Genomic DNA, 68,813 nt, shown 5'->3' on the forward strand with positions numbered 1-68,813 from the left:
AAACCTATCTAATTTAATTCTTTAATTTTACATTACTCAGTATTTTCTGTGTGCTTATAGCAGAAGGGTCCATCACTCTACTTTCCATTTTCTGAAACCACTTTATAAAGACTATCTTTTACAAAGCTACCAACCATGAGACAGAATTATTAGGAGGAAACTGAAGGTCATCTTTAGCAGTGGCAAAGCCAAGATTTAAACCTAGATTTGTCTGACACTAGAGCTCTACTCTTTCCTTTTTATACCACATGGACTCTCAGAATTGGAATTACTTGGTTAAATGGTGCTTGCCGAAAAGATGAGAAGATTTTTAAAAAAATTACCATTAGTAATGACTAAAGTTTCAGCTTAGCCACACTTTTACAAGTATTTGGTCATTAAAGATGAAAACCTCAAATGCAATGTTTGAATTATTTTGTGTTTTTCATTATCAGCAAGGGTAAGCATTTATCCATTATCATTTCCTAGTTTCTTTTTATGCCTCCATGTACTGACTTTGCAGGTGGTAGGCCACCTAGGGCAGAATGCAAAACACATGGCACCTGAAATTCTATCACAAATCAGGGCCTACTTTGGAAATAACTACTTATTACCCTAGACCAATGAAGGAAAAAGTAAATTTACTAAAATATTTCTTTATTTGAATAAGGTCAATGTCATTTCTTGAATACCAGCTAGCATCAAATTAACATTCAGAAAAAAACACAACAAAATGTTATCCAATTGAAATTAACAGTGGATAGAAAACCCTTTTAAACTTTAAAAGAAATATATTAAACAGGCAACACACAGATCTAAAAAGTTGCAAGTGGTGATTTTACATGAGATCTTATACATTAAAAAATCCCCAATATAATCATTTGTTCACTATCTCCCTGCCATAAGCACATGGACAGGAAAAGATAATCACACCTTAATATTCACAACCGTCATTTATGTTCTTTACAAAGATTGTATCTCTGCAATGCAGCGGGTCAGGCAATCCTTTATTCAAGTAATTTTTGTTTTCCCCAAGTTATCAAAAAGTACAATTGTCTGAGATAAAATGTCACAAAAATCACAATCAGGAAAGCAAAAAGCTTTAGCAGGCTGACTTGAAGATGGGGATTTTCATGGCTTGCCCATGATCTGAAGATGATTTTGTACATCTGAGAGCCATCAACCAAAGTACCAAGAGCTACAGGCAGCAATCTGGGTTAAGTTTGTAGTTGCTAATAAACAGAGTTTTAGTAAAAAGAACATTAAGTAATACATTTTAAGTATAAGAGAATCAGTGCACATTTGCTAATGTCATTGACAATGAAAATGTTATATTAGCTCTCAGCTCAGCTTTAAGGTATCAAGAGACCTATTTTTTTCACCCCCCATCTTAGTGGTTCTCAAACAGTACTGTGCTCAGAATCACCTGAGGCGCCTGCTATAAACTGATACTCTGAATTCCCCTCCCACCCCCACCCCCCCCGAGTTTTGCTTCAGGTGGTTTGGAATGGAGCCCTGGAATCTGTATTCTTAACAAGCACTCCAGGATCCAGATGGACCACAGACTACACTTTGAGAAACACTATTATCCCTTTAATACACAACAAAATATTGTGGCCTCATAGTAGAGTTTCAAGCTGAATAAAACATTCAAACAATCAGAACACAGATACATTAAATAAGAGTATTAACCATTATATTGAATATAATTGCATTTCTTTTTTAAAGTGGCATAAGCACAAAGACTTACACTAAAATTGTAAGATCAATTTTGTTTTAATCCAAGGCACCTGTAAAATACTTGCTGGTGTGAGAGAAGTTAAATTCAATTATATAAAATAGTACAGAAATGAAAGAATCCTGGCAGTGATTGATTTTTTTCCTAGAGCAAACATTTTCTACAGAAATGAGCTAAAGTCAATTTTGAGGAAAACAAACCAAATTTCCAATAATATGATAAGTTGTATGAACCCATTTACTGAGTGATTTTTAGCAAATTAAATTAGTAAGCAAGAAACAACGTTCATGCTCACTCTCTTTTGTCTTCACTTGTATTAGGAATGATCAGAATGATTCCTCTTGAATTTTAGCCTGGAAAACATACACTGCATAAATCTAACATTCCTTTAGTTCAGGCACACGTGACCATGGATTTTCTAATACTGGATATTTTGCAGCCTTTTTATCTCAAGAGGATTTCATAGTCTACAACTGAACCAGTCTTCTGAAGGTATTAATTTTTTTTCATGGAATAAAAGTAAATTCTGGGATGATGATGTCTCTGAAATATGAATTTCAAAGTGTTAACACTAGAAGGAAAAATACTAGCAAAGCAGTTCTATGGTGAAGTGGTCGTAGGTGCGAGTGATGGTTAGACCATTCCTGTTCAGAGTTCCAGGACAAAGGCTAGGACTGTTCGCATGTGCAGTCCTAGTTTGGTACTGCTGCAGTGCAGTTCTTCAGAGTCTCTGTATGGATTTTAGGCAGTTAGTCCAAGCTGTACATGATAACTGAGAGCAAATTTATGAAGGCTGTGAAGAATTAAATAGTACTATTTACAAAACGGTACTGTTTTCGATTCTGTGACAAATGAAAGGTATCATCTCAGATAGCTAGAAGAGTAGAGTAAAAGTATTTTGAAGTCTACATCAGTTGTGACAACAAAAATGTCATTTACAGATTATTTCTATAATACCTAGAACTGTGTACAGACTGCAACAATCCCTTCTAGCCTGACATTTTGAAGTTAAGCTTACTAACAAGTGCTTTACAATATCCTTAGCTCTGGCATTAAAGGAAAGGAATCAGAAGTAGCAACGCTATTTTTCAAATTTTGGCTTCAAAAACTTTAACACTGCCCCTACTACTGCCTTCTTGATTTCCACAAACATGCAACGTCACAAACACCAGATTGCATGGAATGATGTAAGTCAAAATGCAGTAGTAGGTTTTGTGACCTTAAAATATCCTCAGGACATGCAATCTGAGTTGAATTTAGAGATGCAAATGCAGAGTAATTTTCATAATATTGAACTCACACTGCTGGAACTCAGACCTTCAAGAATATGAGCGATCGTGAAATGAACACATCACCAGGCAAAATACCCATAAAAGCCATTGTCAGAGGAATGCTGTCACCTAAATGGTTTCTCAGGCAAAGAGCAGCTCTTAAATCTCCCCCCTAAATTTCCTTTAAAAGTGAAACATATCATTGATAATCAGAAGGGAAAAAAATACTTCAATAAACATCCTGAAGCCTATTATCCAGATCCTAACCCTCTCAGACAAAATATTCTTTGATTTCAAAGGGAGCTGTATTAGCTTCAAGGACTGCAGGACTGAGTCTCAGAGTAGGAAATTCTGGCCTCCAAAAAAAGATTTGGCTACAAAATAAACGTGATGGATAGCTCTCATTTAGACCTCATATTTTGGGGGGGGCAAGAAAGCAAGGGTGTTTATGCTAAAAATAGAAATCTCCAACATCAGAGACTTAGGGGTAACTTTCATGTACTTGGGAGCACCCTTTCTGTTATTTACCCTCTGATTTATCAATATTCTGTCAGTGGCTGTGTTCTACTGGCCAGAAGTTCACTGAAATTTACATAGATTTATGTACTATGCACAAATTTACATGTGGTTGTCTTTAAGGTTTATTCTTACTCCAGTCAATGTCTGAACATTTATACAAAATTTAATAATTTAGACTACGAAGCAATTTAAAAACTTAAATTCCTTCAAAGAGACACTTTATACATACATACATGATGTACACATATGACAGTGGTGGTCAAAAGAATTTTTTGGCAGCTGCTTCTTGCTGAGTCCTAAGGAAAAAGAGAAAAACAAACTGAAAGAAATTCTATACCCTTTACGTTGGAATTAAACAGTATTGCTTAAAATTAAAAATGCCTTTTGAAGTATGAAATACATAAAGATGAACATATGTCCTACACGTGCACTCCCATGTGAAATGAAATAGACTAGACATAATATTTACTTTGTATGAACCTAATTTTACAGGTACTGAAAGTTCTATTATGGACATGGATAACTTTATTGAATATTTCAAATTAAACAAATATAGAAAAATGTTGGGTCAAATTTTAGAGACTTACCTATACATGATATAACCAATGAATAACACCGTTTGTACCGCTACAAATATAACGAAGTGCACCGTAGATAAACACGATGGAAATGGTGGCAGTTCCGGGCATTTTGGTCTTTCATTTGATGGCTATAAGGCAAAGAACTTTCCATTATAATTAGTCAAATCAGTATTTCAGAAAAGAAAGTAAATGTGAAATCTTTAAGAAACTCATAGTTTACTGTATAAACTCAAGTATTTTCATTTATTCATCCCATAAGTATCTTCCACCCCCTTAACTTTCACCAGCAAACTCTTTGAAAGAGCAGGTGACATGGGAAGGGCTCCATTCTTTCACTGTCTGGTCACTAACTCACTGCTGTCTGGCTCCTACCTTCATCACAGTGACAGTGACTGTAGTGTCCTTGAAGGTCAGAGATCACCAATTCCCTGGATAGTCCCAGTTTATACTTGCTGTACTATGTACTAGAGTAATTATTATTTTTTAAATAAATTTATTTATTTATTAACTATGTTGGGTCTTTGTTGCTGTGCATGGGCTTTCCCTAGTTGCAGTGAGTGGGGGGCCACTCTTTGTTGTGGTGCTCAGGCTTCTCACTGCCGTGGCTTCTCTTGCGGAGCACAGGCTCAGGAGCTGTGGCGCAAGGGCTTACTTGCTCCTCCGCATGTGGGATCTTCCTGGACCAGGGATTGAACCCGTGTCCCCTGCACTGGCAGGCGGATTCTTAACCACTGTGCCACCAGCGAAGTCCCTAGAGTAATTATTAACAGCAGCATCTCACTCTCAAAAGTATTCTGGTTCAGACAATTACATAGTTGCCCTACCGATGAATTACCTGACAGAGAGAATGGCCTTTTCTCAGCTCTCACCCACCACAATCTCCTAACATTCAACATCACTAATTAGTATTATGGAAAATGTTTCTTTTCCTATTTTCATGAGTATTCCTTCTATTATAAGCAAGTAATTAAATACCACGGACAAAGATTTCATCAAGGTATCCAGAGAGTTTGGCTTCTAAGATTCGTTGTTCTCAATATGCTCACATCTATGGGACAAAGTTCTTCACTATGTATATATTACCCACAGTATCAACTTGGCCATTGTAACACAGGCTAAAGTTGGGGGGAAATAACTCCAAACAGAACTAAGGCAGTAGATGACAATGCTTTGGATGCGAGATAAAATGGGCAATAATAAGAAAACAATTAAGCCATATTTAAAAAACTGGAAGAGGAAGAGGCAAATGTTATAAACATTTGTGAATTTTATAAGGGTTTTCAAAGCCAGTAAATAAGTTATGGAAAAACTTAACTGAAAACAAGAGCCATGTTTTTTTAAAAAGAACTTTTATTTTTTTAAAAAACTATTCAATAGGCTATGGAAGCATGATGTGGAACATGTAGACATTTGGATCATATGGAATAATTCTACTTTGAATATTAAAAATGAGCATTGGCACTAATTTAAAAGTTAAAATATATTCAGTAGAATATGTGTTCTTCAGTTCCAAAAGAAGACTGTGATAATCATAAACTAGAAGAAAAAAGAACTTACCATATTTCGCTGCACTAAATTATCTATGTCCCGCTTGACTATGTGGAGGTGCTCTTTGATGTCATTGAAGTGCTGGGTTGTCTCATAAACACCCCCTGCAGATCCAGGATGCTGTATGCCACTGACCAGTCTGACAGTATCACTCAAGGAATTCCTGAAATAGAAAATCCCTTTAGACAATGGAATCACTGGAAAGATGAATTTTCTAGTCACAGATTTCAAATGGTTAGATACATTTCTAAGCCCAACGCATCAGATCATTAAAACAAACAGAGCCCCCAGAAACAAAATCGGTACTTTAAAAAATTGTCTTCAAGATTGGAAAATAATTTATAAAAACTACAATTTAATATTATACCTTTATCTTTTACTAAAGATTGGCTAACCACATAGAGAATACTAAATAATTTGTATTAAAACCAGTATTATAAATGGTTATTGAATAACATAATGGATAATACTCTTAATGAACTTAAATGTTTCTAAGTGTTTAAGGTTGTGCAGTAAAGGATTAACCCATTAGACCTGGGCTGCCCAAACCCTGCACATTCCAAAGGTTTTCTGACCTGGCCCATGACTTGCCCCTGGGAGATAATCTCTAAGCCCCATGGGCGCCCCATGCCTATGTGACTGACCCCTAATAAAAATCCCCGACATGAAGGCCTGGGTGAACTTCCTTGCTTGGCAACACTTTGCACATGTTGTCACACATCACTGCTGAGAGGAGTAAGCAATGTCCATGTGACTCACAGGGAGGAGACAACCGAAAGCTTGTGCCTGGTTTCTCCTTAACTCCACTGAGTGCATCTCTTCTCTTTGCTGATTTTATTATATATCCTTTCATTGCAACAAACCATAATTGTGAGTACAGCAGCTTTTATGAGTTTTGTAAGTACTTCTAGATCACAGAACCTAGGGGCGGTCTCAGAGACCCATAAGACAAGCGTATCACTAATTCAATTTCTCCTTATAGTTCTATCAGAGGGCCCCTATATACAAACCTAGCACTTAAACCAGAAACCAACTAAAGAACATCTATCTATCTGTTTCAAATATGAAGGAAAAACTGGTTGCTTGGTATACTGAGCAATAGTGTGGTAATCTCCACCACTGTAGGCTAATTTTGACTTTATACAACATTTTACCTTACACTCTGACTTCAGAATATAATCCCCATGTAAGATGTGATTCCACTATTCACAAGTGAGATAAAGAGTTCTACCACTGAGTATGCCCTTGGATATGAGTCTGTAAGCATGACAGTAAGAGACTACAGATATTTTTTTTAATAATGGTAGAAACATAACAGGGCTATTTATTAAGAAAGAAAGGAGCATAACTGAATTTCAATTTACCTGAAAATGTTACTGCTCCCCTTTACCTGTCTTGGTTCCTGCTGTTCCCAGAGAATATCCTTCACATAAAGCCTCTGTGTCTGGGATGCTTCCGTCTAGTCCTGACCCCTCCCTCCAAGAGGGAGGGTCTAAAATAAAAGGGCCAGTTCAATCGACTGCCTTTCCTCTACATTTTCCTTTCCTTGAGCCCTCCTTGTCAAATGCAACCATTCCCTAAACATCACACACTCTTTTCCCCTTTGTATCTGTATACAGTCAGCCCTGTGGTTTCCACATCCATGGATTCAACCAACCATAGATTGAAAATATTCAGGAAAAAAAAAATTTCCAGAGTTCAAAAAGCAAAACTTGAATTTGCCACATGCAGACAACTATTTACATAGTATATACGTTGTACTTACAGCTATTTACATAGCAATACATTGTATGAGGTAGTATAAGGAATCTAGAGATGGTTTAAAGTATACAGGAGATTATATGCAAATACCATGCCACTTTATATAAGGGACCTGAGTACCCCTAGATTTGGGTATTCCAGGGGTCCCTGAATCAATCCCGTGGATTTGGGGGGAATACTGTATATGGGTTTTCTCCCTCATAAAGCATAAGCTACCTGAGAACAGGAATGTCTCTGATTTTCTGACAGTGCCTTCAACAGTTACAGTGCCATTTGGATAAAGGAATAAATAAGTTATCTAACTTATTTTCATGGAGCAAAATTTAGTCTAAAAAGTAAAAGCTTTGCTAGAAGAAAAAAACCAAAAAAATAACTCAAATATTAAGATTACTGAGAAATAACACAATAGGTAGGCTGAATGTTAAGTATAATAAAAATCTTTAAAAATTCTATTTGAGTTATATGAACAACAAAGAGTTAAAAACTTGCTACAAAAATATCTCTGGTGCTTTCTGAATAAATGGCATGTGTTGATTAAAATTTCTTATAATGGCACCCATGCTCAAGGAAATTCATGTGAGTCTACGCTTTTCCACTTAAACCCAAATTAAGGATTATATTTTACTATCTCTAAAATACTTACCAAGAATAAAGCATCCCAGAATATACAACCTTCTCACATATCTGCATTTTAAAATATTGCTTCCCAGAGCATGAGCTTGCTTAGATATACATAAACGTCTTTTTAATACACAGAGATTGAGTCACTTAATATGTTCCTATTCATCACTCATTCATTTGCCTGTTGATTCTGCTAGTGTTTATTTGCTACATGTTATGAGCCAGGCAACTTTTAGGGATATAAACTGTGCAAGAAAAATATAATATCTGCCCTGTTGAGACTAACAGTCTAGCAGGAGAGCAATGTGATAGAGGCACTCCTAGAGTTCTATGAAGAAAGATGCATTTAACTTAGCTGGGCACCCAGAGCCAAGTGTTAAAGGATAAGGAGGGTTCTATGAGGACAGGACTGCGATGGAAGGAGGGAATATTTAGCTTAGGGAATAGGTCAAGTGAAAAGAGGGCTGGACAGAACCCTAAAGAAAAACACCTTGTAAGGAATAATGGAAGGATGACCAACAAATGAAGAAAACTAAGAAGCAGTAGAGGCCAAGAACATCAAGAGAGAGTGGTATGCTAGAAGCCTTGAAAGAAAAATGTCTCAAGATAGAGGGAATGGGAAAGTGTCGGTTGCTACAGCAAGTCCAATAGGATGAGGACTGAAAGGTATTCATTACAAGGACACCAGTGACTGCAGAAAGAATGGTTTGCTGCGTTCAGGACAAATTACAGTGCTTTGGAAGAGAACACAAGCAGGTTGGTCTACTTTTTAAGAAACTCACTAAAAAAGTAGGAAAAAGAGAGGCAATAGTAAAAAGAATAGAAAGCGTCCATTAAAGGTTTGGTTTATTTTGATTAGCTTTAAATAACGAAAGAGTAAGCCCTTTATAAATGGAAGAAGTGGCACTGAGGTGTAAGTTAAAGCCAGAAGACAGAGAAAGGATCACGAAAGAGCAATGGTCAGAGTAGAGAGAACGGGATCCAGTGCTAAGGACAGGCCTGGACAATAGCTGTGCAGATGGAGACAAGTGTGGGGAGGGAGGGTGGAGCACAAAAGAGGTAGTGGAGGAGGAGACAAGGTCATCTCCCAGGAAGAATGTCAATGGCAGGCTGAGTTATGGGGCTTGAAAACAGTGGTGAATATCTTGAATGAGAGAAGTGACAAAGAATGAAAAAAGACTGCTAAACAACTTAAAAGTCATACTACAGGGACAGGCTGAAGGTACAGAAGAAGATAACTAAGAGTAAGGTCCCAGAAGAATTTGTGAAAATATTCATGTGAAAATGCCTAGCACACTACCCAGAATGCAACAGGTACTCAATAAATTAGGTAAAGGTAAACATGAAATGCTAAATGTTGCCTACTTATCAAAAAGAACACTTATACTTTCAATTCAACAGTAAAAAATTATATAACCAATTAAAAAATAACACAGTCAACCCATACAAATAGCAAAACTCAAAGAACATCTGTAACTGTCCACTGAAAAAGCCTAGAAGCATTGACAATCCAGTAGCATTAAGTGCTACACTGTCTATAAATACCATTTCTCACTAAAAGACTAGAGCTCCAAAGAAAAATGCCTTTGATAAGTGTGAGACAGAAATGTACAAGAGAAGCCAGACAGTCTTACCCCTGAAAGGAAGGAAGCTACGAAACACTACTGGGGTTGCAACAAAAGGACGCAGAAGCTAACCTGTAGGGACAGCTAGTGCCCAAAGATGAAACAATCTGAACATCAGTTATAAAGACTAATGTATCAAAACAGCAAAATATGTTAAAATCTGTAAGCTGAAAAACAAGCAAACAAACATACATCACCCCTATCTCATCATTTAACCTTGGACACTGCCAGGGGACCAACTCGTTATTCTGAAAAACGATAGAAAAACTCAAGTATTTATTCTGCCTTTCCTGAACTATTTCAGGATAACAAGCAAGTAATCAGAGAAATGTTTTTTAAATGGAGAGGGAATTTCAGAATGAGAATGTCATCCTTCTTCAACCTCTAGTGAAGGGATGGATTTAGGCTACGGACATCACTGGCTAAAACTTAGGCTGATGGAGACACTTTATAATGAATGGCTCAGGCTGACAAAATCTAGTTATTAGTAACTGTTGGAACTGGATGATGAGGATCTGAGGGAAGGCTCTTATCCTTAACTTTTTTGTATGTTTAATTTTCTATAATTAAAATAAAAATTGGCAAGGCCTTATGGAATGCTAAAAATAGCACCTGAGAGTACAGAGATAATGAGAACTAGTTCTCTTTTCACCTTATGATCTTTTATCATTTAGAGCCTTTCCCCCTCTCTCTGTAAACTGGAGACAACTGAACTATATGTTTCTGCTAAAAAAATTCTCTGATCCCCTAAGAATGTGAGAACCCATAGACACAAACCACCGTTCCTATAAAAGGCAAATATTTCCTACCTCCTTACATGTTTTTCCTGAAGCTTATTCAGAAGAAAAAGCTTTAGAGGACAAATTCAGACATTTGAGTTGAATTTTTACATTCATGTACTGTATGTAGGACATCTGTCCTCCATTAGTAGTGGGAATTTACAGAGATTGCTAACTACCCTATGGAAGTGTCTGCATGGATAATACAACTGGATGGCTAGACTTTGCTAACTGCTAACTCAAGATATTCTAGTAGTACTGTTAAGTGAAACAAGTAAAGTACAAAACAGTATCTAGAGCATGCTACCATTTACATCAGAAAGAAGGAGGGAAAATACATATGTGGAGAAGTAAGGTAAGAAGAACAAACCAGAAATTAACGAGATGGGTTACTAACAGGGCATGGCTGGGAAAGAGCTAGAAAGAAGGGGAGAATGGGGCAGTAGTGATGAAGAGGAAATGATACCTCAATGAATATATTCTGGCTCCTAGAACCACAGCATTCACGTACCCTTCATATACCCAAAATATAAACAAAGTCAACCAGGATGTAGGAGGAATACAAACACTAACAAAAAACCTAACTGCATTATAAATGAATATCATAACCATACTGAAGAGAGTGGGGAAGAAGAGAACTAAGCTAACTACCTGGAAAATAGTGTCTGGACTAGATACTGTAAGGCTAGAGGCGAAAGGAGCTTTACATAGATCCATCAGTAAATGTGTTTCTCATAGGGATATGGTTTAATAATTTGAAACCACTTTATATCTACTTTATGCACACACTAAAACTACACCAATAAGTAAATACATTATAGACAATAAGAACCAGGTTTCTCCCTATTGGAGAAAGAATTTTCAAATAGGGAAAAGAGGAAGGCTAAACTCAACCCTGCAGTGTCCAGTCCAGTCCAACCAAAATCCAAAGTATCTGGATAATCTCGTGGTTTTTCCCATACAAATATAGAGTAAGGGAAACAAAAATATGTGTCTACGTGTGGATTAGTATACATTCACATATTCCCTAGCTCTGCCCACTGACAGGGCCTAGGAACAATGGCATCCCGGTAGTAATGAGCACACCTAGTCCCCAGATTTTGGTTTCTAAATAATATAATATAATATAATAATATTGGTTTCTCCAATAAAAGGAACCAGAGCTCACTGAGAAGTGGTTGATTCTAGTGCTGGGGCAGAGAAAATACAAGATGAGCTTGAAACATTTTATAGTATCAGAAAGTAAAGAAATGCTTAAAAAAGATGGAGGTTTGTTGAAAGAACACAGAAGCCAACCTGAAGGAGTTCCTAATGACCAGAGCTGGAACAATTTGAGCAACAAAATAAATAGTGATACTACAGGGTTATAACCCACAGAATAAAGAATCCATGAGTCCACACTGATATAAACAGATTAAATAAATAAATGGCAGAAAAGGAATAGCTGGTCCTTATAGAATTCTAGTAAATAAATGTAGAAGGAATGATGGGAATAGAAAAACCAGCATTTGGTAAACACCACATTCTTGTTTTAGGTGAAACATCAATGGATGCTAAAATTGGTAAGCCAAAGGTTAAAGCTAAACAAGATATTTACAAAGACTCAAAGTATCTTTCCCCAAATATTTATTAACCACCAAGGGAAAGATAGTAACTTTAAAGTAGAGAAACTGGGAAGAAACTACAATATCCAAGTGATCACAGCCAACATCACCAATAAGAAGACATACCAACATCATGAACATGATGCACTGTTGTATTCTTGTCAAAAATGCAGAACCTCCGTCCAATCATGAGTAAATACCAGAAAAACCCAAATTGGAACCAAACTGGTCCAATGAACTAATCAATGCTCCTGAAAGTTGCCACGGTCACGAAAAACAAGGAAAGATGAACTATTTCAGACTGCAGAAGTCAAAAAAGAAATGACTAAATGCAATATGGAATCCCGGATAGGATCTTAGAATGAAAAAGGCATTGGTATAAAACTGGTGAAATTTGAGTAAGAGCATCAGTTTAGTTAACAGTACTGTACCGATGTTAATTTCTTCGTTCTGACAATTGTACTGTGGTTATGTAAGATGTTAACATCAGGGGAAGATAAGTGAAGGATACATGGGATATGATATATGAGGGACATATGTCCTTTTTTTCTTTTCTTCAATGTCTGAAGTCTAAGATAAGATCAAAATACTTTTTTAAATGTTATATTTTAGCCCGTGTGCCACAGCTGTTGAGCCTGTGCTTTGCAGCCCGTGAGCCAAAACTATTGAGCCCATGTGCCACAACTACTGAAGGCCAAGTGCCTAGAGCCCATGCTCTGCAGCAAGAGAAGCCACTGCAATGAGAAGCCTGCACACCACAATAAAGAGCAGCCCCCACTCGCCGCAACTAGAGAAAGCCTGTGCACAGCAACGAGGACCCAATGCAGCCAATAAATAAATAAGTAAACAAATTTATTTTAAAAAGTTATATTTTAAACTGGTCTGTTTCTAAAATAATTTAACTATTCATTTAGCATCATAAGTATTTTAATCATGGGTTTAAAAAACTTGAAGATTTTTTAAAAATGACAAACAGTATAACTGGAAGAAATACAAATTTGCAATTATAAGTTAGGCTGCCTTTAATCTCTAGGTGTTAAATGTTATAACCTTCTGTTTAACCTCATTCGGTTTAGTTTTCCAGTCCTAAAGAACTCACCTTAACACTCTAGTGTGTCAAGGGTTGAACTGGCTGGGGCAGTGTCCTAAAGTATTAGCTTATGGCACATGACATGTTGGCCGTTTCTCTGCTTCAGGCACTGAATGCTGTTAATTATCTGATAAGTGAACCCTTTTTAAAAACCTGTCATTCAATGTTCCAAGGACACAGTGGCTCCTCTCTTCAGCAACTCTTTGCCTAGTCTCTCTTAGGGTACAATACAGAATGAAAAAGAGGTAGTCACATATAGCATGCTTCCTTCAGAATGGTTTCCTTCCATCAAAAAGAAGTTCCTGCACCAGGTATGCTTGTCCTGTAATACTGTGCTTATTCCTCTAGTTATTTTTCATAGGATTGTTATGTATTACCCATATTCTGTTTATAGTTCAGAAATGTACAAATGCTGTCAAACAACTGTGACAAACCTATTTTTTTTTAAATTTTTATTTATTATTTAATTCATTTATTTTATTGGCTGTGTTGAGTCTTTGTTGCTGCACACGAGCTTTCTCTAGTTGCAGCGAGCAGGGGCTACTCTTCATCGTGGTGCGCAGGCTTCTCATTGTGGTGGCCTCTCTTGTTGCAAAGCACAGGCTCTAGGCACGTGGGCTTCAGTAGTTGCGGCACATGGGCTCAGTAGTTGTGGCTCACGGGCTCTAGAGCTCAGGCTCAGTAGCTGTGGCGCACGGGCTTAGTTGCTCCGCGGCATGTGGTATCTTCCTGGGGCAGGGATTGAACCCATGTCCCCTGCATTGGCAGGTGGATTCTTACCCACTGCGCCACCTAGGAAGTCCCTTATTTTTTTTTTTAAAGATGCTAAAGCATTTTTTTCTTTTCTAGCTTGGAATAATTAAAAAATTTAGACAGGTTGCCTAAATACCAAAAGTCCCTGTATACTTTACATTCCCCTATTTATAAAACAATCCAGAGCACAATTCTTATTCATGCAGGAATCTTACAACAATCACATGCCTGCATATCTAGAAAAGTCATGAATTTAGGATAAAGGTACCACGTAATAATCAGACGTTACTATAGTATACTTACTTCATTTCATTTACTTGTCTCAGAATCTCATGCTGAGCGTTCACAACAGTATCCAGTTCTTGTTGAGTGGTCTGGAGGGAAAACAACAGATGACCAGCCAGCTTAATGATCCCCATTTTACAGAACATACTGCACAGTAGCTTTTCTTTTCTACATCGCCTCCATCAAAGGCTAACTAAGGCACAGCTGCATATTTCAAAAGCTCACCTGTCCATGCTGCCCTGGGATTCCTGCTCCTCTTTTAGAGATCTCCTCCGTCAAGGAAGAGACATATCTTCTCTGTTCATCAAGAATCATATCTAACTGTCGGTTCAGCTGCTTGATTTCAAGATGAATACGATTCTGTCCTTCAAAGATTTGTCTTAGCTCACGATCTCCTACACTCTCAAATAATTCATCTGCTGAAATGGAAATTACAAATCAAAATTATTAGAATCACCTACACATATACAGTTTTCAAATTACTGCAAGTGACCAAAGTACCAACATATGCTAAAATGAGAACATCGACAGTGTTACCATCTTCCCACAGTGTTAAACATGCATGTAGTTAATTCAGTGGTGATTAAATTACTGTTTTCACCATCTCTGGTGGTTGAACACTTATTATAAATCAGGTCTGAATTTTTTCACCTAAAAACTATGTTCTCTTTTAAACAGACTGTGTGATTCTATTTACAGGGGCAGGCAGAAATAATCTAATTTCTTAACAGAAATCAGAATAGTGGTTGCCTCTGTGGAAGGGGGTTGACTTGGAAGAGGTATAAAGGAACTTTCTGGGGTGATAAAAATATTCTATATACTGATGTAGTGATGGTTAAAGGGGTTTACACATTTGTCACAATTCATCAAACTATTCTCTTAAAATTTTTGCATTTTAATTATGTAAAAGATTAAGAAATGGAGTTGAGAACATTTTATTTTCCTTTTATTCTGACCATGCTGAAATCAGATCACTTCATTCAAACACTACAAAAAGCTTCAGGATATACTCACAAATCATATGTGATGTTTAAAACAAATTCAAGGAAAAAATAAAACTTACCTTTCATTTTTATCTTCATTAAATCTGAATCACACTGTTAATCATTTAGATTAACACACTGCTTAGTTCAAAAGCTAGCCCCAGGCTTTATTAGATATAGCCTTGATCACCTGTGCCGATGGGCACCCAAAATCATAAACGTTAGCAGATTATACAGTCACTTTACTTGGCCTTATCTTGTTTTGTTTTGACACGTAGCCCATATAAGTTTTTAATTACATTAACTTAGACTAATATTTTAAAATTTTCAACCTTTAATGTCCTGAATTCTGTTGAGTAGTAAAAGGAGTAGATAATTACTTCACATTACTCTTCCGAGTCTTGACAGTTTTCAAGTATTAGCTCTTTATTACTAAGGTAATTGTGTGCCACTAAAGGGAAAGAAAGAAACCTTGGACAATTTCATTCAACAAATATTTATGGAGTCTCAACTACTATGTCAGCACTGCTGTCGTTTTTTTAGGCTTAGGGGACACAGAAGTAAACACAACAAACAAGAGCCCTGCACTCACGGACCTTATACCCCAATGGTTCACTGTTTGTCCACATCACCCAGGTAGTCCTGACTGCACACTTCACTAAGAGATGCTCTTCCTGGTAAAAACAGCAATCTCTAAGCCCTTCAGAGACTGAAGATTTGTTTAAAAATTGTTCTCCAAAATTACTTGGAATGTGCCAGGTCAGAGAGCAAAGGTAAGATGACACATAAGCGCCACAACTACTGCTGCAGCTGAGGACAGCTTTGCTTCAACTTACCAGGCTGCCCTTGAAGGTCAGGGTGGTCCTTCTGGAATTCCTCCTTTTTTTTATCCAATTCTTGTTGAAAGTGCTCAAATTCCTCCTGGTACTTCTCTTTTTCTTTTTCAGAAATTTCTTTATCTGGTGTAGGCTTTTTTGGAGTTTAAGAATAGATCATTAGAAAAATTAAAAAGTAAGAAAATAATAAACCTCAATATACGTTCTTTTCCTCATTTTAACTACTCCACCACTAGTTGAAAGGCTAATTTACTCTTGCTACTAATATGACAACAAGAAATAAAAACAGCCACTACCATTTATCGAGTGCTTGTCAGAGGTGCACTGTCGTTGATGCTTACAACGCTCAGGTGGCCAGCACAAGCATCTCAGTTTTACCAGGGAAGAAGCGGAGTGTTAACCAGGTCATGAGGCCAATAACTGGCAGACACGAGGTCCAAACCTAAGTCAGTCTTCTCAAGCTTTCAGCTACCAGGCAATACCATTAAACTACAAATAAACATTTTGAAAAAAATGAGTGTACTTACTGGCTCTCTCCCAGGCTCAGTCAATTGGAAAGTCAGAAAAGAAAGGACATCATGGTCATCTACAAAGTAAGAAAAAAACAAACACCAAAAAACTGAAAAAGTTCTGTAATAGGTGATTTTTATGGTTGTGAATTTACTTTACAGACATCTGTTGCTTTAAAATAATAATATGGGAAATAACAAAAATTAGCTCTAAAAGCAATGGTGCTCTGTGAACTTCGAGACCAAAATTCATCTGATTTATATTAGAACTAGGCTAGAATTCACTTTCTTAAATCCTAAACCAGAACATTTACCTGTGTTTAACCTATTACAGATGTTTCATAAATGTCTGATAAGGGAATGAACAAACAAATGAAAGGTCAAAACAAGCCTGAACTCCTAATTCTGGCACCAAGATCCTCCTTTATTTTTCCACAGATCTCCTTCATGGACTGTGTCCCAGTCAAGTGAGACAAAATCCTGTCCTTCAGGTATTTCCTGTTCCTATCTGTCTCTGAACCTTTCTTATAGCGTTTACCACTCGGAGCCTTACTTCCCTGTTTGAACCATGACACGGCTCTGTCCTGGCTTACTGGGACAGTCCTGATTTATCCATGTTGCCCTGGCATTAGTGACAGCATCTCCTTTTACTCCCAGAGCATCTCTATTAGAATACGATTACTCTTGTATATATCATTTGTTTCTCTCATACAGATTTTATTTCACCTAAGATCGTACTAAAAAAATCAAATTAATTTCCAGCTTTTAAGCTAAAAACAGCTAACAGATCAAACCTCATAACGCTGAACTAAAATACTCATCCTGGCTAGTGTCACGTCCACAAAGCAAGAAAAATGAATTTCAACTGTGGCAACCTCTTTGCTTTCTGCTACTTTTACGGAGATCTAGGCTTGTAGCCAGATTAAAGAGAAAACTGTAATATCACAGCGTAGATTAGGTAACATTAGGAGAAGTCATGCAGTGTTAATGGAGAACTGGACCCAGGAGCCAGAAATCCAAACCACGTCCTGCCTGGGTCTGACTTGTTGGCCATGAGATCTTGAGAAAGTCCTTTAATCCAAGACTTGGCAAAGTCACCTAAAAATACGGTAAATATGATCTATCCTTTCTCCTTCCCTCCCTGTGCTGTTGTAAGGAAAAATTCACATATGTGAAAATAATAAAAATATTATACAAAATGAACACAAGATGGTATTAGCATCCCACGATAAGTTCATTTATCACCACACGTGGAAAAAAATGGTAAGTACATCTTCTTTAAAGTTCAGTCCCCAATAATACTTCCTCAGTCTACCAAATTCATTTAAATGTGCTGTGACAACTCTCAGGTTCCTAAAACACTTGGCAATTAACCTTTTAAATATGTCTCCTTTACTATGAAATATCGCACCCAAACTGACAGTCTAATTTACATAATTGTATGTAGCCCCAGCCAACTGTACGCCTACAGAAGGTAAGCAGAGAATCAGCCGTCCCAAGAGACCAAAAGATTGGCACCACAGACCAGGGGAAGGTTACAGCTAGTGTGAAAAGTAAACAAGGCCACCCATCTCCAAAATATAGTATTCCCAATAAAATTCAATTCACAACCTTTTAATATTAAAAGAGAGCAAGATTTTACCTGCAAGACCTCCAGTTGCAGCAGATATTCCAAAATGCCCCTGTGCTGGGATAATCATATTCTCCACTTTGGCGCAAAATTCATAATCATTTTTATCTGGTGTGAAGCCATTATTGATCATTACCTAGAAAGACATACTGTAGCTATAGCTTTTATAAAGACCTTGTAAAATGAATCCCAAGTAGTCAGTTTATGACTATTTGATCTTTATATTCGGTCTAATAACCACCAAAAAGCTATCAGCTTCAAATTGTTATGCTGTACACCTTGAACTTGTAGTGTTGTACGTCAATTACATCTCAATAAAATTGGAAGAAAAATAAAAATTAAAATTAATTGTCAAAAGGGTAATCCTTGGTCCATTAAATAAACTCACTTATTTGGTTTCATTACAAGAGATAGTTCACTTCAGAAAATGGTTTTTGCCCTACTGTGTGTCAAAGGCTTAAAAATAAAAATGATAACTTTCCATGAAAATCTTTCTAAAATAGAAAGTGGTTTGCCTTCTCTAGAGAAGACTTAAGGAACTATGATCACTTTCTTTGAATGGTTCCTACAGAAGAGGGATCAGGCTTGCTCTGAAACCCCAGTGACAGAGCTACAATACGTTGAATGGACAATTTTTACTACAGGTAGTTGAGAACTAAATAGATGACCTCAGCAAGTAGTGAGCTCCTCTTCATTAAATTATGGGGGTAACTGGTCCTAAGTTAGCAGAGAGTCAGCAAAAGTGACAAGTCATAGAGACAAAAAAAGGCAGAAAATGAAAAAAACTAGAAAGACACATAAGTTTCCACTCTGCAGAACGTATTTTTGAAGTGTCTTAAAAGAATCTTGGAAATCTAAGCAAGCACAGGAATCCACCTGGCACATGGATATTCTTCTCATGAGCCCAGTCTAGCAATGCTCTGGCCTCTTCGATACCTTTCACTTTTAGCAACCCCATCACTAGCCCCACCGTAAAGAAGAGCCACTGAGACAGTGGAAACAAAGGGAGTACATACATAGCACCAGAGCAAGGGCATTTCTATTATCAGGTCCAGATGCAAAGTTTCATCAGTGATAGTTAAGATAAAGTCACACAGGTACAATGTGACAGTACCCCATCCAAATTTTCAGCAAGAGAGTAAGGAACAGGGCAGTATGAAGGGTTAATCTGTATATAATGTAGGATGGAAACACAGGAACTCCTACCAGTTTTAAAAATCACCTGCCATTTAGTTGACTAATACTAATATTTCTGTTTACTCTGATCAGTAATGTTCCTGAGTTTACATCATTTACAACTAGTTCTCCTCTACAGTCTTTCAAATCACCAATCGTTTTTTTCCAAATCACCAATCATTTGCCTTTGACAGATAAAAAAAGAAGTAAGTTAATCATATTCTAATTTTAATCCTAAAAACTTTCAACTGTTCAATACTTTTTCCTTGAACCCTAAGAAACTGAAAGGCCATTAGGAGTCTTTATTATCCAGTTCTAATTCTTTAAACAAACAAACAAACAAACAAAAAAGGTATAATATATTCATGGCACAATGAGTTTGGAGGAACGTTAGGGCTGTGACTGTACAGGTACAATATGTCCACTGATTACTATCAGTAACACTTCTTTGAGATTACTGATAACAGCCGTTATTCATCTTACAGTTTCGACCCATTGTTAACTACACTTGCAGTATTTAACATCTTGTTTTGGAATTCCCTCGGGGTCCAGTGGTTAGGACTTCACACTTTTACTACTGAGAGCGTGGGTTCGATCCCTGGTTGGAGGAACTAAGATCCCGCATGCCACGTGGGGTGGCCAAAAAAAAAAAGTGTATAAAATCTTGTTTTGACTATTTCCTCCACTGATAGCATTTCTTTTTTCCCTTACTTTGTTTTTCCCTCTGAAGCTCAAACAACTGGGAGCTAAAGGTGTAAGCACATTTAATAACCATTTCTTGTGTACTAAAAACGGGCACAACATTAGGGACTCTGAGGAGTACAGAACATCATGCCTGTGTTCTATATTGTAAGATGCGTACAATCACATTGATGAGAAAAGACAAACCGTAATTAACTAGCATTTCAAGACAATATATTTTAAAGGCCAAATAAGAATGAGAGGAAAAAAAAAACACTTAAGAGTTTAAGAAAGACCATTATGAGCTTTTCGGAAAATCTGATGGAAAGGAATCTTGAACTAGTATGTTCAAGAATGAGCACAACTCTGTCAGGTAGAGGAAAGAGTCCTACAGGAAGGGAGAGCAGACAGAGCAAGCACACAAAGGCTAGGACCATTAAGTCACAACCAGGTGTCCTGCCAAGTCTCTCTAAAATGCATTCTTCAGAACACTGGCTCTATAGACATTCATAGATACTAAGTGAAAGGAGAATTCCATGGGCCAGTAAGCCTAAAGAATGAGGGGTTTAATAAAGGTTTCTTTATTTGAGGACTTCCAGAATCTTTAATGTGCTCGTATGCACAGTCCTCCCAATCTCATCTGACAATGGAACTCTTTTTGGGGTAAATTTTGCAGGATTATTGTTTGGGGAACTGCTGGTAGGGCTGACGGCCTCACTGTGTGGGGTCGTGTAGGCAGCCTCCGTGATCTGTAAACTCAAGAAAGTGTCTGTACTCGCCATGGTTGGTGTCTGGGTTCTGCCACGTGAAGGTAAGCGTAACCTATGATGCCCCTGATGAAACTGTACAGGATGTATAATAATTCCAGTGGAATTCAAATCCAAGTTAGTCATAATAGACTGGACAGTGCCTCCGTTCTGATGGTCTTTACATTAGTTTGGAACTTAAGGCTAAGCCAATACAAAGTTTTCCAAATAACTGTCTTTTTCAGAGTTTATACAAAGGAGTGTAAAGCTAGCTCATGATTTAGGGAAAAGAAAAATGTATACAAGATTTTCTTTACTTATATGTATTATATAACCAGGTATTAATGGCATCTTTAAATAAGCAACGTTCACATGGTATTAGTGATCTTAGTTATTATACCTGCCTGCTGGTTATATCCACCTAAATATTACCCCAAACTCAATTTGGCTACAACTAACCTCCTTACCAACCATCTGTCTTGCCACTCCTCCCTCAAACACAAAGAAACATGCTGCTTTTTTGTTTAAGTTAATGGTACCATTTAGTTGCACACTGGCCAGAAATTCAGGATCTTTGACTCCAGAACTATATTTACTCTCCCAGCCCCAAGCAAACCAGTACTAAGTTCTGTAGTCTCTACCTCCTAACCATCTCCTCTCTCTTTCCTCTACTCTAGTTCAGACCACAAGTAGAGTCTTGCAGCTAAAACAGTACTAGGTTCAAATCACAGTTCTGTTACTTATGTAGTATGACACTGTCCAAGTTACTTAAAATCTCCCATATTCAACTTCTCCATTTATAAAACGGAGATGCCTTCCCCATAGAGCTGTTGGAATAAATGAGAAGTATTTGCAAATGATATATCCGATAAGGGGCTAATAACCAAAATATACAAAGAACTCACACAAGTCAACATCAGAAAAGCAAACAACCAGATTAAAAACTGGGCAGAGGATCTGAATAGACATTTTTCCAAAGACATACAGATGGTTAACAGGCATATGAAAAGATGCCCCACATCACTAATCACCAGGGAAATGCAGATCAAAACCACAATGAGATATCACCTCACATCTGTTAGAATGGCTATTATCAAAAAGACAACAAATAATAAGTGTTGGCGAGGATTTGGAAAAAAGGGAACCTTTGTGTGCTGCTGATGGAAATGTAAACTGGTACAGCCTCTATGGAAAGCAGCATGGAGATTATTTCTTAAAAAACTAAAACTAGAACTACCATAGGATCCAGCAATTCTACTCCAGTATATTTATCCAAAGGAAACGAAAACACTCATTAGAAAAGATATATGCACCCCTATGCTCACTGCGGCATTATTTACGACAGCCAAGATATGGAAGCAACCTAAATGCCCATCAACAGATGAATAAAGATGTGGTACATATATACAAAGAATACTACTTAGCCATAAAAAAGAATGAAATCCTGCCATTTGCAACAACATGGATGGACCTAGAGGGTATTATGCCAAGTGAAATAACTCAGAGAAAGACAAATACCATATGCTTTCACTTATATGTGGAATCTAAAAAACAAATGAACAAACAGAACAAAACAGAAACAGTCACAGATACAGAGAACAAACAGGTGGTTGTCAAAGGGGAGGGACCTGGGGGGAGGAGAGAAATAGGTGAGAGAGAGTAAGAGGCACAACCTTTCAGTTGCAAAGCAAATGAGTCACAGGTGTGAAATGTACAGTGCAGGGAATACAGTCAATAACTGAGATATCTCTGCATGATCATAGATGACTAGATTTATCTTGGTGATCATTTTGAAATGTACAGAAATACTGAATCACTACGTTGTATACCAGGAACTAACAGTGTTATAGGTCAATTTTACTTGAAAAACAAATTCATAGCATCAGATCTGTGGATACCAGAGGTAGGCGGTGAGGGTGGGGGAATTGGATAAAGACAATCAAAAGGGATAAACTTTCAGTTATAAGATAAATAAGTACTAGGGATGTAATGTACAACATGGTAAGTATGGGGTTGGCCAAAAAGCTCATTCGGGTTTTTCTGTAAGAGGAAATTAATTAACATTGTTGTATGTTATATATCAAAGTGGTTAAAAGAGTAAATCCTAAGAGTTCTTATCACAAGGAAAAAAAATTTTTTTGACATTACTATTTTATTTTTAAAATTTTATTTTACATGTGTAGTTTTATTTCAGTTTGGAAATCATGCACAAATATGGCCTAGTAAAAAATTCTAATCTAATCTAATATAAAAATGAACACCCCCAGGCTTAATCTTTTTAAGGAAAAAATTTTTTTCTATTTCTTTTTCTATATGAGATGATGGATGTTCATTAAACTTATTGTGGTCATCATTTCATGATGTAAGTCAAATCATTATGCTGTGCACCTTATACTTCTACAGTGCTCTACGTCAATTATATCTCAATAAAACTGGAAGAGAAAAAGAAAAAGTGAGAAACTGCATGTAACGTACCAAGTACAGGTCGTGGCCCATGAAGAGTCAAGGAGTCTAAATCATCCTATTATTGCTCCTTTCACAAATACCATTGTAAGAGCACTGCTGCCTAAGTCATCTTTCTAAATTGTAAATCTGCTCATTTCACATTCCTGCTTAAAGCTCTGTAACAGTTCCTTACAGGATAAACTACGCGAGGCCTGAGAGACCTGTTACTGCCAATCTTTCAACCTCATTTCCCAGATCTCCTCTATCCTCCAGCCATACAACTACTTGCCTTTCCCAAATCTTTCAACAGTCCCGATGCTTGTTTTCTCTGCCTGGAATACGCACCCCATCTAGGAAACTTTTACTTCTACTTCTCCTTCAAAGTGTAGCAACTCTGAGAAACTGTTCCTGACCTTCCGCCTGGCAGAATTACAGGATTCTAACCTCCTGATCGCTTAAAGGTACCTGTGTTGTAGCATTTATCACATAGCATACTAACTTTACATAAGCATAATGTTACATAATGTCGCCTCCATTAGACAAGCTCTTTGGAGAAAATGACCTTTGTCTTATTCATATTTGTGTGGCACACAGTAGAATGCCTAAACCGTCACTGACTAAACGCAAACCAACTGGCAAACCTGACAACACATGACCACTTACACTGAGCTTTGAAGCCACTTCTGTTCTCTCAGAGTAACACCGATGAGTATGTGAACAGTATCCAAATTTAAAATGCACTGAATTTCTATCCAAGATTCAGAATGAGAAGTCACACTACAATATTGTTCATTTGGTTATCTCTAAACGCATGTTACTTACTGTCAATGTTTTCTGGTAATATATAATCTTTGCCCGGACAGGATAGGGTTTATTACGAAAGTCCCTCTGGCAACTTGCTAAAGCTTGATTAGCGCCATCACTATAGAATGAGGGGAAGGAAGATAAACAAGAAACTTAAGAAAGCTTCTCAAAACTCACTATTTAAAATAATTCATGTCCAGAAAGATCAAAATAATATCAAATTATGACAAAGCTTGGGATATTTGAAGTTATTTATGCAGAGGACACCAAATTGACACAAGAGTTTTTCAGGGCTCCGGCTAACAAAAGGAGTCAATGGCTCCTGCAAGAGGAAGGGATACTAGGGCAGGGTCAGAGTCACATACGGTGTTTTTAAAAAACACAGATTCCTAGATTCCATCCTCAATCAGGTGAAGCAGAATCACAAGGGGGAGGCCTTGGACCTCTAGTTTAAATAGCTCAATAGGTGGTCATGATGAACTACCAGAGTTAAAAATCACTAAGATAGGAAAGTATTTTCTCTTACTGTTCACTGACTGGCTAAAAGGTAATTCCCCCACAACAAACATGTGAAAATTAAAAATGTACATACCTAATCCATACACATTACAAATACACTAAACACTTGGAAGTTTTGTAGCCCACTGAGAATCTTTTTGATACAGCAATACTAAGGTTGAATGAGGTGGCATAAACTGCTTAGTCATTAGGTTGGTTAAGGCTCTGAACTTTATTTTTTAAAGATCCTTCTCAATAAAGATGAAAAAACATGACCACTATTATCACCAACAGTCAGAAACATTTTATAAACCTTTAAAGGTACCATATAATTTCAGGTTAACTACAACACAATTTTATGTTTGAAATCTAGGTGTTCCACAGAAAGAACTTTAAAATGAAACCAAATTAAAATAAGACCTTTCTACTAAGTTATAAAAAACATCTCAAGAAAAAGAATAATCTTATTTCATCTGGAAAATGTTCAGATTTGAAACAATATATTTTATAAGGTTTCCAAAAAGAAACTGAAATCAGGAGTAATGTAAAAAATATACACTTACTTTTGATGGTCATATTGGATTTGTCCATTGTTGCCTATAATCACTATTACAGGATTATTTTTCTAAAAATAAAGAGAATATATTTGTTTTAAAGTCCTTAAATCAAAGAAGTATAGATCATTCTGGGTGCGCTGTAAGTTCTCTTACACTTCTAAAACCCTAGGACACTGTGAGCATGGGACTGGCGTGGGACTTATGGGAGATAAGTCACAGGAGGACTAACATGGCCTTAGCATTCAAGGAGTTCAATGTTAAAACTCTTTTTTAAATTGCTAATAATAACCTCTGATAATCAGCAGATAAACTACCAGCTGAAACAATGATCATCAGTCTTAGGGCTGCTACAGCACAAGTTAACGTTTCCAGTTCATCAGTACCTTTTGTTCTTAACTGTTTTAGAGAAATTAGCTGATCAAAAAGAGTGATTAACATATATGAAAAGATATCAACATGTGAGTGAGTAGTAGTAGCACACATATTTCCACGAAAACAAACAGTAATAATCTGCTAAACACTACTGGTCTCACTGCCTACATCTAAATGACTCATGGTGGTCCATCAAAATGGTTAAGCATAAACAGGGTGGTGTGGAGGTGGGTATTGAAAAGTTCTCAGACTTGAGGTTCCATTGTTACCTCAAGTTGGTATACGACAGACCATGAGCTCCTACCTTTAAAATTATAAATTCCCTGCTATCTAAAGACTAATTATCATACTTAAAATATAGTTTGGGGAGGCCTCTACTATTAAACTGACAAAAGTGTTAAATAAGCTATATTGTTCACTGCCTAACTTTGTTAGTAAATATATTAAAGTGGGTAACAGTCTTGAAAACAAATATACCTTTCCATCATTGTCAAAAGAATCAAAAAATATTCCAACACCATTCCACATATCAGCTGATCCAAACACAGGACCCTCCAAGCCTTGATTTTCTGCATACCAAACTGCCTGTAAATATACAACAGGGAACATTTAAAGACTAGTGGTATATGCATTTATACAAATTTTCCAAGTTAAAGAAATTACCATACCAGGCCATCAGCTCCAATTCGACCTCTTCCAGTCACTCGAAATGTCACCTCAACCTCCCAGTTCTCAAAGGCTGCTTTTGTCTTTGTCCACACTGATCCTCTCTGGCTTTTTAAAGATGGTGCTATTCGAATTTGATCTGAACTTGGAATAGCATCTGGAATAGAAATCAGGGAAGAAAAGCTTTAAGTTATAATTAGATAAAACTCAATGAATTACCACCAAACTGTTACATATACCTATAGAGATCTAATTTTAGCTCAGTTACCTGTACAGTAATTTTGTTAGGAAAAAATTTCATGTTGACAGTTTCAACTTTTAAATTTTAGAGGTTTTTAATACCCTCCTCCTATCTGTTGAAGAGTGCAATATCTCTGCAAAAAAATTAAAGCTGCAACCAAACACTAAAAATTCAAGGGCAGGAGGGAGGAAATTATAGCCTGAAAGGCAAATCAACTATTTGATTCTCATGATACTCTTTTCCAAATACCTCAAAAATTTGCATATTTTCTTTTTTTAAAACTGCGATGTATTTTTACCAGTTTACAAATGTTAAAAAGCTCAAAGAGCGTGAAAAGAACATACTACTAGGAATCAAGAGACTTATTCCTAGTCTCAGTTCAGCTGTGTGACTTTGAGCAAATAATTCTCTTACTCCCTCGGGCTCACCATACGGTCACCTGTAAGATGAAGGGGCTGGGCTCAAGCACTTATATACACCCCGAAAGTTACATGCAAACTTTTGAGCATATATACACTCTTCTAGGGAGAGGCTCAACTGAATTTCAAGTCAATAATCAGTTCTTCAGCATCAGGAGGTTCTCAGAGAGAAAAGTGATGGTTTGCATCTCCATCTACTTACTAGCTGTTGGATCGTAGTCAAGTTACTCCAATTCTCTAACAACCTCCTAGGCATATAAATGCTTATATTAAGTGCATATAAATATTTCAATAAATGTTAGCTATTCCTATTATTGGACTAGATAATTATTAAAGCACCAATGAGGTCTAAATTTGAACAATTCTAGCACACCTTTTCAGATATTAACCAGTTCTGACATTCTGACATCCACGCTGGGACATAACTGTATTGTTTCTTTACAGCTACGAAAAATTGACAAAAAGACAAGTTGAGATATTTTAGTAAGTTCAGCCACTATTTCTCACCAACACTTTCAAACACTTAAAGGTTTGGGGCAGTCATCACGGAAAAAGCATTGGATACAGAATCAGAAGACCTGGATTTGAGTTCTATTCTACTGACACTAGCTATGTAACCTTTTCCAAGAACCTTAACCTTTCTGAACATCAGTTTCTTCACCTATAAAACAGGTAACACCTGCCTTGCCTACCAAGGATTTAATCAGACCAAGAAGAAGGTGAAAGAGCTCTGAGAGCTATAAATACTTACAAATTGCTGTTATTTTTGCCCTTATGAACCCAAGGATGTGTATGAACAGTACAAAAGGACATTAGAGTTAAAAAAAAGAAACACCACAGATTTGATCTTAATTTGGGGATGATGTAAGGGGACATGTTTAACTTAAATCTTAAATTTCTCTATTTAAAAAAATTGTTTCAAATAATGGATCTTAGGGCAAAATTAAAGAGGAAAAAATGATCAATGGAGTTAAGAAAACTGTGAGACTGTGAAAAAATTACAGTGACAGTGAAAGGAAGGGGTATCCATAAGCAGCGATTCCCAGTCAACAGAAAAAGTCATGGCTAACATTTTAATTTCTTTATTTCAAATTCAATCTGGCCATACAACTTTCATTCACCCAGGTACATTATCGACATTTCTGCAGCAGAAAAGCTTAACCGGTTAGAGGTTCTGAAAATAAAGTTGATGTGACTAATTTCAGTAGTTGATTAACATTCCTAATTGGCTGATGTATGTGGTGTGAGTGTGAGAAAAAGAGAGAAGAGCAAGTTGGCAATGGAGAAATGCAGAAGTGAAAATATGTCAACACATTTCTCACCACTACTGAAAAATTCATCACCGTTCCAAAAAGAAAAAAAAAACCCCCCAAACCTGTGTCTGGTACACCTGCATCATCTTTGTGCATTAAGAACAATGCTCCCTTGATAACAAATGCCCAGCCATATACCCTTGATGAATGGGCACATAATAAATGTCTGCTGAGTAAGAAAATAATTGCACTCTACTTCAAATATTTAATGGCTTGGTCATTAAGTCAAATTGAAATGTATTAGTTTCAGTGAAATGATGCTTTCTAAAAGTGTGCTTCCTATTCAGCAATGACTTTCTAGAAATGGAACACGCTGTTTCAAGCATTGGACAACCTAAAATGATGTATACAAACCTTACATAAATGATTGCTTAATAACACATAAAGATGGAATTCAAACTGCCAGTGCTTCTCACCCCATATAAAGTGGCATTTGCCACTTGTATCAAAGGTTGCATCTGATGGTCACTGAACAAAGTTTACAGTATGCCAAGTGCTACTGCTGATTCCTTAGTCAGCGGTGACACATCAGCACTAAAGTACAGGTATGTTTTCTTTCACATATATAAATATCTAGCAAGGTTATCTTACCCACTAACGGTACTTAACAGTGCCAAACACACAAAATGAATAAAAACATAGAGCACACGTTATTTCAATCCCCCCCACCCACTGCGCCAAAAAACTAAAAACAAAACAGCTGTATGTATAATGCTATTGTTAGCCTCAAGTTCTCAATCAATACCCCCCCATCCCTTCTACTAAATATGGCAACGAGCCTGACTATTAAATTACATAATGTGTTAACACAAGAGAAAAGATCAAAGACCACACCAGGTCATGAGAAAGGCAAACTTAAGGTACAGTTCCAACAGGGTGAGAAGAATAAAGACTTCTGACATAAAGACTTAAAGATTACTCTATAGCCAACACATGCCATCTCTGAAGCCCTCAGGGGGCATCGGGTACAAACCGGAGCATTAGCCACTGCTAACACCGGAGGTGAAAAAGCAGGCGAGGGCCGAGCGGGAACGGGAAAGAAGGTGGAGGGCCGCTAGACCAGGTCTCAGGTTGGGATGGATGGGGGAGGGGGTGCGGGACGTTTCCCCTGGAGACGTGGCGTTAGGGTGAAACGTGATGCCTAGAAGCGAGCTCAAGTGAACGCTTGGAAGTGCGCGAAGTAACGAACAAGCTCTAGACCAAACGCAAAGAACACAAGGAATCAAAGAAGGGAGGACAGAAGGGAGGTGGGGTGGAGAGAATATGGGAAAGACTGGGGGGCTGGCGGAGGGAACCCTGCGGACCAGAGCCGGCCTGCAGGCGAGGCTGCTGAGAAAGCTCTCCTCCACCGCATACGGCACGCAGCGGGAAGAAGGTGAAGAGGAAGCGGCACAAGGCGGGGAGGGCACCCGGGCCACCCGACCTCTGCCCCGGCTTACTCCCCGCGTGGGCCCAGAAGGGCACGGTCCCGTCGCTCTGCACCAGGTGCGGTCCCTTGAAGCTGTATTTGTACTCGAAACGCCGATGCGGCTGCGCGCCTAGCGTGGCCGTGGCGCCGGCAGCCGCGGGGTCGCCTCCCACGCCGTCGCCCCCGACGAAACGACAGAGCGACAGCAGCAGAGTGCAGAAGAGCGGCCGAGCTCCAGCCAGGGTACCCCTCTGCCTGGATCCCGCCATCTTGGATTCTGGGCAACGGAGGCCGGCGGAACGGGGAGGGGGCGGGCGCTGCGGACGGCCAACAGGGCGCTCACTGATTGGCGGAGCCCGGGGACCCCGGAGGGCAAGGGTGAGCCCCGCCCTCGGTCTCCGCTATCCAGGCGGCCGCTGGACCCAGAGCATCTGTGGGCGGGGCCACGTTGGAGGGGGCGGGGCCCGGGGGCTGCAATGCCCTCTTGCTCCTCCTTTCCGCCCCCAGGGCGGGAAAGGGACTGTAGCATTCCTTTCGCACGTGACGTGGAGTGTTGGAAGCGCAGACCCGAAGGCTACCGGCGAGGAGCTTCCTCATGCCTCTTAGCATACTTTAGAATTCTCCAGCCCTGACACGTGTGGACCCACCACATCAATCCTCCCTGGCAGGTAACAAACCTTTCCAGGATTAGGTAGAAGAAAGGCATTCCTTTTGATGTGGTACTAGTTGTTCAGTAGCTGGTTTTCATTAGGTGGACTTTGCAGAAACGACTCTTTCCAGATACAAGGCATAATCGCGAATACTAATGGTCCTAGCCCACTGAGCTCCACCAACCTGTGTTAGGGTATTTCAACCTGGGAACCAGCAGTTCACACAGGCCCAGAGAGACCTAGAATCTTTTTGTTGGTGTTGAATCAGGTATGAATTTGTCACTCAACCTTTACCCTTCTCAAAATCTAATTCCAAGAGCTTTCCAGATTTTAAAACCATAGCAGTAATGCATTCAAATGAAACTTGACTTTTGTTTCGTTTTGATAAGAGAGGTTATGGCTGTGCAGGGAGGGAGAAATAGAACCTGGACATTTGAGTAGGATTGGTCTTGGATTCAACAAATAAGTTCTGCATTTTAAAGGGGAATCTTCTTTCTCTTACCTGAAAGAAAAATTGTCAAAATATGAATGATCATCTAGAGTTTTGTTTTTCATAAGTGTCTTAATGAATTTTTTTTAAAACCTGAGAGTAAGCAGTATGATTTAAATAGTTTATTTCATTAGCTTTTCTAGTATTCGGCAGGTGCTTTGTATGAATTGTTCCATCTGTAGTTTTTTTTTCTTTTGGGCCTTTCCCTGCTCAGAGTGTGGGATCTTAGTTCCCTGACCAGGGATTGAACCCAAGCCCCCTGCAGTGGAAGAGCAGAGTCCTAACTGCTGGACCACCAGGGAATTCCCTGTAGATGTATTCTTGATGTACCAATGGGGAGAGGTGAACTTCACGTCCTCCTTTTCCTCCATCTTGACCCCTCATTGACTCTTAATGTGGGCTGTGAGTACCACACTAGCTCTAGGAACTGCATGCCCACATTATTTTAACTTATTTTTCATTGCCCTCCCAACTTATATCCAGATTCATGGGCTATTACTATTAAATCTCAAATCAGACCTTTAAGTTGAATATGGATTTATGGCTCTTCATTCTTCAGTCTCCACATGTAACTAAATGAAAGTACACTCTTCATTATCACCTTACCAACAGCAGTAACAAACATTTATTGTCTGTACGTGTGGGTCATTGCCCCAGGCTCTTCAGGGTTTTCAGTTCATAGAATTTAATCATTTTACCTCTAATTTTTTCATCTCCATGGGAACTAACTCTATGCCTTGCATGGAGTAAAGAATCAATAAGTATTTGTTAAAGAAATGTTAATGTTTATCTTTATGGCAAATACTTAATGAATGCTTACTATATGCCAAAAACTGCACTAAGCACTCTGCACATATTACCTTATTGATTTCATTTTAAAAATTTTTGTTGAAGTATAGTTGTACAATATTACATGTTACAGGTGTATGATACGTAGAGTGATTCACAATTTTTAAAGGTTATATTTCATTTATAGTTATTATAAAATTTTGGCTATATTCCCTGTGTTGTACAATATATCCTTGTAGCTTATCTCATACAACAGCTAATTGAAATATTGATACTTGTTTCTCCAGCCTGCTGGGCATCTAATGAGAGGTGGGTAGAAATATTTGACGAAGAAGTCACTTACCAAATGAAAAGTTAAAACCTCATGAGATGAAGGCTTTTCTTTTCCCTGTTTGTCCTTCCTTCTGCCTGAAATGTGTGTGCAGTGCTGGGAGAGCAGCAGCCATCTTGTGACCACTAAGAATGATGGCCCAGGAAGCCAGAGGAGCCCCACCTTTAACAATTTTCTTGAGCCCCTCTGGTGGGGGAGGTCTGCCTATCTCCAGACTTCTGTCTTCTGAGATAAGACTCTCACTCACTTAAACCATTGTTTCCAGGCTTTGCTCCCTGCAGTCCTAACTGGTAGCATAGCTCACATGCATTGAGTGCTGCTATGTGTCAGGCACTGTTTTGGGTGGTAAACATACAATCACTCATTTAAGAAGAAATTAACCCAACATTTTCATTTACTCTGCTGCTAGCTGTTTCTTTTCTTTTTTTAAAATAATTAATTAATGAATTGGCTGTGTTGGGTCTTTGTTGCTGCGCGTGGACTTTCTCTAGTTGCGGTGCGTGGGCTTCTCATTGCGTTGGTTTGTTGTGGAGCACGGACTCTAGGTGCATGGACTTCCGCAGCTGTGGTGCGTGGGCTCAGTAGTTGTGGTGCGTGGGCTTAGTTGCTCTGTGGCATGTGGGATCTTCCCGGCCCAGGGCTCGAACCCGTGTCCCCTGCATTGGCAGGTGGATTCTTAACCACTGTGCCACCAGGGAAGCCCTAGCTGTTTCATGTATAAGAAACAGACCTCTTTTTCAACATACTTGACTACCTTCCCTAAAATAACCCATTGGACATCTTAAAAGCCCTTCTCCAGGTTTTCAGCAATTGTAAATCAGTGATGAAGCACAAAGGCTTTGGAGTCAACTGAGGCGGGGAGGACCCCTGGTGTTCCCAGCGTATGGTCTTGGGCAAGGTGTTTAGCCTCTCTACAGCTTGCTTTCCTTATTTAGACAACAGAGATTAATAAGAGTACCTATTCCGTTTAAAATTTTCCATTTTAGAAAGAACTCAGTGCCTGGGACCCAGTAAGCTCCCAATAAACATGAGCTCTTCTGGTAACATCTTTTCACTCTTCCACTGTTAGCGAAGAGAAGCCTAACTCAACCCCATTAAATCAGTCACATCACGGTTGCATTCATCAGAATACACAGTCCATCGCTTCTTCCCATCTCTTATTTTCTCCTCAAGGTAAGGAAACACACCCAAATACAGTCAGGTTTGAACAGTGAATACTGAAGAACTTGTGACTTCATAGTATCAGTAACATAAACTGGCTGACGTCTTTTAGGTAAGTAGCTGATAGTTTATGAATAGCCTTAGAGTCATGCCACAGATTTGGAAAGAGCAGAGCTAATGTGACTAATTTGGTCTATTTTAATTGTATTACAAATGCTGTAGTAGTTAGTGCTAAAGAATTTGCCAATTATAATTAAATTTGCAATTTATTTTCTGCATGGTTACCGTTTAATCAATGAATAAAATATAGGGAAGAATTGCTTTGGATGCAACTTGGGTTAGGACAGAGAAGGGAGAATGATGCTATATTTGGCACAGTATGTGTTGACCACTGGTTGTCTATGTATTAATATGCTGTGTGGGTGAGGTATCTGTAAGCTATCAAATAATATTTGTCTTAAGCAGTTGGTGTATGTGAAGATACTTTTCTTGGTCCTGTGATGTTTAAATAGACTAATTGACCCCATTCCAACCTTTAGTATATATTTTTAAATTTGGAATTTTACCAAAATGTGAGATTTTGGTAAAATGTAAAATGTAAATTACATCTTGGTAAATGTAAAATTAGCCCCGACACTTGAAAGAGGATGTGTTGTTCACTATAAAACAGAAGGGTTTAACTTTTCTTCATATATGAAAAGGTCAGTCATAATATGACCCTTGGGACAAAACATTACCTTTCATTCCTTTGACAAATTCAACGTACAGCTAAGGAGGTGGAAAAGGGAAGAAAAAGTAGGCAGGAGAACAGAAAGCAAAAGAAGAGAGAAAGAAATATTTGGAGAGGGGAGGAAAATATTCTTATCTAAACTGTGATATCCTGCACAATTTTTGACCACAGAATAAATATTTGTAGATATTGATTTCCCAACAGAAAATAACAAAGGCCAGTCAAAGGGAGGTTAAGCAAAACATTTAACTTGGGAGTCAAAGTTCAATGTAAAGAAATGGGACATGAACATAGATAGGGAGTAATCGCACCCCTCCACTATATATTAAAGAAGAATTGAACCAGAGCTTTTAGGAGTTTTTTTTGGTCTGTTCTCTGGAGATAGTCTTTTGCACACATCTGGAATGCTGGAGTGTATGCAATATGGAAACTGAAAGAAATGTCAGTGATATGTGAGGCAATAATAAAAATTTGTCAGCTACTGACAAATTTTTTGGTCTGTTCTCTAGAGATAAAGTCTTTTGCACACATCTGGAATGCTGGAGTGTATGCAATATGGAAACTGAAAGAAATCTCAGTGACGTGAGGCAATAACAAAAATTTGTTAGTTACTAGCTCAATAAATAAAGGATTTTTTATTTAATTCTTTCAAAGTTGTGGCACCCATGGCAAGATGATGCTGAAAAGAGAATAATTTGTCAATAATAAATCTCCAGCAATGCAAATCTCTCACCAGACCAAAAAAATGCTTTAAGCAATTTAGGTCATAATTAGGGTTTTCTTCCTCTCCTCTCTCCAAAACAGCAAGCATATAGTAAAACCGTATTATTTCAGCCTTCCTGCTTTATGCAAAATTAAATTCCAGGTGAATTAAAAATCTACATGTGAAAAAGCAAAATTATAAATCTTTTAGAAAAAAATATAAATGAATATATTTATGACTTCAGTGTAGGAAAATATTGCTTTCAAACAAACACAAAAGCTCAACTCATAAAGAAGAAAGATTGATAAACTCAGCTACTGAAAATTCACAAAAAACTTTTATTCAACAAAAGATACACTAAAACAAAGTGGGAAAAAATGTCACATACGGGAAGACCATAATTTCTATGCATAAATCTGGCAAGAGATGAGTATCTAGAACAGAAAAAGAACTCCTTGAAATCAATAAGAAGAAACACATACCAATTAAAAAAAAAAAAAAAAAGAATTAGAATAGGCCATCCTCCCTAAGAGGAAATCTGAATTGCCAAGAAATAAATGTTAAGATGTTATCCCAAGCAATGTGAATTAAATCAGAGCAACTGCAATTGAAACAATGGGATGCCATTTCCTCGTCATTTCCCATCAGACTAGTAAAAATTTAGAAGTATGATAATATCACATATTGGCTAGTATATAGAGAAGTGGGAACTCTCAAATACTTTCCTCACCAAAGGTACATATTCTTGTTAGTAAAGAGTCACAGGTGAAATCTGTGGTCCATGAGACACTTCCGTAGCTTTAGAACTCCATATGATAATCCTCATTTTTGCTTGAGCTAGTTGGACATGATTTCACTTAGTTGCAGCAAAAATGGTGTTAAAACTACAGTTACATTTCAGTTCTTTGCTTGCATTAGTGAATTAACTATTTGTGGAACCTCATAATGACTTTGAATCAATTGTGTTTGATAAGAGTAATGAAAATGGTCTTGTCTGCTTGCTTCTCGAATGTGATTCTTCATTCATGCGTGCATGTGTTTATTCATATTTACTCATCAAACATAACTGCGTGCTCCACTATACTAGAGGCAAAGTAGGAGGAATGCAACTTCCTGGGAGATTTCAGATATAATCTTAAAAAAAATCATTATAAAATTTTAATAAATGGGATGCTTTCCGCTGCAAGAACGAAAAAACTCAATTTGAAGTGGTTGAGACAATAGGGAGACCTGTCATCGGACAGAACTGTAAGTTAGAGGTAGGTAGGGCTGGGTTCAGGAAGATATAAGCAGTCTCTGCTCGGTATCTTGGAAATGTCTGTGACTCTACCTTACATGGACTTTGTCTTCAGGCTTCTCTCCAAGTTCTAAGGTGGCGGTTCCTTCCTCATGTTCCACGAGAGATAGAAAATCTCTCCTGACCTTGGAATAAAATTTCTGCCCTTCATGTGATGAGGTCAGCTTAGGTTACATGTCCATCTTTGGAACATTAACAGAAGCCAGGGAAGACCATGCACTGACTCAGTGTCTGGTAAAGAGCATAGAATTACCAGGTTTGGTTAAGAACAGTGGTTCTCAGACTTTAGTGGGATTCAGAATCACCTGGGGAGCCCCATCCCCAACATTTCTAGGTAACATCGTAGGCTGAGGATAGGATGTAAGAATTTGCATTGCTAACAAGTTCCAGGTAATGCTAAATATGTTTGGGGATACGTGTTGAGAATCACTGGTCTAGGCAAATCATGGTCTATCCCAGGAGCTGAAGATGGGGTCGGCCCCCGAGCCACATGGGCTATATGTGTGAGGGGTGAATATCTACCCAAAGCTGGGAGCTCAGTTCAGAAGGAAGAAGGTTGAAATGAAAGATTGGAAGGCAACCAACAGTGTCTCACATGTTTAAGCAACAACATGATAATGTCTTATAGAGTTTAAAGATGACTGAGGATGCAAAATGCAAGAGTGATCTAAGTTAGGAGGACTTGAGAACATGGTTATAAGAACAAAGAGTTTTCGGTTCAAGATTATGCTATAGTGTAAATAATCAGTGTTTAATCAACAAGGATACAAGATGTAAGGTTTCTAAGGAAGATGAACGTGGAGCTGGATCAAGTCTCTACGTAGAACAGTTGCTCTGCTTTCTGGATCACCTCTTCTGGTTTACGGAGTTATTCTTGTCTCTGCAAGGCTAGTGCATAACTGCTAAGGCAGGGCTACAAAGTGATTTCTTTAAATTCTTCTCAGGATGGTTTTAAATGGGAGTACCTTTTTGCAGGTGAGGATGTGATAATGGGATGTTTAATTCCTCAGTTTTTTTTATCAGTTGTATCTGCACCTATTACCCAAAGCATGTAAAAAAAAAATAAAAAGGTGTTTCCTAAAGTGTGCTTAAAACTCAATGGTGTCAAGAGATGCTATGAGGTACTATGAGAATAAGAATTCTATAAGCAACTAAGTTTAGGAGACTTGAATTTTTCAAGTGTGAAAAGCTTATAAAAGCACTTTACTGGTGAAGCCCAATTAATTTTGATTTAACTCAACATTTCCTAAGGTTATTTGATTACAGAATCCTTTATGCACAACACTTAGTAATATACTGCAGGCTTTCTGTCATGTGGAAGAGACTTCAAGGAATGTTGAACAAAACTACTTTAAAAAAAATGTTTTATTGAAGTATAGTTGATTTACAATGTGTTAATTTCCATTGTACAGCAAAATGACTCAGTTATACATACATATATAGTCTTTTTCATATTCTTTTCCATTATGGTTTATCCACAGGATATTGAATTTAGTTTCCTGTGCTATACAGTAGGACCTTGTTTATCCATTTTCTATATAGTTGTTTGCATCTGCTAATCCCAAACTCCCAATCCATCCCCTACCTCCACCCTCCCCTCCCCCTTGGCAGCCATAAGTCTTGAACAATACTACTTTAAAATACTGTCAAAGAAAATCCCAGTTTCCATGGGTAACCACTCCAGGATTTACCAAACCTCTTTAAAAGCAAATCACTCTGATGGCTAATCGAAGGTACCAGAGTCAAAGTCAATTTCCTGGTTTTTCACACATACCGTGATTAAGCTATGAACAAATGTAATAAAATGATTCTCATATGACCTTTCTAATAATTCCTATTCTGACTACTGCAGTTAAACACAATGAGGGCTGCACAATGCCTTTTACACAAGAGATGATTAAATATGTTTAAAGGTGGTACACAGCTGAGGACACACAAAGCTTTATATGTAATCAATCAAGCATTCTGATTGACTAGGATTTTAGCAATTTGCAGACAACTCCTTCAGGAATCTGAATGAATTATTTCAGGTGCCGAATCACCAATGATGCTTATTTCTAATTTCATTCAGTTCAATTTCCTAAACACTTTTTGGATGGATGCCCATGAGATTTCAGGCTCTGTACTATTTTGAGTTTGATACTTTAATGTTGAAGACTATTAATAATATTTAAGATTTTAAGACAGTTTTCTTTTAATCTTCTGGAACTGCACTCAATAACTTCATTACAGTCTAAATGAATAAAAAACTAGTAATGCTATGGTTTCATGACAAATCTCATTCAATACTGCCTTTACTCATATTTTACTTATTTCCAAAGCCATTTCAAGAGGCATCTCATTAGGTGCAGTCTAAGAGCCCCTCCTTTCCACTAATCTCCCTTTGAGGCCTGTATAATGTTAGGGAAACTACTGTAGGGCCCCAACATTTTCCCCCAAAGTGTTTACTTTCTTTTTTAAAAAGTAGTTTCTTCGTTTCCTTTGCTTGTCCATAATTGGTCCATGAAGCCTTGTAATTGTGTAAATGCATAGAGCAAAAATTATGATAAAAATACGGACTTAAATTGAAAGCAGTTAGTTATCAAAGACAAAAGGGTGCAGGCTTCTGCACCAGAATGAATTTGCTCAATATTGACATAGTGAATTGTCCTGAGGAGATTAAACCCCAACTCGAAAAGCAGGCAGAGGAACAGTGAGTGACAGGGGCTTTATGGGGGGGCAGTGCCTCCCAGGGGGAGAGTTCATCTTCTTCCTCAAAGAGACGCCTTCAGGGATCATGTAACTTGAATTCCCTGTGAATTCAGTGTCATCTTAGCTTGACCAGCTCTGGAAGAACATATTAACCTCCGCTTGTGATTTTCAGAAAACCATTCTAATTTAGCAAGTAATTAAGGGTCACATGCAGGATAAAGAGCTAGATAATCTTGGATTACCCACAGGAAGCTTTGTCTCCAAGGCAACCCCCGATGGAGGGGCTGTTAATTCGAAGGCCAGTCGGTTAATGAACTGGGAATGGTAACTGGCTCTCAGACCCGGCCAAACCAGGGAAATGGAAATAACAATTATATTGCTCTTGAATGATTCAGTGATAGAAAATAAATGCTTCAAAAGCCAGTGGAGGCAAAACATTTTGAGAAAGGATATAATTGTCACTATTCTGCTAGACCAAGCTTACAGATCTAAAATTAGCTTATCTCGAATTCAAGCTATGTCAATCTTTATTTATGAATTTTAGCCTCATCTCCAGCTGAATCCTCTGGTTTCAGTGCGTCCTATGACCTAATTACCCCACAGCCTTGTTTCTCCAGAGGGGCAGCCTTAGTAACCAGACCAGGCTGGGAGAGTGGCCCAAGGGACCTTTGGAAGAAGAGACAAAAGTGGCATTGTTCATCAGAGTCTTTGATATCTCACGCTGGGCTAAAAAATAAGATAAAGTTGCACAGATAAGCACCCTGGGAGGATTTTTAGGCCAGGTTGGTAAAGGTGGAAGGGAAGTAGGCAGCCGACCTAATGAGAGAGGCTGGGATAAGATAAGGAGAAAAACAAAGGCAGCCTCACTCAGAAAACTCAGAGGGACAGGGCGGAAAATTCAAGCACCCTGGCTGATTCCTTAAGGGCTTCTCTCTTTTTTTTGCCCCCAGTGGCCAAGTTTGGGTCTTACATTCTCCATGAAGCTTTCAACAACTCTTGAGCCCTTATTTATTTCCCTTCTCTGAACGCTTAGTGAACCACATTTCACAGTCAACTGTATGTGCTGTTTCAAGGCTTAGTAACAGTTTCACCTGCCCAGATTTTGTGTCTCTTGGCTTGTAAGTCATAGTATATTTATTCAGTATTCTGTAAACATTTACTGAGACTCAAGTGTGAGGTGGGCACCGTGCTAGATGCTGGCGATAGATGAGTAAAATATGGTATCTGTCAGCAGGAGCTCACAGTGAAGTGAGTGAAGGAGGCAGGTGAGCGAGTAGAAATGTGTTGTAAACTCTGAGAGGGATGTAAACACAGCTGGACATGCCTCTGGAGCCGTATTTACTTGGATGTTCAGTAACAAGAAAGAGAGCTAGTAACATGAAAGATGATTTATCACCAAGGCCTGTGGCGGTTGATGACAACACCATGAAGAAACGTCTTTAGGACGTACTGGCAGTGAAAACTTTTAGTTCATAATCACCAAGTCAACAGACAGATGAAAAGCAGAAAGTAGAGAACTTCTGGGTTAAGGTAGAAAAGGGTAAGGAGCAAGGAAGATATTCTGGTGAAGATTTACTGCAACCTTCTCACCAGGAGTATAAGACCAGCATGGTGTGTTTTCAGAATCTGCTGAGGTATACATCCTGTGGAGCTAATTCTTCCATCAAGACAGATTAGAGTGTGTGAGAGAGGAAAGTGAACCCAAACTGATCAGATGTAGATGACAGGAAATGGAAAGAGAGAGAATTCACTTTAAATGTGACACTGAATTGGAAAAGGGCAGGTTTCATAGTGATACGGAACTAGTCTGAACTAGTCTTAGGATTCCATGAAACAGATGTAAAGGCTGATGGGATTTTTGAAGATTGCATGTTTATGTAGGAAACTGTTTTAATGATAAAACGATGAAGGACCAGTTCTGACCAAAAATAAGAAAGGCAAAAGGACACCTGTGGAAATTCCTTGGCAGTGCAGTGGTTAGTACTCAGTGCTTTCACTGCCGGGGCCCGGGTTCAGTCTCTAGTTGGGGAAATAAGATCCCACAAACCTTGCTGTGCAGCTGAAAAAAAAAAAAAAAGGAAAAAAAAGGAAACATATTTGATAGAATAAAGCTCAGAATGTCAGAATGCTCTGGGGAGGCGCGACCCAATTAAGATCACTGAGGGAGAAGCAGGGCCCCAAAGAAGGGCTGAAGAAATTCGGAGTCTTCAGGCCCAAAGGCAAGAAAGAGAAAACGAGATGTCAGCTCTACGAAGGGAAATTGAAAACGCTTCCTTGTATAGTGAAGGCGCTCTAGTGGGGAAAATGTGCTGCTTTATTAGATGGGCCACAGGAAGCTCAGACTGGAAAGAGATGACTCAGCTGAGATTTTCACACAGCTGCATGAGTTTACAAAGGGAAATGAAACAGGCAGAGGTAAGGGGGCATGTTATTTTCCTTTCTCCAAGTATTTATAAACAGATATAAAAGCACTGAGGTGGGAAGGGAAGGGAGAGTAGAGACAATGAATAAGGCAATTGGGAGGTGCAGTCAGTCCTCCACGTCCATGGGTTCCGCATCCTCCAGTTCAACCAACTGCAGATCAAAAAAATGTTTAAGGAAAAAAATTCTAGAACATTCCAAAAAGCAAAATTTGAATTTGCTGCTCGCTGGCAACTATTTACATAACATTTACATTGTATTTACCACTGTTTACGTAGCATTTAAATTGTATTAGGTATTGTAAATAATCTAGAGATGATTTAAAGTACATGGGAGGATGTAGGTTATATGCAAGTGCTATGCCATCTTTCACAAGGGATTTGAGCATGCTTGGATTTTGGTGTCTGGGGGGGTCTTGGAAGCAATCCCCCTCAGATACCCAGGGACAACTGTAGAGATAAACTGAAGCTATTTGACTGTTTAAATGATCTGGAAGTATGCAGGAAGACCCTCCATACCTGTAATTGTGGTAATAATTTATAACCTGCTCTGGGTTAAATTTCAGATGTGCATAGCCATATCTGAAAACCAGGAAGATGTGCAAGAAAGGCCTAAAAGTGTAACCAGCCCTTTCATTCATGCAATAAGCATTCACTGTGCACCTATATGTGTGAGCACAGCTCTAAGTATTAGGGAGAGAACAATGAACCAGACAGAGGAGGCCTTGATCTCATTGAGTTTTACACACTAGTCTGGGGAGAGACACAATAAAACTATCAACAGATGTTTAAAAAAGAAAATTTCAAATAGTGGTATTGATAAATACTGCAAAAACAAGTGTTGAGCGTGTGACTGGTGGAGCTGGGTGGGCAGGGTGACCTGGTGCTTTAGGTAGACAGCTCTGGGAGGGCCTCTCTGACCAGAGGCCTGAGGAATAGAGAGGCAGTCAGGTGAGGATCAGGGCAGAGTGTCCCAGGCAGAGGGGGCAGAAAGCACAAAGTCCCTGCATCAGGAAAGGAAGCCCAGAATGACTGGAGTGGGTCAGAAGTTGGAGAATGGTGGAGAGGAGGCTGGAAGGATTACAGGGGCTTTCTGAACATGGTGAGGACTTTAAATTTTACTCTAGTCACAGATGGCAGTGACTGGAGAGTTTCCAGCAAGTGACTACTGTCATCTTTCTCTGTGATCTTTGTCAGTAAATAAATCTCATGGACCAGAAACACCAGAGGTATCTGGGAGTTTGTTAGAATACAGGATCTCAGATCCCACTCCAGACCGACTGAATCAGAATCTGTAGTTTAACAAGATCCAAGTGATGCATGTGTATGTGAAACTTTGAGAAGCACTGCTATAACCATATTTGTGTTTTTAAAAGACTCTAAGGAAAACCTACCAAGATAGTTATAATTTTCTTAAAAAAGGAAAGTGTTGGTGAGAATGTGGAGAAATTGGAACCCTTATACATTGCTGGTGGGAATGTAAAATGCTGCAGCCGTATTGCAGTCAAACATTTTGACTGTTCCTCAATAACTTAAATATAAGTTACCATATGACCCAGAAATTCCACTCCTGGGTAAATACCCCAAAGAACTGAGAATGGGGGTTTGAAGAAAAACTTGTACATGAACCTTCATAGCAGCACTAGTCACAACAGCCAAAAAGTGGAAACAAGCCAATGTCCATTAACTGATGATGGATAAACAAAATGTGGTATATCCACATAATGGAATATTATTCAGCCATAAAAGGAACAAAGTACTGTAATATACAAAGTATATACAAAGTACTATAATGTAATAAACCTTAAAAACATGATAAGTGAAAGAAGTCAGACGCTATAGGTCACATATTATGGTTCCATTTAGATGAAATATCCAAAGTAGGCAAATCCACAGAGACAGAATACAGATTGGTGGTTGCCAGGGGAAGGGGAGAAGGCCAATGGAGAGTGAGTGCTTAATGGGTACAGGGTTTCCTTTAGGGGTAATGAAAATGTTCTCCTGGATAGTGGTGATGGTTGTACAACAGTGTAAATGTACTAAATGGCACTAATGGTAAATTTTATGTTGTGTGTGTTGTACTGTAGTTAAAAAAGAAAAGACTGTGAAAATCAAGAGTGGATAACACACCAAATGGTATTTGCTCAAGGGACATTTGTGCATTTAGTGGGTGGTTGATAATTATATTTTAATTTTTTAACATTTTATTAATGACCTGGATAATAACACTTTAAAATCATGTACATTTCTTTGAGAAAATGCTAATAGATCTGTTGAAAGCTAAAAGTAAAATGAACTTGGCTAAATTAGGCCAGAATCAAGTAGAATGCAATTCAGTGAGCTCAAGCATGGAAACTGAACAGTTGCTAAAGGCAGAAAGGTGAAAAAATTACAGAGATTAAAATCCAGGGGTCAGAGAGCACGGCCAGAGGGAGCTCTCTGGACAAAAAGTCAATGTCAGTAACTGGACTGAGGTATCGGGGAACCGCAGATCACATAGAAACCGCTGGGTTCCCTTGCCATTCCCTTCAGCATCTCTGGGACATGTTCTCAGATTGTGCTTCCAACTCTGGGGTTTGCACCTGGTAAATTGGGAAACAAAGGAGAACCATGAATTGGTTAGATTTAGATTATGAACACCTATGAAGGGAAGTTACTGCGTATCATTCATTTGTCTCCCCCTCCTTCTCCCTCCAACTTCTGTCCTGTCTCCTGGTCACCTACCACCACTCATGTCCTGAGAGGCAGTAAAGCCTGAGATCTCTGGGTCTGGAGTGGAGTCTTGAATCATGCCACCACCAATTATTGTGTGTGATACCAGGCAGGTCACTTAACCTTTTGTGTTTCTGTCTTCTCATCTGTAAAATGGGGATAATGATTCAGAGTTGTGAGGATTAACTGAGTGAATACCCGGTAAAGATACAGAGCCATGCTTGGAACCTAGGAGTTCCTCAGTCCCATTAACTGCTATTATAGTTACTCTGCTGGGCACTGGGATTATGGAGAGAATAAGATGTTCTCCCTGTTATGGCAGAGTTCGTGTCTGCTGGGGAATCGGCTACAACACTGCCTGGCAAACATGAAGGAAGAGGTGGGCACACAGTGCTTTGGGTCCCAGAAGGACTTTAATAATTCTGCCCAGGAAGAAGTATGAGGGATCAAAGACGGGGGGGCATATGAATAGATCAGGAGAAGGATGACAGTCATCATAGCCAAAGGGAACCGTATGTGCAGACATACGAGGTCCCCAAGACCTGGCTCCCTTGAGGAGCTATGACTGGTTCAGTGCAGCTGACCTAGGGTGTGAGGAAGGGATCCCTGGCAGATGTGCTGGAAAGGCAGCTCTCCCAGCTTCTGGAGGTTGCTGGTAATTCTCTACATTTCTTGGCTGTGGATACATCATCACTCCAATTTTCGTCTTTGTGTTCACGTGGTCATCTTCCCTCTGTGTTTCTGTGTCTAAATTTTCTTCTTCATGTAAGGACGCTAGTCACTGATCAAGGTCTACTCTAATACAGTATGACCCCCTCTTAACTAATTATGCTGGCAAAGACCCTATTTCCAAATCAGGTCACATTCATAGGTACCAGGGGTTAGGACTAGAACATATCATGTGGAGGGATCCAATTCAACCCACAAAAGGGCCGTCCAATTGGAGCAGAGGAGAGATGCACACAAATATTCATGGATCACTCTGGAGGGCTGAGGTGGGGAGACTGGAGGACCATGAGATGCTGGAGGATTAGTTAGGAATTTACTGCAATACAGTAAGTGAGAACAGCTGAGGCCTGGCCAAAGGCCATGTCTGAGAATGGTGAGCCATCAAAAACACTGGCCGACCCAGTTGGAACTTTTGGCAACAAGAGTTCACAGGCGGTGGGGAATGTGTTCTTCCACGAGAAGCTATAACATCTGGTTCTGACGTTTAGTGATCATTACCTACAGCCATTAGGAAATGGCTTCATTAGGTTTGATAAGATGCTGATATTCTAATTCCATCATCTCTTCTTCATTTATCAGTTGGATGTTTCTATGAAAGGAAATATCTCATTAACTATTTACTTTGATCTACGATTCTTACAAGGGCAGGAAAAATGCTTGATTCTTTCCTTTTTTTTTTTAAACTATTTTCAAACTAAATAGTTCCCAGACATCCTCCAAAAATGACCTCTATCTTTTTGTTGTTGTTGGCCATCACTGTTTTTCTGTTTGTTTGTTATCATTTTGAACTCAAGGATTTTTGACATATTTGATGTGTTTCATTTTATTTTCTTTTTAAACATATTTGATATGTCTTCATCCACTTCAGTTATTACCCTTAATGATGCTCAAATCATTCCGCTGCCTCCTGAGTTCTGTTGATACAGTCCCAATAATCTTTGTTAGTTTTCTTGGTTTCTGAAATTTTTTGAACTTTCCCAATCATGGAGTCTTAATTTGCATTTCTTTTATTAGTAGTAACGTATGGGATCTTTTCATGTATTTAATTGGGTGTGTTTTGAGTTTGCAGCTAACCAATACATGGACCAGGCAGGTGGTGGGGTGTTCTGAAGAGCAGTGAATTGTAAACCAGGAGCCCTGTTCTCTAATCTTGGCATTGGCATGACCTATACGGAAGTCACTTATCTTTTAGGATCACTTCATCCTTATCAGATTGGTGGGGGGTGGGGGGCGCCTCTACAGTCTTTGAATGTCCCTCTCAATCTGAAATGCTGAGATCTTAATTCCTGGCTCTCATGTGCCCCAGAAATCGTCTAAAGATGTTTATCCAATAAAGTCAGTAGGGTAATTGTATTACAAAGTTCAATTTAATTTCTGTCTGGGCAAGTTATTTTACCAAATTCATTTGTAGAACAACAACAACAAAAATTGTTAGATCACATGTTCTGGTTTTTAAAATTATTATTAAAAAATATGGTCCCTGAATTGGTAGATGCTGCATTGATGGACCCTCCTGCTTGCTCTTTCAGAAGCTGCAGCCAACTGGCAAATAGCTTGTCCAGCCTCCTGCTGAAGCGTCTGCTGAGGCTCTGCAGATTGCTGTGCGCCACTCCTCCTCCCCCAGCCCAGTCGCCCTCCATCCTCAGGCTGCTCATTAACTCATTAGAAGCTGCTTTGATAGCAGCTGTGGGGGAGGGTCTGCTGTCTGTAGCTCAGGGTTTTCGAAGCACCTGCCTCAGCGTCACCTGGAGACCTTGGTAAATGACTGTCTCCTACAACATCCACCTACTAGGGCATCACACACGGTGATTTTCTTCCATAGCATTTATCACAGCATCAGGAATCAAAGTACTGCTTGTGCAAATTTTTGTATAATGCCTGCGTCCCTCGCTGGATGAAAAGCTCCACGGGGGCAGGCTGTGTCAGAGTTTGCTTCCCTTCCTGTCGCCAGCACTCAGCTTGGGGTATGGTGCTTTGCAGGCATCCCAGTATTGGCTGGTTGCTGAATGCATGGGTGCCTGAGTGACCAAATAAATCAATTTGATGGAGAGCCATCCAGACACACAGAGACTTCCCTCTTGATGTACAGATTGTCCATGTAAAATGAAAGAAGGGTTTTCCCCCAAATTGGGGCCGACACGTAGGTCTAGGTGCCAGTATACGTGTATAAATGCATGTGTGTGTATACAAAGGAGGAGCTTCAGAGGAGGCGGCTGGCCCGCTCCTGGTCCTGTGAGGCTGCATGTTATTAGGGGAAGAAAGCACCGAGCTGGGAGGTCGAAGATCTGGAGTCTGGTGCCACTCCTGGGGACCTATTTGTGAGCACACCACGTCTTCATCTGCAGAACTGTGGCACCTGTGGGGATCCTTTTAGTGCTGTGAGCCTCTGATTGTGCATGTGAGGAATGCTGTCTCACCAAACAAGAGCCAAGATGCTGGCAGGCCGCCCTCCCAGCCCATTAACGACGTAAAGGATGTTCACTCAAAATACCTCATCCTAAACCAAACACTTCCTCAGCTTTCAAACCAAATGCTGCATCTCTTTCTTTGCACATCATTTTTGCCTTTTGGGACTTTGCTTGCCAGGTTTTCCTCTCTCATTCTCAGTCTCCTTGTGTCAGCTTTAAATTACTGACTCCAAACTGCACTGTCAGGCACTGTTCCAAGCACTTGACATATATCCACTCATTTCACAAAGATAGAATGCAGTCCCACAAGGTTCTGCACATGTATTTACAGGCCGACCTGAGGCATGTCAGTTTCGCATGTCGTTGGTTGATAGGCTCTGATGTGGCTGGATTGTATATTACAGCAACTGTTCTGCAAAGGTGACTTAAGCACTTGAATACTTAGGTGGGAACGGAAGACGTACAGCAGGGTCACTGCCTTACAGTCAGTTAAATGTGTCAGGAAATGAACCTTCAAGAAATGTTTGCCAACAATAGGAGATCATATATGAAGTCCCAAATCCCTTGGCATACTTTATAAGTCCCCCAAGCAGTCAGGGAAGGGGGGGTTGAATGGGGAGCTTGTGTAATACACGCGCTTGATGCTTATCTGAGTCTCTGTGGCGTCCTTACTTTCAGTGGGGTCCTGTGACACAGCAAGAGCAGACAAGCCAGATACGGTGCCCTCAAGAAGGTATTTCTGGAAGAACACGCTTCCACGGCATCTTCTCTCCTCCCTGCCACTCCCTCCGTTCTGATTTCTTTGCTACGTAAAAACATTAAACGACATTACCTTAAATGAAGATATTAAAGTGCTATTTTTCTTATGATAAAAGTGATGCAGGCTCATTCTAAAGATTTGGAAAGCATAAGGGAAAAGCCAGAAAAAAAAAAGAAAGATCAGAACGCATCCAACTCTCAGAGGTACGGTAGGTAAGTTAATTCTGCCTTCTTTTTCCCAAGTCATATTCCTTAAAGATATTTTCCTAACCACATTTCACTCTATGCCTGTGATATAGAGGAAGGTCCGAGATGAAGGGTCCTCTCCGCAGCCAGAAGAAATGGCAAGTCTCATCCAATGGGCTCGAGAAAAACTTTTGCTTTGAGAGGAGGGATGAAGGTCAGATAATGGAGGTCTGTCTCCATACACGTCTCTCTCTACAGTTTTCAAAGGGACTCAGAATTGGAACATAAAGGTTTTAGCTTGAATTCAGGAATTAAAGGGCAGGAACAGCCAGACTAACCAGATTATTCCCTTTCTAGGGGACTAACATGTGAAGATGCTTTGGAAAGATTTTTACATAAAATATCTTGGTTGCTCCCCTTTCTTTCCCATCAGACCTTTCCCTTTCACCCTCCTAGATCCACACAAACGACAGCTTTATTTTTTGTCAAGCTATACTTTATAAGTTTTCTTTCTTTTCTTTTCTTTTTTCTTTTTCTTTTTTTTTTTTTTTGTCTCATTAACTCCACTCCCTCAGTCTCCCCAGATTTTCCAATGATTAAAGTAGTGGACTTTTAAAAAAGGCCTCCAATTAGCACCTCATCAGCTCCAATTAGAGGAGACAAAAGCCGTGTAAAGATAACTCAATGAGAGAGGCCCGTACAACCTCATGTAATCACTTAAGACAAGCATCGGGCATTCTCTTTGCTTACTGCGCTGGGCCTATTCACCTTTCTTTCTTCCTTTTGGATGCATTTAAGACTGTTTTGCTGGGAAGACAGGCCTCCCAGGAGTCTCATAATTCCTCATTCAGAGGCTACCTGTTTACAGCTCACAGAGCCCAAGGACCTAAACAATCCTATATTGTCTGCCTACTGCTTCCTTAAACTTCAGCATCCCTAATGGCCAGTTCTCTGTGACCGCAGCATCAGTTAAAGGCTGGCTTTATACTCACTGAGTGTTCGCCTTGTACTGTCTTCTAATTATACAGGAGGGCAACAATGTATTTTTTTTTTCAATGAGAGTTCTTTGGAGCAGTTAATTTGGTGCCTGTACTAAATGCCCCCAAACATTAATTAGGGTGGAAGGAACCCTAATTTCCTCTGCAGCCTTCAGCTTTCCCCTCTACTTACTTCCCTTGTATTCACATAGGCCTGGATGAGTCTCCATAATGAAATTACCTCATTAATGCCTTTATTCTTCACAGTAACTCATTCAAAACCGACCATTTAGCTTTAATTTAATGCTGTCAAAAGGAAAAAGGTGCATTCATGGCTTTGATTAGCAAAAAATTTCCCCCCCTAAGGGGCGGACAGATTTAAATTATGAAGATGGTAAGTAGTAAGTTATAATTGGGCACAAGCAGCACTTCAGGGAAGCTTAAATGCTTTCAAAGCCGGGCCTGGCCGGTCTGCAGACTATTAACTGTGTCCAGTGCCTTGTTCTCACTATTTGAATTGATGGCAACTTAACTATAAAAAAGAAAATGGGGTTTAATTTTTGTTTAATACACAGTGGGGTTGTATTTACCCACAGAGCAATAGCTTTTCGATGAGCTCAGCCTTTGTTCTCCTAATAATTTATTATCCGTGCTTTCTAACATGAGTTTTGAAGGCGCCGTGCATGTCCCTGTTTCTAGGCGAAAATAAACCCTTAAGTGCACAGACTGAGCAAGCGGGTTGTTGACCTAACACCTCAGCTAGGGCAGCGCCAGATACGTGAGCTCTGGTAATATGTTTCCTGATGATTTTTTAAGTTACAGCACTTTGTGGATTTACCCTTAAAAAAAGTCGTTCCTAGGTGTTTTCTTATTTGATGCAAGGATCGTGTGAAGTAAGATTTAGATATTAAGCGCTCGGTGGAAAAGCAGAGGTTTGGGGAGTCTGAGGGATTTACTCAGAAATCATGGTTAGTGGCAAGTGCAGGACCAGAAGCCACTGTATCGCAAGCTTGGGGTAACACACAACACTCGATTTTGAGGACAGAGCTGCTTTTTTTGTAACATCCAGAGCATCAAGTATGTTTACATTGGCTCAATCTCAAGATAGTCTACTTAACCACGCAATACTATCTTAGCTACTATATATATATATATATAATATATAGACTATGTATATATATATACACACACACACACACACACACACGTTTGTGTGTGTGTATGTGTATCTGTAGGTATATATGTTGTATCAATCACATAAACACATGGTTCGTTGCATGTCAGTGAATCACAGATGGATGGAGAGGGTCTTTCTGGATGCAAAGTAGTGTTCAATCATTAAGCACAAGCAATGAGAGAGAGAGAGACCCAAGCATGACCATGTAGCTTGTTCTTTCAAAACCTGAAATTATGTGATACAATCATCAAAACAATATAGAGGCTCAATGGAAAGTGTGGGACTTGGGGTCCAATCTGCTTTAAAAACCTCACCTCAACCATGAACAGGTTGCTTCTATTTTCTCAATCTGAGTTAACTCACTTGTTCAGTGAGGATAGTAAAACCCATCTGTGAAGATCAGGAAACACACGAAAAGAGTAGACATTAATACAAGTGGCTTGCAAGTTTCAGGAAGTAATCATTGGGAGGAAAAACTTTTCCTCTGTCCTCTTAGATGCTGTGCTTGAGGCCTGCAAATAAAACTGACAGCTGCTAGATTAACAATAGAAAAGACAGATTTCTGTTCACAGAAAAATGTGACTCAAGGAAGAATCTGGGGCTTATATACCATTTTAATAGGGGATGAGGAGGGGCACTTCTGGGAAAACAAATGACTTCTTAGAAATAGGGTGAAAGGGCAGCAAGGACAGGGAGAAAGGGCATTTAAGAAGAGCAAAAGACTTTTTGGAAATATAAATGGACCCTTGGGAGAATAGAAGGGCGATATGATAGTTTTGTGGCATGCCTGTTTGGATGTGGTGCCAACTCTTCCTTTCCAAGAAGAGATTAGATTTGCTCCAGGGAAGAGAATTTATGACCGTTGAGTGCTTTTAGGTAGATAAGGGGTTTCAGGAAGTTGAATGCTTTCAGCTCAAAATAATTTTTATGCCATGGTGGCTTATTCTGGACCTCTTATTCTGAATCCCTTTTCCTTATAGGAAAAAATGGTATTAATAATAACTATTTATTGACCCAAACAAAATGCCTTCCATACCGTAGTAAAGTCCCAAGATGCATCAATTCATATATTTTTGCACTAATTCATATATTTAATAGTTACGGTTTATAAGATATTTTAAGTGATAACTATTTTAAAACCACTAGATATTAAGCATGCCATTATAATACTTTATGCGTTTCTTGAGATTATAAAATATTTGGGCAACAAACATCAAATACAAGTAGTTCTGACCTTGTAGAATATACCAAGAATTGGGAAAAATTTTATTTTCTACATCAAGTCTATGTAACTCTATCAGGATAATTTGCACTTGTGAGGACCGATTTTTTCTGGCCTTCAGTTATAATTCATCAGGCTTGGTCATTGTTGAAATGGCCACTGTACGTTCTTGATCAAGACCCTATTTTCTTAATTTGCAAACATGAAACACTCAGGTTTTGGAATAGCTGGGGGATGAACACCAGATCTTTTATGCTAACTTCTCAGGAAAAGTTTCATCCATGTTAACGACTGAATCTTTACTTAAATCGGCAGAGTGGCTGCTCCTTCCCTATTTATGGGTCTGTGTGTGTGTGTGTATATTGAGTGTGATATTGAAAAAGGTTAGACCTCAGCTGACTTGAATTGTGAGCCTTTCTGTCATCCTGACATGTCAGATGCAGTGATGTGGACAACACACCTTATTAAATGTAGTATTATTTGTCACGAGCACATCCTGGAGCCCTGCTCCCCTTTCCCTTACTCCAATAGTGCAGTTTTCAGACTTGACCTTGGGCTTTTGATACTAAAAGAGAAGGATTTGTGAAGAATCTTTTAAGGCACTTCCTCTTAATTTAGGACTTTCTGTTGTCACATCACTAATGTCAATAAATTATTATACAGTGTGATCTAGTTCTAGAATTAGAAACATATTAGCAATGCATCCCACATACGATTCCAAATTGCTTGAAGGTCATTGGAAAATAGGCACTTGAAGGTCATTGGAAAATAAATTATGGAGTGACTGATATTCCCCCCAAAAAGATATGCTGAAGTCCTCAACTTCAGTATCTGGGAACGTGACCTTATTTGGAAATAGGGTCATTGCAGATGTAATTAGTCAAGATGAGGTCATACTGGAATACAGTGGACCTTAATCCAATATGACTGGTGTCCTTATAAAAAGGGGACAACTGGACACAGAGACAGACATACACAGAGCGAAGATGATGTGAAGACACAAGGAGGACGCCACGAGAAGATAGAGGGTTGGAGTGATGCAGCTCCAAGCATCAAAGCTTGCTGGCAAATAACCAGAAGCTAGGAAAGGGGCCTGAGACTGCTTCCCCATAGCCTTCAGAGGGAGCATGGCCCTGCCAGTACCTCGATTTTGGACTTCTGGCTCCAGAACTGTGAGCTAATAAGTTTCTGCTTTATAAGCCACCAGTTTTGTAGTGCTTTGTTATGGCAGCTCTGGGAAACTGATAGACTACGATACAAACATTTTTAGAATGATTTTTAACCTCATGATAAGTAACAGGCTTTACTGCTATGTCATCATGATTATTAGTGATAGTAATTTATTGTATAAATTATGTTAATATGCTCTTATTAGAGCAATATTTATTTTCATTTATGTAATCCTTTTCCTCTGAAGATCTTCAAGCCATAAGTTTGATCATTGCTAGATATTTGTTGGAAAAAAAATATTTCTGAGGCACTCCTCTGACACTCTCCCCTTCCTTGCCCCCCGAATCAAATGTCATATGTACAGCCTCCTTCAATGTCTTGTCTTTTCTCTGTGCTGTTCTTGACCACTGAGAATCAGGTGTCAAGGTGACCTTCTCACCAACAGGAAGTTATTTTCATCTTTCATTGTTAAAATGAAGATGATATATATACGTTTCAAACATTATAGGAGAAACTATATATTTATAAGCATTGACAAAACTAGGAACCAAGGAGTAAGTGAAACTTCTCCATAAGTAAGTTGAGAAACAGAGTTGAAAGTGTCTAGTTCAATGGCTGGGACATAGCAAGTGCTTAATAAATACTCACTTTCACCCTTCCCTCTCATCTGTTATACAGCAGGGTGTTGCAATCGTGGAACAGAAACAAAAGTCAGGCAGCAAATCTACTTATAATCAAAAAGCTATTTAGGAGGTGCTTAAACACATGGGTAAATTCTTTAGACAAATTTAAAATACAGGTGGTGTAAGCTTGTGGGTATATCAGAGCCAGGAGTTTCAAACAATACTTTAAAAACCTTAGGTTAGGGACTTCCCTGTTGGTGCAGTGGGTAAGATGCCACACTCCCAAAGAAGGGGGCTTGGGTTCCATCTCTGGTTGGGGAACTAGATCCCACATGCATGATGCAACTAAGAAATCCACATACCACAGCTAAGAAGTCTGCATGCTGCTACTAAACGATCCCGCATACCGCAACTAAAACCCGACACAGCCAAAATAAATAAGTAAATAAATATTTTTAAAAATTTATAAAAAACATAGGTGAGACATACCCAGTGCATGTGGATGTGGCCTCTTCTGGCTCTGAATACCTATGTTGCCATGTTGTTTCTTTAAACACAATCTGCCTTGGATCCTATTTGTTTATGTCCAAGAATGATCTCCTTTACCAGGCTGTAAGCTCCTAGAGGGCAGGAGTCATTTTATTCATATTTTGTTTGGTCTGTAGTGACCTCGTTTTGTATCCCGCTCCAAGCACTCTCCTGCCTACCTTTTCTATGCTGTTTACATGTCTATCTTCTCTAACAAGCTATGAACCCCTTAAGAGCAAGTGTAAACACACAGGTACGTTCTTATTACCATGTCCTGCTCTGGGGCACTGGCCAAATTCATGTCCACTTCAAAGCCACTCTTGTTTTTGGCCAGATCCTCCTGGACCTGTGCTGGTTTCCTCCTTTGGGTCAGAGCCAGAAATGCTGACTCCATGATTTTATTGCACACGAAGTGTTTCCATGCCGTAACTCAGCACTAGGTATGTTGTAGATCAGTATATAATTGTATGAATTACGGTTTAGCATATTAGAGTTATCAGTTGTGCAGCCCTGTGACATTTGATTTCATGAAAGGTCAGTTTGTATATGGAGAACACTGCTGTGGTTGTATGGCAGTGTCGAGAATGAGAGTAATTGAGGGCAAGTGGTATATACAGCTTTATTGCGTTTCTTCTGTCTTCATCTAAACAATGAAAATAAAAATGCTAGCCACCATTTAAAAAGCACCATATTTATTTCACAGAGGATACTTTTCCAATGAGTACATAAAATGGTGAGCCTTCAGGGGTATCCATCTCCTTTGATTGAAACTGGCTCATTTGATTCATACTAGACTGAGAACATGGAGACACTTTGTAATTACGCCCTGGAAAGCACACAACTTCATTTTCTTCACTGTGACTGCATTGGAAGGAACCCTGAACAGACCCCCTTCTCTCCCCTCCCTTTCTTGCTTGTTGCATCTGGTCAATTCTAACAAACATTCCTAATGACCAGGCTGTATCGGCATTACCTAGTCAAGTAGCCCATTCAGTTTGCTCAAAAGAGCACAGGCATAATCAAGCCTTTGGCTGAATGCACAGTTCACACTGAATAGGGCAAATATTTGGATTCAAGTATAGGTCAGCAGCAACCAATTGAAATATTGATAAAGGAAGCCTGTGGGAACTAAATGTACATAAAAGAAGGAAAAAAGGGAAGAGAAAAAAGGAGGTCCTTAAGGGGTGAGCCAGGGCAACAAGACCACATGAGCGATTTCTCTCTTCTACAAGGCAGTAGGTGGCTTAGCTCAGGGGGTTAGCAAAGCCATCACTGACAGCCTGTTATTCTAGCGTCAGAAAGCGGTACGTTCAAACTGTTTTGTTTGGTTCCAAAGTGGAATTCATAATTTCCTACGAAAGTGCTATGAAACTTTCTAATAAGAACCCTCCCGCCCCGCCCACATCCCTTTATTAAGAGAATTAGGCTGGAGTCTCTTTGTGGTTTTTTATATTGTCCTGTTCAGCCATCAGATCGCACTTGGGTAGGTTGTATTGACTTGAAACCACTCGAGAGCACCGAGGCTCCCCTGGTAACCTCCTTGGCTCCAACCCCCAGCATCCACTCACCCGTGACGCTCGGCAAGTCCAGACCTCTGTGGCCCAAAGTAAACGTTTGCCACACTCACAGCCCATGCATAATGCCTTGCTTTATGGATGGTTTAATTCTCAAACATCCACTCTGCATGTGGGCATTAATGTGCCCCAGTGCCACACTTAGCCGCATCCTCTTCCTCCTAAAAGGGTCAGAAATCCCAGTCTCCGACTTCACCAGAATACTTAGCTTTCTTTGCATCCCCCCAGACTCCTCTGAAGGTCCAGCCCAATTTCCCCCAAGCTCTTCTTTGAAAACCTCCAGGGAGCTGTGATTGGGCAAAGAGCCCTCTGCTGTTCCTACCGTCTTGCTCCCCCTGCCCTTGGAATTGCAGTGGCCAACGGGGTAAAACTCGGTGCTCCCGGCACTCAGAGCTTGGCTGAACTTGGTGGGTGGAAAGAATCATCTGACCTCCAGGGTTCACCTGCCTCCAGCCCGCACCTCTGAGGATGGTAATGTGCTTCTCAGAAGAAGGGAACATCTGAGCTGGCTCGGCTGCATGGAGAGCGGGGTAAGGGAAACGACTGAGCCTCACGTCAATTTTAGATGAGACAGAAATCTTGAAACCATTGGAAGGCACACACGGAATATACAACTAACATCTCAGAAATTTCTTCCAAAACCCAGCTATGAAATGTTGGTTTACTTGGCATTCACTTAAGGAGCCCTCTTTATTAAACCTGGAGTTGAATTGGAGCTTATTGGATGAAGACAACTGATTTTTAGAACAAAGATCCATAACATCCTGCAGTGTTACACTGTGCTCAGAATAGTGTTCTGTGAAATTCTGTCCTTTTCTTTTGTTTGTAGCGTGTATGACATTTATCTAATAATCTGAATGTTTAAGTAGACCATCCACACTCAGGTACTTCAGATAACATATTGTTCTGGCCTTATATTCAATGGATAGTTAAATACTAAATATAAGTATCTCACCCCAAACCACAGGCCATTCGATGGAGAGGGTCTGAGTGTTTGCTGTGGGGTGTGCACTTGGACTTCTCACTCAGGAGATTCTTGCTCCCTCCCCACGTGCTTGCACGACATGCATGGCTTGGGCTCCTAGAAGCATGGACAAGAAGATGTGGGTGAGTCAGTGAAACTCATCATCACACCTTGAGAAAGAGGCTAAGTCTGGAATGGAGGTGTAGACTGATGGGTGAGGATACACATGCAGCCATCATGCCTTAGCAAGACTGTTCTGACTGTAGGAGGCAGAACCCAATCAACAAAGAAAGTAATAAAGAGCGGGGCGGGGGGAGTTATTACAAGGACAAAAGAGTGTCTCAAGCGGGAAGAGTAGCTGGGCCTCGCAGGGAAGAGGAACCATGAAAGGCAAAGCCATAAGGAAGGACGTCCCTGGTGGTGCAGTGGTTGAGAATCTGCCTGCCAATGCAGGGGACACAGGTTCGAGCCCTGGTCCAAGAAGATCCCACATGCCACAGAGCAACTAAACCCATGCACCATAACTACTGAGCCTGCGCTCTAGAGCCCTCAAGCCACAACTACTGAGCCCACATGCTGCAACTACTGAACCCACGCGCCTAGAACTCGCACTCCAAAACCAGAGAAGCCACGGCACTGAGAAGCCTGCGCACCAACAATGAAGAGTAGCCCCCGCTTGCCACAACTTGAGAAAGCCCGAGTGCAGCAATGAAGACCCAACACAGCCAAAACAAAACAAAACAAAAAAAATATAAGGAAGTCAGGCAGAGGGTCCTCTGCCAGCCCCACTCCTTCTGGGGTATCATGGACCACAAGCTGCCTCTCCTGTGATCCTGGGATATCAGTGTGACGTCAGAACAGAGACTACACTCATGTTATGCTGATTTCACTTATTTAAGAAAGGGAAAGTACCATATCTTATCAATTCTAAGATGCCTTGAGTTATAAAATCTACATTAAGTATCACTAAAAAAAAAAAAACCCAAAAAACCACCACCCATTAAATCCTGACACCATCTTAACAATAGTCCTTTGCAAGGCATGATTTGATTGTCACTGGCCTCTCATCGCTTTGACACTTCTTTCATCCATTCTGAGGGATTTGGCCCTTTCTTCTGCATTCTGTCGAATTTCTTGGAGCCTTGAAAGCCATCCTTTTGCGTGTATCTCAGTAAACAAAAGGTAACACAGCTTCACTTGCTCGTGCATATCTACAGTTCTTAAATCTTTGACACTGATTAACGAGAAAATATAGACTTGTGGTCATGCTGATATCAAAGAATATTTGCTTTACAAATAGCAAATCCACACCCAGCTATTCTAGTTCTGCGCCTTTTTGTGGACACAATAATTTTTTGTTTCAGTGTCAAATCAGAGTGGAATTTTTTGGAAGCCATCTTAAAGGGCACGTGAGTACCAAGAATGCATAGAACTCACCAGAAGTGATGATGATATGAACAGCGATAAGTAAGTTGGCAGATGCACTGGTGATGAAACATAGGTGAAGACTGTCACCTGGTTGATAGCAATTATAAAATGCTTTTGATTTGTTAAGACACATCCAATTCTGTAGATGTTAAAGTGGGAGATGATGTGCATTTAAGAGTTGATTAGGAGACTTCCCTGGTGGTGCAGTGGTTAAGAATCCGCCTGCCAGTGCAGGGGACATGGGTTTGATCCCTGGTCCGGGAACATCCCACATGCTGCAGAGCAACTAAGCCTGTGCGCCACAACTACTGAGCCTGTGCTCTAGAGCCAGCAAGCCACAACTACTGAGCCCATGAGCCGAAACTAATGAAGCCTGCGCACCTAGAGCTCATGCTCCGCAACAAGGGAAGCCACCGCACTGAGAAGCATGCACACCGCAGCCAAGGGTAGCCCCTGCTTGCCGCAACTAGAGAAAGCCTGTGTGGCAGTGAAGACCCAACACAGCCAAAAAAATAAAAAATAAAAATAAAAAGTTGATTAAATACGGTATTTGCATGATGGATGTTGAGAACAGAGGTCTACAAAGGGGACAATGACCGAGGTTCTTCTAGAACAGAACTTTGCAGTGCCGTGAGGATGCAGCTAGCTGGTAGGGCGTGTCCATTCCTGGCGTTCAGTGTAACCCAGAAGCTTTAACGACCCATCTCCTGTGGGCCTCATGACAAGACCTACAAGTAGACATTAGGACCTGTATTTGCAGTTGAGGAACCAGAGCCTCAGGGAGGCAAAGGGCCTGCCCAGATCACACCATCTGTGCGTGGCAGGGAGAGGTTGTGGAACTTAGATCTGTGCTTTGCTTATACCACCCTGGGGCCATGACAGGGGCTGGTTAAGGGTTTGCAGGCAATTCTGCATGAATGAATTAACCACGCAAAATGGGGTTGGAGTAGGCCTGGCCAGATCAAAATTAGAAACTAATTCTTCCTGCAGCAGAGAGTTGACGTGAACGTAAGTGAGAGCTGAATATTCCCTAGCATGTCTTGGGCAGAGAATACATGAGAGAGACGAGAAACCCTTTGGTTGATCTCTATCCTCGGGGGTCCAGAAATTTATGAGGTATATAGCTATGCAAAATATAGATGTGACATCAAAGTAGGGCATCTATTATTTTGGCAAGGTTCTAAAACCATTCTTAATATTTATGGAATGAAAGGACCTAGCCATGACCCTAAGTTGACCTTCATATACTCTCTCTGTCCTAGGGACATCTTTTTTTCATTATTATCCCACATGTGAAAATTCATGGTAGGCACTTCCTAGGTGGTGTAGTGGGTAAGAATCTGCCTGCCAACGCAGGGGACATGAGTTCGATCCCTGCCCCAGGAAGACACCCCATGCTGTAGAGCAACTAAGCCCGTGAGCCACAACTACTGAGCCTGTGCTCTAGAGCCTGTGAGCCACAACGATTGAGCCCGTGTGCTGCAACTACTGAAGCCCACGTGCCTAGAGCCTGTGCTCCGCAGCAGGGGAGGCCACCACAATGAGGAGCCCACGCACCACAATGAAGAGTAGCCCCTGCTCACCACAACTAGAGAAAGCCCGTGTGCAGCAACAAAGACCCAATGCAGCCAATAAATAAATAAATAAATAAATAAATAAATAAACAAACAAACAAATGTATAAAAAAAATTCATGGTAAGTGCAGTTGTACTCTGTTTAACAAATGTAAAAACCTCTCATGGTCAGGAATAGTTGGCTGGTTAATTGAGAAAGTCCATCAAATCATAGACTTTTAAAACAGTGAACATTTTCATTTAGCTTAAAGCATAAACAGGTATATTCACACCAATCTTATGATGACCGATTGTCTTTTCTTTGCAAAGCCTCCATTGATGAGAGCTCTTTATCACTTGCTTTGCGTTGTCACATCCTTAATGTATTGACGTGATTGCAAGTTTTAGTGTCTTTAAAATGCAGAGACGTTGCAACCACAATAAAAATGTAGAATTATACTATCAATAACTATTAATACGTTCCCCCTAAACTTTCATAGCAATCTTACTCATATCTGATTTGATCAAAAATGTTTTAGCAGCTACTTGTTTTTACCAAGTCTCTTAAATTAGTCACATTTCGTTTTTCATGTACTCATTTGTTCGTAGATTTAGTCAATATTTCATCAGCTACATTATTATGCCAACAGGTACTTGGGATTACACTTGCTACATGACATGACAGCTCTCAGCCAGTCCTGGCTTCTCCCCCAATTCCTCTCACAGCCTTTCCTCTAATAGAATCCATGCCCATCAAATTCCATCCTTGCATCTGCTTCTCAGAAGACCCCTAACTGACACAGCACATACTGCATTTATTGTAGGAACAAAATGATTGTCGTAGAAAAATTAATAACTAAAACAAAAAATCAATTAAGCTTTCAGGAGATTTCCTGAAATCAGAATCCACATTAAACACAATCTATATAGGCACCTTTAGTGGTGAGAACTGTTCAGAAAGAGGAGCTTGAAAGTTGCAGTATTCTTAATTAAAACAAAAGCTCACTTCTCTAGTATGGACTATTGGTTAAGCCAGGAAACTGACGTGTGTTTACTAAGTGCATTACTCTTAATGTAGACATACAACCCCATTATGGGAAATAGGAAAAACGAGGAAAGAAAAAGAAATCTTGCCTACTAACTAAACCATCGTTATTTTGGCAAAGAGTAAATTCATGAACTTCAGAAAAGTTTTACAAGGATCGGAGCACATAGGATTGTGAATTAACTGTCAAGTAACCAGACCATTCAATTAACAAGAGCTCAAGCCAGGAGCTCCTCCACATCTCAGATTGTCAAATAACCCCAGAGGCTGGTGCAGGGTGTGGCCAGCCCTGTTCTGTGGAGATCTGCTGTGGGCCTAGATTCTAGGCCTTTCCTTGGGTACCTGGAAAAGTGGGGTGGGGGGGAAGGTGGCCCCGGGGAATGAAGCAGGTGTCCTTTTCTGCCTGCATTTCCCATGCTGATTGTGCTGGGCTGCAGGGCTGTTCCATCGGAGGTCTGAGATAACAGCTGCATCATTACGTTGGAATCTAGCCCAGAGCCACCGCAATAGGTCTCTCCTCTGTGTTGTAACCAAATCTGGGACCAGGTGTGCAAAAGTCATGGATTTTGCAGTTGGGAGAGGTGTTAGGTAATTACCTGGAGAACCTGAGGCTTTCTAGGAGTTCTGGAACGCAGCTAAGGGCACTCCGCATGCTTTGGGGGCACTCGTGGGTTTTATAGTGGCAATACTGCCCCTTATTTGTTTAGGAAATTATGAGTGTGTGTGTGTGTGTGTGTGTGTGTGTGTGTGTGTGTATGTAGAAGGGGTTGTTGTCACAATGGATGAAGAGCCCAGAACCTAACTCTGTTTTACATATAAACACAATTTGTCTTTTATGACTTTAATCTACAATAATTCTATGTAAATTAAGGAAAGATTATACTTACATTTGGTTGGAATTTTACTGAGAGTTATTCACCACTACAGGGCAGCTCGTGGTATTTGAGCCACCAGCACTTGCTTTGTTTGTGGCTGTCACATTTGAGTGAATGTACGCAGGGGCACGAGCACTGCACTGCTTCCTCTGTCTTCTAGCTATAAGTGTATCATTTACATATTAAAATACCTATTTATGTATTATAATGACTTTGCTTTTATCTTTTCTTTATATTACTCTTAGGACATTAGAGTGACTAAAATATCTGTGTAGATGAGTTGTATCTGTGCCTTCGATTTTAGGATACTGTGGGGAGATTTACACACCATTTGTTAGGAAAGGGGGGCATTAGGTCTGATGGGGTGGAGAAGTGCTATTCAGATTGAATTTGCAGCTCCCAGCAATTCTGCTGTGGTGGAATCACATGGAAACGGCCTGTCCTCTGGGCTGTCACTGCTCTGGGCTCTGTCCTGGCACACTCTGGTGACCACTCAGGTGCTGGCCCTCCCTTGGCTATAACACAGGTGCCCCGACTTCAATCCCCTACTCTTTATGTTGGTCCAGGGCTTACCCAGCTTCTCGGAGCAGGGCAAACCAACTGATGCTTGTTGGGTCCTGGATGTTAGTTTCTGGATTCAAGCTCATAAAATTCTGAGGACTTGGCGTAGGGAAGGTGGCCCCACTTAGGAAGCTGCCTCTGAATATCCTATTCCAATCTTGAATCCAGCCTAGGATATCAACTTCCCTTCACCCAAGCAGACTGAAAAATAGAGAGCGGACATATTCCCCTTGATTCAGAAAGAAAGAAAAGAAAAGAAAAAAAAAGCCAACACACAAACAGAAAAACCGAACTTCATTAAACCCAGGTAATTAACAAAGTTTTCCTTACAGACAGAATGTTAACTGGTAAGAAGTTGACCCAGAATAAGCACCCCTGAAGCACGCCCAAGAGTCTGCAGAAAGGCAATAGGTATTTGGTTTAACTGCCACAGGCATGAACAACCACCCTGCATCTATGGGGGCCTCTAGAGGGCTTGGTGTTTAAGCGAAATCTCAGACTGTATTTCGAAGCTGCTATTGCTGCCTCCTGCCAGGACCGCTGCCCTGGTTTGACAAACATTCAAGAAGGATTGTAGGTTTGTCCCCAAAGAAAGCAGCACAGAGGCAGCTGCTTGGTGGGGATGTGACTCAGGCCAGCTGCCCTGAGGCTCTCCGTGCGACTCAATTGCTCCATCTGCCGAGTCAACTAGGAAATGCAGAAGATGCTTGTGAAGGGAAGAGGAAGAAACGAAGTGAAGCAGCCGGTCGTGGTAACTGTGATGGTCCACAGACTGAGTTGTTCATCACATGTGTGAGTCAGAGAAACCCATAGCAAAAAACCATTGTTATGCCCATTTCACAGGTGAGGAAACTGAGACTCAGGTTGAATTACTTTACTCAAGGTCACACAGCTGTTAAGTGGCAGGCTTGACTTTTCAAGGCCTTCCACTGACTGAAGTGGGGGGAGCTAATGTTATCGCTCAGGGTGTCTGGAATTTTCACTGGAAGCTTCTTTGCCATAGACGTCTTGGCTGCAGGCACTTTTGCTGCAAACATTTTTGTTGCATAAGGAATTGGCTGTAAGGCAATTTTGCCATGAAAGATAGAATAACTGGTTGACAGTTTGGTTTGACAGTTTGTTTTCAACTGGTTGAAATGTGTTAGCTTTTCTTCCAGTTGTCAATGTTATTGACGTCTTCACGGAGCTGACAGATGGTGATGATTTGTCCCAAAAGTTGCTGTCTTACTTTGAAACACATTACATTGGAAGTGAAACAGGCCGAGGGCCTTGAAGGCACAGAGTTGAGCCCACATATCCAATAGAACTTTGGAGCATCTATCAAGGGACATGTGCCAAGAACAATCAGTGATGTAGAGGCTTTCCCAACGTGGTATAAAGCTCACTTACCAACACACGTCCTAGTGTTTGGAAACTGATACCTCGCTTAATGAAGGAAGAAATTTTAGTTAAAAAGTGTGATGCTGGGAGTTCCCTGGCAGTCCAGTGGTTGGGACTCAGCGCTTTCACTGCCAGGGCCTGCAAGCTGTGTGGTGCAGCCAAAAAAAAAAAAAAAAAAAAAGATGTGATGCCAAATGAGGAGACAAATCAACAAGCATAATAATTAATAATAATAATAATAATAGAAGACAAGTGCTTAGGTACAACTCACAAAATAAAATCAGTTATTTGTACAGTATTGCCATGAATCTACACCCATTTCAAATATACTCAAATATTTTGTATTTCGCAAGTCTTTTTAGTTTTGTCATTCATTTCTCGTGTTTCATTATGTTCTTTTTATTTATTTATTTTTAATGTTAACATCTTTTTTTAAATAAATTTATTTCTTTATTTTATTTTTGGCTGCATTGGGTCTTCGTTGCTGCACATGGACTTTAGTTGCAGAGAGTGGGGACTGCTCTTTGTTGCGTTGCATGGGCTTCTCAGTGCAGTATCTTCTCTTGTTGTGGAGCACAGGCTCTAGGCGTGTGGGCTTCAGTAGTTGTGGCACATGGGCTCAGTAGTTGTGGCTCGAGGGCTCTAGAGCAGAGGCTCAGTAGTTGTGATGCATGGGCTTAGTTGCTCCGAGGCATGTGGAATCTTCTTGGATCAGGGATCTAACCCATGTCACCTGCATTGGCAGGTGGATTCTTAAACACTGAGTCACCTGGAAAGTCCCATTATGTTCTTTTTAATGTTCCTCTTTTATTTTTCATAATTTTATCTTTCTTGAATTGAAGTATGACTGACTGACAATGTTGTGTTAGTTTCTGGCATACAGCAAAGTGATTCAGTTTTATATATATATACACATACACACATATATATATATACATATATTCTTTTTCAGATTATTTTCCATTATAGGTTACTATAAGAAATTGAATATAGTTCCCTCTGCTATACAGTAGGTCCTTGTTCTTTATTTCATTATTTTATCTTTTATGGCAAAATTGCCTTATGGCCAATTAGTTATGTGGTGCAATGCTTGTGGCAAAAATGTCTACGGCAAAGGTATTTATGGCAAAAAGTACCTAGAACCACCCATCAGGCACTCTGTTAAATAATTTCACTTGTACACAAGCCTTTGAAGTAGGTGCTCTCCTGATTTTTAAAAACATGGAACCTGAAACTTAGAGACATTAGGTAACTTATTTGAGGTCCCGAAGTCAGTAATGGCAGAATTCTGCCCGGTTCCGCAGCTTGGCCCTCATTAAATGTAGAGCCTTCTGAAGGTGGGCAGGTAGAAACAGAATAGTATCACACCCGTGAATAAGGACCACCACCGCATTAATTCTGAATTTTCCGCCAGCCTTACCATCTTCTAAGGAGTAGATATACTTTGTTTTCCACAGCACAGAGAGGTGAGAGAAGATGTGTGTAAATAGAATCTGAACACTTTGGAAAGGAAGTTCACGACTGAAATAGCTTCCGTTGCAGTGTTTTGTTAGCTGTTTGTAAGAGGTGGGTTTTCATACTTTGCATTTGCTTTCAATTAAAAAAATTTCACATTAATTCATGTATATGTTCTCCTTATAAAAATGAAAAAAATTACAAAGTCACATGACTCCCCTTTGTACTTTCCAAGTACACGTCCCAGAAGCAAATAGTGTGTATCTGTCCAGACGTTTTCCTATGTATTTCTATGTACGCACTATACAACGATGCAAATACACAGTTGTATTGTATCTTTATATAAACAATGCAAAGTGCAGATTGCTTGCTCCCCCTCTACCCCAACTTAACAGTATGATTTAGAGCTCTTTTCATGTCAGAGCATAAAGATCAGCCTCATTTTTTTAAAAAAAAATATTCTGTGGAATGGATATATCAATTTACACATTTTTTCCCTACTAATGGACATTTGGTTTGTTTTCAGGTTTTGTTTTTTTCCTATTATAAACAATGCTGCTTTGAAAATCCTTGTACATACCTCTTAGTGCACACGTAAGTTTCTTGAGGGTAGATGTTAGGACATCAGATTGCCAGGTAGTGAGGTGTGTACATTAAAAGTATTAATAGACAGAGCCAAAATGCCCTTCCAAAATGTATGTACTTACCAGCAACCTCTGCCTTTCCCATTATTTCTGTCAACTCTTGTTAGTATCATTTTTAAACTTTGGCATTCTTTTGCGTGATATTATCCCAATTTTTTTTTTTTTGGCCGTGCCAAGTGGCATGTGGTTGCAGGATCTTAGTTCCTCTACCAGGCTTCAAACCCATGCCCCCTGCAGTGGAAGCTCGGGGTCTTCATCACTGGACTGCCCGGGAAGTGCCAAGAGATTATCTCAATTTTTAAAAATATTTGCATTTCTTAGATCTTTAGTGAGTCTGAGCATCTCATGTGTTTTTTTTTTTCTTTTTAGCTCTCTATTGGAGTACAATTGCTTTACACTATTGTGCCAGTTTCTGCTATACAGCAAAGTGAATCAGCTGTATTTATACATATATCCCCCCTATCCCCTCCCTCCCACGACTCCTTTTCACCCTCCTTATCCTACCCCTCTAAGTCATCACCCATCATCCAGTTGATCTCCTTGTGTGATGCAGCAGCCTCCCACTAGCTATCTATTTTACATTTGGTAGTGTAAATATGTCAATGCTGCACTTCATCCCAGCTTCCTCTCCGCCCCCCACCTCACCCCACCCCCGTGTCCTCAAGTCCTTTTGCTACATCTGCATCTTTATTCTTGCCCTGACACTGGGTTCATCAGTACCATATTTTTAGAAGCTTCCCATGTTTATCCATCATCCTGTCCTGAGTTGCCCATTATGACTTTCTATAAAAGTGTTTGTCTTCTTTCTTGTTGTTATATAGGAATTTTTTTCATTTAAATAAAAACACTACATGTTGATATAGTCAAATTTAAATCTTTTCCTTTATGCTTTAAAATTTTTATGGGTTGATTAAAAAGTCTTCATATACAGTAAGGTCATTAATATAGGTTATTATATATATTTTCTTTTAAAGCTTACAAGTTTTTCTATTTATATTTAATCTAATTGGATTTAACTTGTGCTAGTGATGTGAGGTAAGCACCAAACCTAGTTTTTCCAAATGGAAAGCCTTTATTCTAACAACATTTATTCATGATCTATCCAACTATTTGAAGTGCCAATTTTATTATATACTAAATTTCCATATAGATACATAAGTCCATTTCTGATATTTATTCTATCCTGGATTGATTTTTTTTATTTATTCACCTATTGATATAAAAAATACTATGCTCATTTAATTATGGTGGCCTTATAATACATTCTAATATTTGATTGAGCAAATCTTTCTTTTTGGTTTGTTTTTAAAATCGACATGGCTAATTTTGTGCTTTTACTTTTCTTTAGAAATTTTGGGATAAGCTTGTCATGTTCAAAGAAAATCCTGTTGGGATATTGTTTGGGACTGTTTTGAACGTCTAAAATATTAATTTTGGGAAATAGAAAACCTTACAATATTGGGTCTTCCTATCCAAGAACATGGTATTTATCACCATTTGTCTAGCTTTTTTTTTTTTTCATTTTCTTTTCTTTTGGCACGGAATGCAGAATCTTAGTTCCCCGGCCAGGGATCAAACCCACACCCTTTGCGTTGGAAGTGCAGAATCTTAAGCACTGGACTGCCAGGGAAGTCCCTGTCCAGTTTGCTTTTAAATGTTAGGGAAGCTTTATAGTTTCTATGAAAAGATTACATACCTTTTTTGTTAGGTTGATTCCTGGATCCTTTATAGTGTTTGTTGCTATGGTGAACCGAACCTTTTAAAAATGATATTCTGATTGTTTATGGCTGGCACACAGCAAAGCCACTGAAGCCTGTATTTTGGTCTTGTATCTGCTTACTTCATTGAAATCTCTGTGTAGTCTTGTTTGTTATGATATCTTGGGTGTTAAAAATTAGATTATATATTCTGCAAATAATGAGAGTTTTGTCTAGTCTTTCCTATACGTGCATCTTTGGATCTCCTGATTTTCTTCAGTATTACTATGGTGTATATGTGGGTGGATTTTCCATTTAATTGCATTTTGTGTGGCTTCTTGAATCTGAGAAATGCAGTCTTTCAGTAATTCAGGAAAATGCTCAGCCATTTTCTCTTCAACTATTGCCTTGTCACTTTCTTTCTAATACTTCCATCTAGAATTCCGATTAGTTGTATTTTAGTCACGTTGCCCCATGTATCTCTTCATATGTTTCATATCTTTGTCTCTTTGTCTGTATTCTGCATAATTTCTTCAGATTTCTCTTCCAGTTCATCAGTTCTCCTTTATCTTACCTGTGGTTTAAACCATCTATTTTTTAAAAAACTGGTTATACTTTTCATTTACAGAACTTTTGGTGTTTTCCCAAATCTCCCTGATCAAATTTGATAGTTTCATGTTCCTCTTCATAGTTTCAATGCCTTTTTTCTAAAATCATATTTTGCATCTAAAGTTTCCATGTCTGTGCTCTTCATGGCTCTCTTTTAGCACGTCTTTGTTTCCATCAGCCCTCGCTCTTGTTCCCTTGGGTGCGTTTAATAATTTTTGACCAGGGGTTCATGTCTCTTGGCAAGTTACCCGTGGGACTTTTCTCTGAGATCTGAGTTGCAAGTATGTTCCATCCAGAGGGATTTGTGTTTGCTTCTGCCAGGTGCTTGGGAACACTAAAATGACCTGGCGGTCACTTTAAACAAAATGTTCATCTCAGATTATTTCACATCACAGGAGTAGTTTGAAGTCAGGTGTGTGATGCCTACATTTGACTGGTTCCTCTGTGGGTGTTTTCACCCCCTCATCTGCCTACTGAGCGTGCCACATTGTGTGTCCAGGCTTTTGGAGCATCTAATCCAATCGCCCTCCCCAGAGGTGGGGGGGGTGGCAGTATTGGTTTGCTAGAGCTGCCATAACAAATACCACAAGCTGGGTGGCTTACATACCAGAAATTTATTCTTTCACAATTCTGGAGGCTCAAAGTCTGAAATGAAGGCATCTGAGGGTTGGTTCCTTCCGAGGGCTGTGATGGAGAATCTGTGGTACGCCTCTGCCCTAGCTTCCGGTGGTTTGCTGGCAATATGTGGCCTTCCTTGGCTTGTAGGAGCATCACGCCGCCTTCATCTTCATATGGTGTTCTCCCTTGCATGCGTGACCATGTCCAAGTTTTCCCTTTTTATAAGGACACCAGTCATATTGGAGTAGGGCTCACTCTAATGACCTCATCTTAAAACTTAACTACACAACATTGTAAATCAACCATATTTCAACTAAAAAAAATACAAAAATAAATGTACATTAAAAAAAGAACAGAAAGCTTTTCAGCATTTAAACACATAATAAAATATTTAACAGGCAAAAACAAAAACAAAAACCCTTTACTAATTACATCTGCAATGACCCTATTTCCAAAGAAGGTTACATTCTGGTGTGCTAGGGGTTAGGGCTGCAACATATGAATTTTGGCGGGGGGGAGGTGACACAAAACCATAACTCCCCTCTTTTGCTGCGGACTTTGCTTCTAGTGCACGTGTGCGTGGCCCACGAAAATGGACTTTCCAAGGACTAGCAGATACCCAGGGGTAAACACCAACCCAAATTCCTACTTGTCTCTCTAGATTTGTCATTCTCGACCTCCAAATAATTCTCTTAGTTTCCCACCAGGTCAACCAGGCATTTGAAAGCATGTTTTAACATTTTATCCATTATGTTAAGGTTCATGAAAGGAGTGTTTTATCAGAATTATCTGCTCCAACATATTCCTGGAAATGCCAACTCCTTTTGGTGTAGGATGAATTCAGAAGTTTTACATGACGTCCCCTTGGAAAGAAGTAAAAAATTCAAATGATTGGTTTAATGTAAACATTTTTGAATAAATCTCTCACATACTCCTCCTCCTAAAACAGCACAAGATAGGAACGGCATGAAAACTCAACAAGATATAATCCTGGCAAGAATTCTATGTTTAGAAAGAGAAAATATTTAGCAGTGCTGTCCCTCCTGCCTGAACTGGTAAGATGCTGATATGAATTCGGAGCTACCCAAATTAGTTCTCTTTGCTCCGACACGGTTTTTAAAAGTTTGAAGGCATCCTCCGATAACTTTTTATCCCACCAGCAAATTGCAGGGCTACAGAATGAAGACTATGTACCCGCACATCAGATCTGACGACAACA

General features: G+C 39.5%; 1 protein-coding gene across 3 annotated transcripts; it reads right to left on the reverse strand.

Annotated features, from left to right (window-relative positions):
• Window positions 1-637: 637 nt before the first annotated feature.
• On the reverse strand, window positions 638-29,729 carry LMAN1 (lectin, mannose binding 1). 3 transcript variants are annotated; one of them, XM_057699883.1, is made up of 14 exons: window positions 29,470-29,713; window positions 26,060-26,214; window positions 25,869-25,976; window positions 25,026-25,087; window positions 23,983-24,082; window positions 18,125-18,248; window positions 16,501-16,559; window positions 15,974-16,106; window positions 14,380-14,573; window positions 14,173-14,243; window positions 5,646-5,799; window positions 4,095-4,216; window positions 3,741-3,803; window positions 638-2,447 (listed from the first exon to the last, which is right to left on the reverse strand). In XM_057699883.1, the coding sequence occupies exons 1-13, from the start codon at window positions 29,705-29,707 to the stop codon at window positions 3,767-3,769; spliced, it is 1,557 nt and encodes a 518-aa protein (XP_057555866.1). In that variant the 5' UTR covers window positions 29,708-29,713; the 3' UTR covers window positions 638-2,447; window positions 3,741-3,766. The 3 variants fall into 3 exon arrangements, with proteins under 3 accessions (XP_057555866.1, XP_057555865.1, XP_057555867.1); XM_057699882.1 differs by lacking the exon at window positions 638-2,447 and having other exon boundaries at window positions 3,613-3,803; window positions 29,470-29,729; XM_057699884.1 differs by lacking the exon at window positions 638-2,447 and having other exon boundaries at window positions 3,613-3,803; window positions 14,380-14,570.
• Between the last annotated feature and the right edge of the window lie 39,084 nt (window positions 29,730-68,813).

The sequence above is a fragment of the Hippopotamus amphibius genome, chromosome 11, assembly GCF_030028045.1.
Source record: "Hippopotamus amphibius kiboko isolate mHipAmp2 chromosome 11, mHipAmp2.hap2, whole genome shotgun sequence".
In the NCBI taxonomy this organism is placed as follows: domain Eukaryota; kingdom Metazoa; phylum Chordata; class Mammalia; order Artiodactyla; family Hippopotamidae; genus Hippopotamus; species Hippopotamus amphibius.

Bases quoted from the DNA above. Each gene is read 5' to 3' on its own strand.
- LMAN1 (XM_057699883.1), bottom strand. From the start codon at position 29,707: ATGGCGGGATCCAGGCAGAGGGGTACCCTGGCTGGAGCTCGGCCGCTC. The intron at 18,249-23,982 runs GTAAGTAACATG...ATGTCTTTCTAG, and splicing joins ATTACCAGAAAACATTGACA to GTAATGATCAATAATGGCTT. The intron at 16,107-16,500 runs GTAAGTACACTC...ACTCCAAAAAAG, and splicing joins CTGAGCCTGGGAGAGAGCCA to CCTACACCAGATAAAGAAAT.